The sequence below is a fragment of the Galendromus occidentalis genome, unplaced genomic scaffold (assembly GCF_000255335.2).
Source record: "Galendromus occidentalis unplaced genomic scaffold, Mocc_1.1 scf7180000077456, whole genome shotgun sequence".
Lineage (NCBI taxonomy): Eukaryota > Metazoa > Arthropoda > Arachnida > Mesostigmata > Phytoseiidae > Galendromus > Galendromus occidentalis.
Genome location: NW_003805444.1, coordinates 441,610 through 507,280, shown reverse-complemented (window position 1 = coordinate 507,280; position 65,671 = coordinate 441,610). Strand labels below are relative to the sequence as shown.

Genomic DNA, 65,671 nt, shown 5'->3' with positions numbered 1-65,671 from the left:
TTCCCCGAAATCCGGCAACCTGTCAGACGGTTGAACTCTCATATCGTTCTCCGCATCCAAGCGACTTCTGTATTTGGTCTTAGTTGCCGTGTAAACCGAGAATCCCGTCTCACACCGATAAGTGCTGACAAAAGGCACCACGACGCGCAGTGCTCCTTAGTGATGGATAGATTTTCACGATTCCACGGGTCACCAAATTCCGAACGAGAATCTCTTCGATAATGTCCTCTCTGTTCGAAAACTGCATTCGAAATCCCGCGCTTGGGGGCCGTGTCCTACGGTGGTTTGTTTGTCTTCTGGAGCGGCACTTTTCAAGAACAGCGCATTCGGCTTGAAAGTTTGATGAATTATTGCATTAATGCTTGATAATCGAACCGAGTATCTGTCCGCTGGAGCTCTGGGAATTCGCTTACGGAACCCGAGGGTTCCGCAAAAAACTTCGCCACGGAACCCCGAAAATCTCGTGGCGGAACCCTAGGGTTCCGCGGAACCCCTGTTGGGAAACCCTGTCGTAGATGATTCACGTCCGACAATAGGGAATTTCGGCGGGAAGGGGAAGGAGGGGTTGGCTTGTCCGCCGCTCATTGATGCCGACCTGCCTGCAGCCGTGCTATATAAGCTCGAAGGTCGTGATTCTAGGAGGATTTCGATCCTGTCCGATTGTGACGTCGGCGTCCGTGTTGTCGCATAACGTGGAGCCTCGGATGTGAGGGGTTCGCTCATTTAGCGCAGTGGGGTACATTCCTATTGTCCCACGTTTGAGGTGATAATTCTCTGGCGATTACTCCGTATTTCACTTCCGCAGAATATTGCCCCGAGCTCAGACGACAGAAAGGAAGTAATAATCTCAGTCCTAAACTCACAGAAGTCTATTTCTAGACACGAAACAGTCGATGTCATCTGCTCGAGCGAATAACTCATCATGAAGGATTTAGTATTCGTCTCTCACACCTGAGCTCTATTCTCCGTTCAAGCCGCAGGTATTGGGGGAAATCAGAGTCGAGAGGTTTTTCCTTATAATTCTTTTCGCAAACACCATCAAATCCTGGATGTCCGAACTAATTCTGAAACAAGGCCGAGAAGAGAGTCAGCGGCGGACAGAGAGAATATCAGAGCTCGTATCATTCGTGGCTGGGTTACACGCGATGAAAGCTTTGATGAAGGAGCACAAGTCCGGGACGCTGGGATAGAGCGTAGAGCACAGATAGCGGACATAGAAACAACCCCTTCCCCCCACAGATAGAAAGAAAGCCGCGAACCCAACCACCATTCTGGCATCCGTCAAAAGAATCGGGATCCCAGACCGTCACAGGTTCATGAAGAATCTGCGTCGAGGAATCTCGATCACTGGATCGTCATCTTTCTCATGGGAGACACATAGCGACAATTTACTGGTCATCACGCATGACGCCAACATGTAACTATCGGGGGTCCAAAAAAATGACTCGAAATCTCCGACAGGGAGGATTTTCACACGGGAAGGCGAACGCACTTCGCAGACTTAGGTTCCGTGTAGACGCAAAGGCTATCTCCAATAATTCGAGTCAATCACTGGTTAAGTGTATGCCTAGACTCCGACCTCTGGAGCTCCCCCAGTCCTGAAAACCTATGCAGCATTGCAATATGCGGCGGCCTCTAATGTGCAGCATGTGAGGGCACGCAGCCTTACCCACAAGAATTGAACTCACAAACATTTCAGTGGAGTTCCTTGCCTGAGGTTCGCGTAAGGGGAGAATCGTGGGGAAAAGTCTCATCGTCACTGTCAGACTCGGGTGTTTTCTACTTCATGTAGTGAGAGAGCTTACCGAGACGGTCAACATCATGAAGGATTCCTGAGAGGTCTTATCAGTCGTGACGAATGAGAAGTAGATTCAGAGCATGTGGCTAAGAGCATGCATGGTGGATTTGAGTTTGAGGGAAGTCTTTGCCGCTTGGGGCTCCCCACAGCGCGCAAAGAATTTTTTTCGGGGACCCCGGGTAGCGTTCCTGGAAGCTCCGCCGTTATTATTATTCTTCACACGGATGATGTGCGAAGTAAATTTCTCTCATCGGAGATTCGATGGTTGAACTCGTTCGATTGGAAAGAAGCAGGCTGAGCCGATAGAAGCTCGAGGATATAGGCAGATGAGCCTATTTCGAGCGGAACTTTCCGGTTTAGATGCCGGTCTCACCGTGAGGGAAGATTTCCAAGGACCAGAAATATCGCGTGCTGTCCGCCATATCCATGATATCGAGATCCACACAGCTCTCCCTCTAGCAAACTGCCGAAAGCAATATGCGGCCACGGATCCCCAATAATAGTAGGTTCATAATTCCATCAAGATTCAATTGAATATCCAGCGATGCCGTCCAGGTAGGCTCTGACAGTCCACGGAAGGACCAGAATGACGAGGCGTGGGAACTGTGAGAGCCCCTCCGACACCGGCCCTGAAAACCTGGAAGCCTCCCGCCCCGATTGTAGGACTTTCTGGATTGAGTTCCGCCGTGTCCTTTCTCCGGCAGATCTCACGGGGTAGAATTATTCCAGGGATCGTACCGGAAACTGTCCCGAAAACCACAATCAAAACCGCGTTGGAATCCCCACCGAGAGCGAATCCCGAGGGAAACACTGAGCGTCCGAAGGGTTCCGCAGTCGGGAATGTTGGGATACCGCCGAATTGGCGGCCTCTGGACCAACCCGATTATTTAAGAGAATTGAATTCGCTTGAATTTCCGCTCGAGTGCGAGCGGCTCGTTCACTCTATCGCTTGGAGATAAAGAGCGATGCGCCTGCGAGATTTCGATTACCGTCAGTTCGACTCGGTCCGGCCCGGATGGCGCATATTCCCCAGGCAATGAGCATGACTTCCTCCATGCATGATTCTCTCATTGTGCTCGCACCGATCCGTCCGTACAACAGCGGACCTAGAAAGTCCGTGTCCGCAATCGTGTAAGTCGACTTACTCTAATAGAGACGCAGATCGTGACCAGGAGAATAAATCCTTTGTGCACGTTCCCAATCGCCGTCACAGTCGATTGCGAATAGATGGAGGACAGTCGAGGCTTGAGCGTGGGTTTCTCTCCGTGCGACGGCTTACTATCTACGACAAACAATTAGAGGTTTTCACTGAAGGACAAGACTGATCGGGAAGTAGGGAGAGTATACCTCAACCCGCAGGAACAAATGGAATCGAGAATGCCGGAGTCGAAGTAACCTCAGAGGGACACTCGGGGCATTTAGAGCTTGATGACGATTTGTCGAGACTTCCGTTCCGACACGATAAGGACCGGTGAGCGACGCCGCGGTCCCCTGTTCATGAGGCGTTTCTCCTCGTTTCAATTTCATATTAGCCCACGTATCGTCTGTTGGAGCTTGCTTAGGCCAAGGTCAGCTGAAATCAGCAGTCAGTATTTCGAGTTTCGGATCCTATCATTCGACTGGCTCCTCTATCGTTCGAGGCTTCCGAGTCGTAGATTCGGGATGACTGTCTCTCGCTGGGAATTCTCGCGGCTGCATGACGCAGATGCAAAAGAAACGCCTAGCGAGTAAATCCCTTCAATGCTGTATATAAGTAAGTATGTACATATCTAGGCTGTTCAAACATCGGCAGGGAATCTCGTTGATTTCTATTTTCGTGCCCAGGAATCTTACATTCGCCGCCGTTCCTCTTCAACACACGATTGACTATCACGAATTCCGAGAATTTCATGGAGAGCTTTCCGGAGTTTAATTCTGTCAATCGCCGCTCCGCTGTCTTATCAGCCCCGGAGCAATGCCGCCTCGCCTCGCATCGTAAGGATTTCTTGGTATCATATGCGACACGAACAAACATTATCCGACGAAAACTTTGGAGTGGATTGGTTCAGTTGGATCGCATTTTACACTGAAAAATTCAAGTGGATAACATGCGGACCTCTGCCTTATACCGGAACAGCCGATCTGGTGAGACGCTGGAGCTGGAGCCTATGCGGGAAGCCTTCGATGAGTAATCTGCAGATATTCATCTTCCGCGAGACTTACTGCGAAGCGTCTCCCGAATGCGGCTCATTCGAGTTCCGTCCGCCCGAGGGATGCGACGATCGCTTGGAATGGCATACAATCGAGCAGGTGCACATGAGTACGAATCTTTCCCACGAGCCAGTCAACTCCTTGAACGAAGATGTGGACTCGCGAATAATTCAGCGCGAGCCGTCGATAAACCTCAGCTGCCCGGACCTCCTTGTAGCAGTGCTACGATGATTTAAGAGCGCTCACCGAAGAAAGATATGCGCGAGAGTCGACTTTTTCAAGGGGTTCGTCGACGGATTCGCTCCCGGAATATCCGATTCCGCAAGAGAGCCGCAAAAACCACGAGTTTCATCAATTGTCGGAGGCGCGCTTTCGGGTGTTCCCTACGGATTCTGGTGGGAGACTTGGGACCCGCTTTTTCCGGGAGACACGGAATGCGGCGAAGCATGTATACATTGAAGCCCCCGTAGTCGGATTCTTCTACGTTTTGAAGAATGTCACCTCTAGAAAGTTGCGGGGGAGCTTGAGTTCTTCCGCAGGCTCCTTCCGAGATTCTCCACCCTGAACTTTAGGAGCTGCGTTATGCCTACGGGGTCCCTGGGAGGAGATCCGAATCTACTTCTTTCCACATATATGTAGGTTGAGATTATTGCACGTCCTGCGGAATTCCTGAACATGAAGCCACAAAATTCACCCTCGCCTGTAAGAATGGGTGAGACCCTCCTCGTGACTACGTGTCAGCCTCCCGTCCTTGATATTGGTGTTGCTTCTCCCCAAGTTGAAGCTCTTATTTGATTTCCGCCGCCCACACGACTCGACTGGCTCGACACTTGGATTCGGGCAAACAAAGGATATTTTGACGCGGAAGCCCTCACGGAGACGCAGTTTCAAGCCGATATATGCTGTAGGTCGAACCAAGCCGGGGTGGAGGCAGCGCTCGAGTCCGGATGCGTCCTTGATGGATAAGAGATGATTGGCTGGTAATTAGCGAAGGTTCACGCTTGCCCCAGATTGTTCACGGGAAAGTAGCTGTGAAGAGCCTGGTCCGGAAAAGCTCGAAGGTTGATAATGCTCGCGATTATCCACCTTCGACCGCTCGATTCGAATGAGAACTGAATTGAGCTGGATGAGTGCCCCGCCCAATCGTGACGAGGGGGGAAAATGCCTATACGACGTAGAGAACCTGGTGTACCTTTCGCGTTTGCGGGCGCAGTATCAGGATTGGAGAGCTCATGTTGCCCATGATGAAATCGACAAGATATCTCAGACGGTTCCGTTCTGGATCGAAGCTAGTCGAGATGCGTCGCTGATGATAATCATCCCACGGAAAATAGGTAACGGATGTTTGCCTTATTGCCTAAACGATCACAGCTCTCGTAATGTCATTCCGGCCAAATAATTTCTCAATGTTGCTCTCGACTAGTGAGAATCATCGAGAACGTCGATGCCTTTCGCTTCCTGCCGTTACGCGATGTCGTTTTCTGACCGGATACGAGCAGGAGATGTTGCCTGCATCGAGTTTATTCCCGACCTGATGTATGGGCGTTCCGTCCCAATCAGAAGTTATGACGATACAGTCGAAGCCGACTGGGAAGTTTTCCCTTTGTTTGGCACGGCCCAACAACGACCTAGTGCAACAGAAGGTCGCAGCAGGTTTCGATGTTTCAACAGCTGTAAGCCGAATCGTTAGGCGAATGAGGACAAACCGGCAAAGGTAGTAGCGACAACACAACGAGGGCTCCCGCAGAATTGGAGAGAAGACAGATGCGCACTGTGGAAGGAGGTATCTTGTCTCATACGTCTTCGCTGCGCATAGAAACCTCCAAGTCGTCGCGTCAGACCGCCAGAGAGCTCGACACGAGGTACCAAATTGTACGTCCTTCACGGTGAGTCATTGGGTCGATTCATCTTTAGGGACCCCACGACAAGGATCGTGGTGTTCAAGGATTCAAGCTGGCAAGTCCGAGCTTGCTGAAAGACCGGTGTGCTCGTAGGTGGATCCGCTTTGCTACGATAGTTTTGCGGTTTTAATGGAGTCGATGAGGCGGAAAGCGCTACGCACGGTCTGGGAACAGCACAGCTAGAGACATGAACCTTTGCCGCCCCAAGGGAACCGAACCCCATGAGCTGGCCTTTCACGGACTGTAGCGGATCCAACAGCGACTTCTGCAAAAAATGAGACCTTCAAAAGACAAAGGCAGCTCTCTGTGCAGCTCATTGTGCTCGTCTGATCAACAATGACTCGGACGGCATCAGGAGCACTAGTTCCGATACGCTCCAAGCCCTTTCAGACTGGCTCCTCACAGATCGAAATTAATATATTCGGGTAGACAATGCAGGTAAGCGAGGACGCGGACTTTCATCAAGGGGATTGCGGCTTCTCGCATGACTCGGGACTTCGACAGGCTGCGACATATTCCCGCGGTTGATCTATCTCATTCGCGAGAAGGGAACTCGACTCCCCGGCTACTTCAAAGGCAGTATTGGTCTTCAATCAGCGAGTCATCCGAGTTCCATGAAGTCAGAGTCGCCTTTCCTTCTATCTCAGCTTATCTATGTATACCTATCGCGTTACCTCTAGGCCAGCTCGTTTGGGAGAACATGCGATATGGAAACTCGGGGCTGTCTTGAAAGATGACGATCGACGCGTGGTGTCGCACGGACCTCGAAAGGAGAACGCCGCAGAAAGGAGACGTTAGTCCTCCTACTCGAGCCTTTCCATTGTGTATTTCGGCCGAGTCTCCCACGAAAGTCGCCGTCTAGGAGACCGCACCGTTCCGTGCCCGTACCTAAACGCTCTGCGAGATTGTTCCCTGAGAACGGATATTCTCGCAAAGACGACCATTCAAATGACGGCGATGAGAGAAATCCCGGTCGAGTCGTGGACGAATGCTGGAATTGCCGAGGGAGAAGTCGTCCGCTCGTTAATGCAAGCTGTTGGTGTTGCCGTGGATCGTGCGCGTCGTCTCGTCGGACGGCTCCCTCGAGAGCTGTGATTAGAGAATCGAGGAAGTGCGAGGTGTTGCCGTGTATAACTCCCTCTCGCGCTCGCATAGAGGCGGCCCTCCGAGAGCAGACAGCCGTGATCGATCTGTCTGGACGAGACGTTCTCGACCGGCAATCGGAGAGGTCTTTCGGAGCCGAGAAATCCTCGGTGTTTTCTTCTTTCGGTAGATCTAATGAGCAGACGCTCGGACACAGCTCGCTGCGGGAGGAGAACAATAGTGAGTATCTCTATGCATGAGGGAAGAGGCTTGACCCGGAGGGGCTCAGAAAGAAGGTCAGCGCTCGCCGGCGGAGGGACGTGTCGAATTGAATGGGAGTGCTGCGGATGACGGAAACCCCGTATTCCCGTAGCAAGGTATGAGAGAGAAGCTCGAGATCTCGGAATCCCCTGACAAGACTTGGCACTCAGAAGATGCCGATTCTAGGCTCTGGCCTTGGAATCCAACACAGTCCCCATGACATGCACCAAGACTGACTCAACAGGAGCAGAGCTCATCCGGAATCTACGGGTGACGGCCACGGCTCAGCTATATTCGCTACATCGAAGTTTCTGATCTCCCGAGAATATCGGTCCCTAATGATAAGGCATTATCGTTTACAAGTATCTATGTCTGTCACAGACCGTCCTGCTGCGACCTGAGGCCTAATCAATCGGGAGAGCTCTCAAAAGAGAGCACTCTCGATGCATAAATGACTATCAGGTATCCACCACGCAGTCTAAACCAGCAAGTACAAGAAAATCGGGAATCACCGAGAATATCATTTGGCCCCACCGACAATAGCACCTACTTCTCTTCTGCCCACCTCATCCAATCGTTTGTAGGGGAGCCCCGCGCGTGACGTGTCTAGCTCTTCATCGAAGTCAGCGAGCCGTTGCACCATGAGCCTCCCGGACACGGTATTCCCTCCTTGGGGATCTCTCTAGAACGGAAGGATCCGTCATGCGAGGAAAATCACTCTACGGGGCGGTACCTTACACCGAGGGTTCGTCACAAGCGAGTTCTTCTGTGGCGCAAGGGGTTGTCTACAAGCAGGTTTCTCTGTGTCCCCTGTGATACGAGTCACCCTGCACGTGTGTGCGCGTCCAATCACCTATGCCTAACTGAACGCGGCCCCTCGAAACAATGATCTGGGGCGAGGCAACACGCTTTTTAGATACCTGCGCCGAGATACGCATTCGGTATGGGGATAGGCGACGACGAAGATGGTAGATCTGTCTGAATTTTTGGCCAGTAACGTGACTTGATTTTGAAGAGATGCGAATCCCTCTGATTTGCAAACATTGAGGGCTTCCGAGTCAACCTTGCCTCACCTTGTTGGTCCATGTAAAGAGCCCGTCCCTTGAGGGGCCCATCCGGTAGATACCGCTGGGGGTCGTCATCCAGGCAGATTCACAGAGCGGGGGCATAATATCGTTAGCGATAATTCCCCGATAGTGAAACCCGTTTAAGTTTTTCTCAAGAAACTTCCCCAATGTGTACACAGACACGGCACAACGTCTCGAGAGTGTTTGTTCCCTGTTCAGCTCAAAAGTCTCTCGCGTCCAAGACGGTTCAGTCTTAACTGAACGAGGGAGCCCCGCGGAAGCGAATTCTAAGCGGGCGAGGAGCGAATCGAGCGCTGGGGAACTTCCGGCTAATGCACTGTGTATTTGTCGTCGTCTTATCGCCGAAATAAACATGGGCGAGACTTAGCGCGTCTGTTCTCTGTTCCGCTTTCGTTGGGGCTCAGAGAAGAAGCCCTTAAGGTCATTCTGTCTGCGAGCTCAACCCCACCGCTCTTCGAACGCGACGATGTCCTCGGGGCAAGTGGAAGTGAAACACATTCCTGACCTCGATGACGGAATCATCGGGCGACGAGTTGCCCGTCACAACGTCACTTCCGATCGTGTCTACTTCTCGCTCGTGACAGGCGTCGCACCTTACTCCGGCACTGGTCTCCCCGGAGCTGTTGCCTGCTCGTAGAGCAAGCACGCTATCGTATCTCGGAGATTAATTCTTTCCCTCGAACGTCTCGTCTCTGGCTTTGTCGAAAGATCTATTCGTGGCGGAACAATGCCCCGGTCCTTCGTAGCACTTCAGCGCTCCTCCCATGCACAAGCTGACGCTGCTCTTTCCATCGCCTAATGAAATTCAGTATAGGCGAAATCGAAACTTTCCAGCATCCTGGTGTCCCGGTGGATCCCAAGCTGAGAAATTCCCAATGTTCAAGACGAAACTTCAGGATGAGGCGACACGTCGCCGAAGTGTTCCCGGAGAGCACAGCCGGAGCTACCTAGGCGAATCTGAATCTTGAGTCCGGATAAGTGTCACCATGTATTCTCGTTGATCAGTGCCAGGGCCGTGATCCCGGTCGATAGAAATCTGGGCGAGATGCGGGCGCCGCGCCGGAGTGAGTGGATACGCCCGGTGTTTGACTACATCTGCTGGGCGGCTACACGACGGCGCGGCGCACTCATAGCCGATGCAGTCGCGAGTCAGTACATGTTAGCTTTCGACTCCGCCGATTCCAGCGATTCCCATCCCCGGCTCCTCTCGGGACGAGGCGAGGAACCTCGCGGATGACGCAGGTTGGTGCGATGACTCATTTGCCTAATTGGTCCGATCACAGGTCACGTCATCGGAGGACTTGAGGAGGGATGCACCTTGATCCGATTCTCTGACTGAGTCTCTCCGCTCCACGGACGGGAATGAACTAATTATATATCCGCCTCATTTATCCCCAGAGCCGGAGACCGACAGCCGGCGCGAATTTCCATCGGGCTTCCGCTCAGGCTGCGTAAAAAACAGCCAGCTTCGGCTTGCCTTGACTGGACAAAAAACAAGTTGAGTGCGGAAGTTTGTCGTGCCGTCGACCGGCTCCCGGATCGTGTACATTTCACAGCCAGTCGGGAGCGATGCACAAGAGCCGAACAAACATCTCGCCTCTTCGACTAATACCGTACAGCGTCGAAGATGTCGTGCAAGGATCTCCGCAGTCGGTGACATTGAGCATGACAGCGGTATCCTGCTCGACCGGGGGAATTCCTCTCGTGCGGAAGCTACTGCCGACTTTGAACAGTTCCAGCACTTGCTTTCCCTGTTTGCTTTACGATATATTTCACTTTCGCCCTCCTGTGGGTTTTTGAAATTCCGGCGGTATCGGGCATCGTGCGTGTGTTCCGCGACAGCAGCATCGTAGTATAGTTGCGTGGCGCGATCGCAAGCTGTGTACAGTGAATTGGGAGCAGCGCTCTGAGAGAACAGGCTCTTGCGAAGAAAAACAACCAAAGTTCTCTTTGGCCCCGATGCTCCGAGGAGCTCGCTCTGAGCGCAGGTATATTTCTGTCAAGTGATTCCGGGTTTCCTCGCATGAATAATTTGCGCCTCTTGATCAAAGTCAGACGTCCTGCAGCCCGACCCACTTCGAGGTTATAACTCAGGGAGATGCGAGGCGAAATGACGATTGATGGGAGATAACGAGAACTGATTGCTTGAGGATAGAGAGCACAAGGGGAACTTTAAGTTCTGAGTGAACCTTGGATCTTCCCCTCCCTGAACGAGTGGTTTACGAGCAAGCTCCTGGAGGGATCCGATGGGTTTAGAAACGAGGAATCAACGCCAGGGAGATTCACACTGGACGTGTCTCGCTTAGGGGCGTCACGGCTGTGTTTTTGTCTCGCTCATGCTGTCGTAAAACATCTACCGTGACGGAACTCAATCCGGACGTATGAGCTTACCTTTTCGCTTCGAAACCAGACATTGCTTCCCGAATCGAAGAACTCTCCTCTCAGTCAGAGGACTGTGCTCGGTCCCGCTCCCCCCTCGCCGCAATTCTAGGAAAGAACCTGAGCCCGGTGGAGCGGAGGTTCTCGGATTGCAGGAAAACTTTAAATTGACTTCCTCGGAACTCATTCAGAAAGTCATTCTCTTCGGCATGCTCAATGACGACATTTCTTCATATCGGGTATTCCGAAGGGGAACGGAAAACTTTTTCGGCAGAATCTGAGCGACGAGGAACGAAATTCGATCTTGGAGGTCATATTCATACCGTGTGTTCAAGCTTACAGGTTTCTATCGTCACCTCCTCTGCTCCTCCCATGAATTCCGAAGGATCATCACTCCGCGCAGTGGAACCGCAACGATTTCATGTTCGCCCTCTAGTGTGGACTTACGATCGAAGATAAAGCCGAACAGGTACACACCAGCGCTTGGAATTAACGATTCCTCCTACGGGATATCGCTCCCGCGAAGAAAGCACGCGTAGGTGCTGCGCACGTTGTCAGCGATCCGATACCATAACCCCTGATCACTGATCGATCCCAAAGACCACGGGCAGGTAGCTTCAGCTGAGCCGACATCCCGAAGAATTCATGAACTTGAAACTCGTCGTGGAGAAAAGAAGAAAGGATTACACGCGATTGTTGCGCAGCGGAATGCACAACTTGCGAGATTATGGAGCCGCATATGGATAAAGGCCCACACGATTGTCCCCGCAAAAACGGAGAGCATCCAACGGACACCACATTTGTCGATGAGCAATGAGACATTGCCGATTCCGAGCCCCGCCACACAGCCAACGTTTCTCTGAAGTTCTGCGGAAATGAACCAGACTACGCGGGCATTCGTCTGTCAATCACTTCCAATTGACTGCTCCTGACAAGACTTGAATGTCATGAGGGGAAGGCTGGTAGAGCCTAGGGCTTTCAATCTTGGAGAGGAGACGTGACTCGAGTTGGGTTGCGAAGATCAGCAAGTAGGCATGGCTTGGGTCGCAATATATGCTGATGTTCATGAGCAAGCATCGAGCCGTTTGGCTTTACTGTTTGGAGAACGGCTCGAATTCAGTGACAGCCCGGGAGCGGAATGGACAGCGGAAGCCCTCTTGTTCAATGAAACTCGCACCGCAGGTCTGTAGCACGGTCAATTAGACAGAGCTTGTAAGGCTCCCCGGGTGATATCCTGGACATAGAAGAATACTGTGTGCGACGCGAGCCCGCTTTCCGGTTCTTGTCACCCGGCATAATGATCTCTTTCCTGTTCCTCAACGAGGATATGATATAGTGTTTATTCAACGGCTTCGGCATTCAAACACGCTACCGAGACGAGACATCCTCCCCAGCTTCCGCATGCGACAAAGTGAGCAATAAAAACAAAGAGGACCGTAAAGGCTCCGCAAATGGAATGCCTCCTTGTATCAATTTCCTACTACGCCAAAAGGCTCGGCGAGCGAGCAGGAGACTCCCGGAGTCTCTTTGCTCTAGGCCAACGAACCATTCGAGCAATCGTAGTCCCTCAGGGAATAGCTCTGTAGTTTAGTCGTACACTCTCGCCGTCCTTGTCGAGCTTTGTCGTCGTCAAGGGGGAACCGAGTGCGAAACGGAGCGATTTCTCGGTTTGACTTTTTTTCTTCCGGAGTCTCGCGCTGAACCACCCTGCTGAGGCGGAGTGCACGCGGAGACCGGACATCGCGATGCATTTTCGAATTCTATCGGGCTCTTCGTGCATCGGTTCAAAGTCGACCGTTTTCCCCGTCTCGCCTTCCCGGCTGAAATTGCGCCTGGCCTCGCGACTTCTCGTGATCAGGGAATCGGCCATCCTCTCCTGAAGTATCCAATGCTGGAGATATTCCTCTGATCCCTCGGTGAGCAGAGGCAGAGGTTTAGTTTTCTCAATACGAAGAGATCGGTTCCACATTATCGAAGAAGTGTTTTAGGCTAGGTGTCAGAAGGAATCCGCATTAAAACAACCGTTTTGGCTGAGTACCCATGTTGCTCGCCGAGGTGAACTCCGAGGATTTACCCGGGAAGGGCGGGGGATTTTCGCGACTATTTCGCGAGGCGCCATTCGGGGGCGACGTTCTTTTCTTAGACATTCTCTCGCTTGAAAGTCACTGAACGAAGCAGAGAGCCTCATAAAGACCTCCAACCATTGGGATGAGGATGGAAACAGCGAGGCTTCTTTCGCCTGTAAACTCCACAGGATTCCCCATCGTAAATTCGCCGATCGGGAGCGTCAAGAAGCCTTGACGACGTAATATTTGGCACATTCATGCCAGTGAGGGGGAGACTTCCTCTCGCCCAGAATACCTACCGTTCCAATCGAGGCCTAATCAGAAATAGCGGCCTGGTGACCTCGGCCGTGGAGAAGGCACGCTCGGAAAGAAAATTGTGGGTTTGAGGTTTGGGGAAATGGGTCTCCTCGAAAGAATCCGATCATAACGAGGGATTGAGTGTCGATTTCTGATATTCCGGCACCGACAGAGCTGCGCGACGGGAGCTGCCCGATACCGCAAAGGCTTGGAAAACCTTGCGATCGCATTTCGCTCAGATGTGGTTCCTCAGTCAATTCTTCTCTGATCAATCGCTGCCACGTTCGCGCTCGGCGAGATTCAATCACGCCCGCTCCCGGCCGGATACGCTCAAAGTCAGCTGAAAGCTGCTTCCACGCAAAGTTATGCAATTACGGAAACCAGCTATCGAGCGCCTGCGCAAACGCTCATCGCCGATGTCAGAGCCGAGCATGGGAGAAATCTTTCCCGTACTCCTCCTCCGTAAGTGATTCCTCGCAGAAGACGAGACACTTCATCGACCGCGGCTTGTGCCGCCGCAGGGTGTTCCAGGGAGGAAGTCCCCCCTCGAGCTTGAGAGCAGGCTTCGCATGCCTCCGAGGTAAGGCTCCTGCAACGATTCCGACGGCAACGCTCCCCTCATGATGCTTTCCGTGTGTCGAATATATTCATGGGGTGAAGCAGAATATTTCCTCCGCCAAGAATTCGGGAGGAACTGCTGTCCGCGTTGAATAGGGTCCAATTTATTTCTGCAAGCGGAAGCGAGGACTGGTCACTTCACTAAGAAGTCTAAGAAAGCGTGGCGGAGACGCCCGCATCGCGGATCCCTCTCGGAGACTCCCGACCTGTTGATCTCGTTCTTCGGATTATTTTTCACATTGCCCCATTGAGAGAAGAACATTCTGGGATGGAATTGGTTCCAGCGGACAACAGTGGAATCCCTGAAACGAATGAATTCTCATGAAGAAGGAGTTGAGATCTGCAATGTAAGAGAACTGCGTAAGCCCAAGCGGCTTGGCGCTCCCACCATTGGAACAAGAAGAACTTTTTTGCACACAGCGGGTAGTGAATCGAGCTCTATGATCATCGGTTCATGCTCCGATTGTTTGCCAGCGCCCACATCCTTGACGCAAAACAAGATCGAACGCCAGGCTTTTTCTGCCTGAGTTCATCGATAATCTGAAGATCTTCGGTGCACGCGTAGCGATGCCTCGCTTCCATCCTGGGAATCCCGAGCAGAATCCATAGCATTTCAGGATCCTTAACCCGGTAATCGAATCTCGCATCGAGCCAAAAACGAGCTCCCGCTTACGACGCATCGACTGATTCCAATCCATGGACTCGTGAGAGCACTCCCTGTCCGCATCTAGTTTCTCAGGTCACCGTCCCACCATAGCATTGCGGCCTTCCTGGAATCCGAAATATTAGACGCTCGATTTGTCGCTGACGACTATGCGATTATCCCCATCCGGGATAGACATGGGAGCGCCCCCGACGTAATAGTATCGTGAAGGACAGAGATCTCCGCGGAATAGTTTCACGGAGTCTCGAGGATTCTCGGCTCACAAGCGGAAAAGATTCGAAGTAGACGCCAAGTTGTCTGGATGGAGTTCCCTAAGACAAGGAGCGCATCGAAGCACGACCGAAGTATTAACGACAGTCCGAGCCGGGTGGGACTCATCCACGGATTTCGCGGACCCCGCAGACTTGTGCTTAGCGTCGCTGAATTCCTCTCACATTGAAATGGGAATCGAATTCGTTTCCGAGAGTATCAAAGCAGATTCTGGCGTGAGACGTCTTCGAAACGGCTCGAGTGGCCGAATCAAAGAACTCTGTCCGTCTAGCCACGAAATCGTAATGCGCGACTTGACAAATTTTCATGCTGAACGCTCCAGAAACTTGCGAATTTACGGGACATACTCTCTGTGAACTCACGACCGATTGCGAGGTTCCTCTCGACGTTTTCCGTAGGGATTCGTAAGCAGCCCGGGAACGAACTTGAAACGCTCGTAAATAATGGTTTCCTTCGTTTATTGACGCGTTTTCCAAGTCCATTCGTGTCTTAGAGGTGTTTCACGAAATCCCCCGGCGAATAGGTTCATTCGCCGCCACACTTCCGTTGCAGTCAATGGGATAATCGACGGAAAATTCCGGAACTCCCTCTCTCTGATCCCATGGTTCGCCATTTTTCTTGAAATAATGCGAGCTATTCCGTCGTTCAGCTAATCGAATAGTCCAGCGAGTCAGGACGCTGCGGCTGCAGCGCACGTATACCTATAAAGCGCGGAAACTTGTATCCGGCAGTCCTCAGACTCGAGCGGGGCTAAATAACGCGCTAGCTCCGTTTCTAGGTAGGCATGCCTGTTCTCTACCTTGCCGAACTGAGCCTAGTCTCCGCCGCAGTGCCCCCATGAAGAGAGACTTCAGGGTCGGACTTACGGGTACGGAGGGCTGGTCATGCTAGGATACAACGAATCTGTGACGCAAGATCGTCTCGATGACTCTCATCCGATTGTGAAGGCAATCAGTATGGAAGGAGAAAAGACTCATGGCTCATGGGTGTCAAAGGAAAGATTCGACGGACGGTTGCGGCTATTTCTCGGGGACCTGGAAATCTCCTTAGTATAGCACCCGCTACATACAATATATACCGACCACGACCGGGCAGCCGATTACGCTCTCTTAGGAGGAGAAATCTCTCGAATCTCCGGAAACTTCTGTGCTCGGTTCCGTGGCCATAGTGGAGGACATAGTTGAGGGACCTCATTCTCGTGGCTCGTGGAATATTCTTGCTTATTCTCACGCACGGATCTGTACGACTTGGTGTCATTACGGGAGATGGTATCATCCGGTCACGATGCTCAACTCGAGTCTTATGAATCCCCGAACCTCCGATTGCTTCCGGAAGCTTCCGATCAATGGTCTTTGGTCGAAAACTTCGGAAAACCTTGTGATTGGAAAAGTTCAGATTTTCAAACTTGCTGTCGAGTTATAGGTCTGTTTGAGTCATGCGCTTCTTGTGTTCAGGAAGATTGGATAGGACATAGCCTTTCCTGGGAAATTCTCTCGGTGTGAGATCTCCCTTTCATCGCCGCGCCGTGATTCCCGTTCAGGAATCATTTGCGCGGAACATAGATGTGTGGAGATGTAATTATTCTGCTGAGATGTTATGCGAGAAGCGTATAGGCAATAAAAAGCGCTCGGTGTCGACGCGTTAGCTGTCAGTGCTATCATGAGCAGGCATGGTCTGCACGGCACTGCGCCCAGCGAGCGATCAAGCTAGCGTCAATTGCGCTCCACGAGACCGCATCAGGGAGGATAAATGCGTTCACAACCTGAGGCTCCGCAAATTTCTCGCTTCGGGCCAATATTCGGCGACAATCGACCCCGAAATCCTAGCTTGTAGACTCTTAAAATGGTGACCGACAAGGATATCAAATCCAGCTGGTCCTCCATCTTCGGACGAATAGTTAAACTCGCGTACGTGGGTTTTGGCTTTAGATGCATCCAATCAGCACGAGGAAGACGTTTCACGTTGAACGATAGTGTCCCTGACGCTGGGGACAAGATTTTTTTGGAAAAAAGTGAAAGGAGCCATCTACGGGACGAGCAATCATTGAAATCCTGCTAACCATAGCCGATCTATTACCACCTCTGCCGAAGGGCTTACATCTCGAGAGCTCTATGAACTCACTCTCTCTTGACGCAACGTGACTCTCCCCCGGCTGTCGGGGGATTCCCGGGACTAGCTGGACTACAGCAGTGGCTCAATCGAGTCTGAGTCCGGATGGGGAACACGGCACGGGTGACATCGGGAGTCCCGGATCGGAGCTATCGAAGATGATTCCCAGATTCGGGGATCCATGAGAGCAGTCAAGCCTCTGGCCTTGGAAGGCTGCGTGCGTCTCCAAGCGAGCGAGTCACGAAGTCTTCGTCATTATGAACTCTCCAAGAAACTGGACCCTCATTAAACGTCGGAAAGGTTGAAACTGTACTCGGCCCATCTAAGAAGTCGAGACCTTTCGCTTGAATGACGGCCGCGAAAGGCCGCTTAAGTGGTCGGGGTTTTACGCCCTGAACGGATCATTGAACCTTTTTTTTTTCAAACTTTCTCCCGCGGAACATCGAAGGCTGATCACGCTCTCGCTCGCTCGGAGACCCACGAATGATCAATGATACACATCGAGTTCATTCATCGTATACAAGAATGACTCGGGTCGGGAGTGATTTTCCATCGCTGGTGGGGTCTTCATCTCTCTTAGGAGAGACCACGGTGCAGTGACAGCTTAATTTCTGAGTTCATCGAATCTCTGATGCTAAGAAGTTTCTAGGAGTCATCTCGGTTCCGAGGCGATGCTTGTATTCCCTTGAGGACCCGGCTCGAGCCGAGGGATCCCCTCGGAGACAACGACATCGACACAGGGCCAGGTTGAAGGAATAATCGGCATGACTTCAACATCAAGACTCAGGAATCGTCCGATCCGGGAATCTCCGTCTAGTCGTCGGAATAATCAGAACGCTTACAGGATTGGGAATTTCCCGGCAAGCACCTAACGCACATATAGGTCCGACTTTCCGGTGTCTAGGCTGCTGTGATCACTATCATTCCAATGGCTCGAAGCACCCACTCATAATGCGATGGCGCCAGAGATCCTAGTTTCGATGAATGAATACGCATTCTCGACTCGGGCTGAGTAGGTAGAAAAAGCAGCTACCGGACGCTTCTGCGGTCGATCCGGAGCCGTTTTCCACTTCCGTAATGAACAGCAGCGGAAATTGAATCCGGAAAATTCGCTGACAGAAGAATTCCAGATTTTCAAACCTCCTGATCGAAGTGCTCAGGGGGCTCCAAGTTGCCGAGCTATCTGCTGACGACGCCGGCAGAATCCCTTTCTATCGGAACACGCATTCTCTGGTTCTTGATGTTTTCCGAGGAATAGGATCAAGGCGTTGAGAGGTGTGACACGATTGAGCTCTCCATGGATGCCGACAATTGAGTCCCGCTCTGATCGTTGATGTACACTCATAAAACCAAAGAGCTATCGAAAAGCTTTCGGTGTCAATGACTGGATCCACTCGGTTCGTGACCGAGCTCGCTTCGAAGACGACTCCAATTCTCCGAGGAGGAATGAGAATACGGAATTAGGCACGGATCAGCGAATCGAAGATGACCGCTCAACGTTCTCCGCAACGCAAAAGGTCATTCCACCTAGTTTCATCGAGTCGCATTCCGAGCCTGTTTCCTGGAACAAAATGATTCAGCTCCATCCCTCGCCCATCGGTATTCGACTTGATACTTTGTTTCCTCGCCCCTAGGTTTTTCGGTTTGTGCAGAGGGCCGACGCAGCATGAAACAGGCGGACCCTTGACAGTTTCCTACGGGGGAATGCCTTGAGGCAGCAAATTAGCGCATGCAAAAGAAAAATAGTGAGAACGTGATAGCACCCAACGACCGGTAATTATGCTGGAATTTTCAGTCCATGTCGAAGTTCGCTTGCCATCGAGTGTGATTCCTCATAGCCCTCCTCCTAAATTCGGAGAGGGCCGCCACCGTGTTCTCGCCCATGGGGGTGCTCGCAAAAGCACAGGGCCTCTCGGACCTGAGAAGGCGCACGCAAGGGAAGTGGCTCTGTTTTCCCCCGTGTGGAAACGTGACCCGGGATCTGTGCCGGGAATGACCGGATGATCCTGGAGTGGTGTCAATTTGTGGGAATCTCGATGGCGTGCGTCAACGGAGCATATTTAAGACCAAATTAGAAAAAGTGGCCGACAAGACCGATTGAGAACTCGGCGCTCCATCTTTCATTAATCGTGATCCGCAATCGTGGAGTCATGTCAGAAAGTCTAAGTGTGGAAGGATCTCTCTTGTGCGACTCTCTGACGGAATGCGTGACCGGAACACTGAATCTAAATAACGGTTCATCGTCCAATGGTTCTGGAGCCGAGTCGCCTCCATGGCTAGCCGACGGAACCTACGGAGTGCTGGCCACCGACCAGCCCCTGGGGCCGGCTCCGCAAATGACAAATGAAGTTTTGGTCAGAGTGATTGTGCTGGTAGTGATCGGATGCGTTTCTATCCTAGCCAACGGAATGGCTCTATCATCGATCTCGCGAATGCGCGAGCGTCGCATGTCGTCGCACAGCTCGACGCTATATACTCTCCTGGCGCACATGGCTATCGCCGACCTGTTGGTCACGCTGTTCTGTATTTTAACCGAAGCCGCTTGGACCTACACGATTGCGTGGCTTGCGGACGATTTGACGTGTAAATTTGTGAAGTACATGCAAGTTTTCTCGCTTTACCTGTCCACCTACATTCTTGTGGTACTCGCCCTGGATCAACTGATGATCGTGCGCTTCCCACTACAGCGAGAGACGAACATAAGTCTAATAAAGCGAGGCGTTGTTGTCGCCTGGGTGCTGGCTGCCATCTTATCTTTACCACAGGTAAGTCGATCGGAATAGGGAGGAATGAGGGATGCCCGCCCGAGGCACAAGAGGCAAATCCTCAGCATTGTTGGGAAATGCGCAGCGCAGGTGATGCTGTCAAGAGCAGAGATCGGAAAGCTTCGCTCTCAGATGAAAATGATTTGCTGCCGTCGAATTGATTTTGATAGTTTGTGGAGGATGATTGATAGCGGCACCGCGACTCTAATAGATTCCTCACCACAAAGATAATGACTCCACCGGTGCTGCTCCGCCAGCTATCGGTGCGGAGGAATGCGTCTGCCCCGACAATTAGCCCATGAACATTCGTATCGGATTCGCCGATATCGATCAGCGTACCAACGCGACGTCCTGCCGTGGTTCTACCGCTCCGAGGCTACCAACTCCGCGGAAGGAATGTTCTGCGCCCGAACTCCTTTCCTCGAAGCTCGCTTGAGGTTTTAGTTGGCTCGATGGAATTTTTCTCCTGGCTGCATTCCTCGGCGCGCTCACCTCAAATATTCTGTCGTCACCTCCTCGGCGAGCTCGTTGTACGATGCGGTCGTGATTTGCGATCAACTACTGGAACGCTGACTGTGAGCGGACGGTATTGAATTGTAGTCCAGCTGCGCCCGTTAGCCCTCCTAAATTACACGATGGTCGAGCGGCCAGCTGGACGCTGACAGCGTGTTGGGCGTTCTTGTTCCATCCAGCGCAATCCGAAAAGCTTTGTTTTGCACATCTCAGGCTGGAGGCGGTCCCCCGCTCAATTAATACTCGCGACGCAAATCCCCCCTTAATTGGATCCGCGGCGGGATCGGGGCAAGCAAACGACGTATGCCCTGACGAACAGAAGGTCTGTCCCCTCAGGGCCCGTCGGAACAACCGCGCGCTGAATGTCTCCGGCGATTAAGATGATCTCGCAGCTCCGGAGCCAAAGCAAGACATCGCACCATTTCCAGAGTCCTGCTTGAACCTTCGTTTTTTGAATGAATTCGGTTATTTCCATGCTGTCGGTCTAAGCTCCCGGAGACCACATCGAGACATTCATGAGCCGTGAAACGATTAAGTCAGGTTGATGCTCAAGGAAGCTCAAGCTTATGAATATCCCATGGGTGAAAAGTTCCGTCTCTACCTCCGACAGGAGAATTAGCTCGAATTGAGCGCGCGCTGGGATCTGGTCACTGAGAATTCCAGAAAAAAATCCAGAGAAAATAGCGTTAAATCTTGACGGATCGGGAACTGGATTTGACTGTTTTGTAGTCACCATCGTCACGACGCGTTCTCTCAGTCTGGAGTCCCTTCAAGAGCGGGAGAACTTTTGCCTTTCGGGCAAAAACGCTGATGTCGCGTGATGCGTCTTGGAATCGATATCAAAATTCCGACGATGAGCTCAACTAAACGTCGCGAAACCTTCACAGGATTCGATATCGATTGCGTAATTGGATGTGAGTGAATTTTCCCACGATCACGCTGCTCCATGTGATTGACTACGCTGTGGACCGGCGGCGAATAATCTGCGAGCACAGTGGGAGGAAATATGGAAGCGAGGTACATAGTCCATCCCAGAATGCTGACTCCTCAGAGGTTACCGTGTCCTTCGTTAGGCATCTGCAAGGAGAAAAATCGCTACGTGACAGGGATAGATATGCGAAAAGTGTCCGCGCCCTGCTCGAGATGAACTTTCGACTGGGTCGGGCTCCCGTCAGAACAAAAATATCTCCGGGAGCCATCTTACGTAGGTACTCGCACGTGAGCAGACCTACGGCGCCCTCCGGCAGAAGTGATCTTCCTGGTGTACGCTCCGAGCTCGCTCAGTCATTGTAATTTTTCGTGGCAATCATGTCGTTACGAAGAGGAAAAAATCTTGTCCCGCGGAACGGCTCTGACCGAATGTCATGCTCTGATGCTTCGAATGTTCGTTCCGTTCTTCTCTTCGGGCTTTTCTTCTCCGTACAGTCATGACCGTTGGTTAGTGACGCTCATTTCACCGAGGGAAAATTCCACGCCGAGCAAGCAGCCTTCAAGCACTCATCCCAATTGACTGATAATGTACCGCCGTCCGAGCACAGCACGTTCTTGTGTGCTTCTCTTCGGCTTTGCACTCATGGGGTATTCCTTCTGAGCAGATGTCGGCCATTCCAATTGCGAATGAGGTGTCAGCGAGGTATCGGAGGTAGAGTTCGATACATCGGAATTCCCGAATGAGTCCTCGCATTCCCGGCGCTGCCATTGACTGTGGACTCGGAGCACGGGGATCCGACTCCGCATCTGCGGAACATCAAAGGCATTTCCATTCGGACTACCTATATGGATGTAGTATTCATACCGAGAGCCGCGATCGCGGCTCATTTGTATCGGAGGTAACCGGAGTTCAGAGGAATGCTATTGCTCTACCCGGTGCGACGCTCCCTGTTCGGCTCGGATAGCGACAAATGAAGCTTCCCGGCCCCCCGTGATTTCCAGCCCCTCGATGCATACCTGCTATGGCTAACCATTGGAGACAGGACGTCGGGTTACAAGGGTCGTAAGTCGCGGTCACGAAACCGTAGCTCCCCTTGAGATGAGATGTCTCGATTCGCGGCGAGAAAGGAGGAGTTCAAAGGTCCGACCACGTACGGGTGGGGACATCTCGACGGATCCGAAAGTAGCAACGACAACCTTTCGATCACGAGTTATTTCAAATGATGGTCGTTCCCTCGGATATTCCGCGGGGAATTCGGTACATGTCCGCTCCGCCGAAACCACAATCCTCCGGAGAGCACCTATCGAACAAAGAGAATTCAGACGAGGATCTCCCCTCCTCACAGCGACGAAGGCGTCTCAGTCTTCCCGACGAAGACTATGACGCATCGAACACACATAAGTCACATATGAACATATGTGCGGAGTGTATGGAGGACTCTCCGTTGTCGGTCTCGGGATTCTCCAACGGGTGAGTTGCCGATGTGGATCAAGAGGGAGTCGATCAGACAGGAGTTCACTCTCCTCGAGGAGACCGAATAGAGTTTCTCTCTTGTGATTCTCCATCGGGATCTCTGGGGCGGAACTTGGGCGCCGGTGGTTCCAATGATCCAAGGCCGAGCGAACTTGGTCGGTACGGATGGCTTGCCTCAACAAACCGCACTCGAGGTTAATTAGCAGACCCTGCTGACCACTGCAAATGGGTAGCAGGCACTCTGATCTCTTTTTCGCATACAGGCACACGATCGCTTCTGGGCGGCTTTTTGAGTTTCTATCTCGAGTGGCCGCTCTTGAGATGGACCAGTCACTCCCATGAGACCGACTCACTAGAGATCCGATTGTATCATTCACAAGCTCTTCACAAGGGGATATTCTCTCTGTGCGGCAGCTTACTATCTTGCTGAGCAGCTGCTATTGATGCAGGCGCGACGAATCAACGGGAATCGGACGAGAAAAGCGTCAATTACCGTAGACAGAAGGCCGAGCTCGTGCCAATGATAATTCCCCGAGACGTATCCGGGAAAATGGATGCGAACAGGCAGCGCGACCTCAGTCAGAGGAGCAGTCGACCTGCGTACGAGGAAGAAAAGCGAATTAGCAGCACCGGACGAGCATCGCTGTTTTTATTTCGTGGACTCCAAGAAGAATAAAACTGCCGTGGGTCGACGATTTTATCTCCAGCCGGTGCTGTGATAATTGGGCGGACACCGAGCGCCAATGTACGTTTCAGGATAAGGAATCTAGTTCTCGAGGACTGGGAGCCATCTGAGTGTTCAGAATAATTATACCACCGGCTCCCAGCACGTTGTTCGCCGCGCTCGTCTTCGGAGCGATCATTTCTATCAGAGCCCCAGTATCGTTTGAGTGGGGGATGACATGGGTTCCAGGAACGACATTTGTACCGATGAGTGCCGCCGTGTTCTTCGAGGATGCTTGGGATCCAGTCTTATCTGCCCGAGAAAGTCGTCCAATCTCCTTGAGGACCGACCCGGTCATCGAAGTTCGTGGTCTGAGGTCTGGCTGGAATACGATCAGGTGGAGGATCCATTTCCAATGCTTGGATGAGTCACCGTCAATCGTTCCAATCGTGTGCACGTGAGAGGATGGGATCGCTCGGGGGTCCACGCTGTGCTCGTTTGGAGCTAAACTCCCGATGATGGCTTCCCAGCGTTAACGGCCCTGAGCGTTTCCACGTTAAGCTCCTCCTGTGCCCGTGGACGACGTCGTAGACACTCCCAACTCGAATAGGGCATGGTGGAAGAGCAATCATTCAGCGGAGGGCTCATCTGGGAAAAGTCGCAGTCTCGAGGAGGAGGAGGACAATGTAGACTCAGCTCATAGCGACAAACTCGAAGACCCGTCGATCACCTCGAAGCGTCGTATCGCTAACACGCATCCGCTTCGAAACTCGCCGTATCGCTGCGGTACAGTATTCGACAAAGCGAAACAATCGTCAGTCCTCACGCTGGAGCGAGCGTTGAAGCCCCGGCCTTCAAACCATCCCTTCGGATTCGACCGGCAATCTCCTGACATGAGACACCCTCGAAGTCATAATCTTCGCGGTCAGAGAGGGTGAATCCCCGGGGGAAAATCGCTCGATTTGGGGTCACATTTCCGTCACAGCTTTCGAAGCCGGTTCTCTCTCGCGCGGCGGTCGCCAGCAATTTGCTCATGCGGATGAAGTCACCAATCTCTCCCTGTGCTGGCGCCAAAACGATGCTTTTAATTGAAGGATGAAACGTTCCGGATACTGCGGAATAGGGTCGAAAATCAGATCCCCGTCTCATAGTACGCCATGTCCTCTCAGTCCCCAATCTAGCCGAGATTTCGAAGAGGTCCCGGTGATTCATGGGAACTCTAACCGCGATTTCCGCTGTCGAACGTAATTACACCAGCCTTGGATCCATCGTCAACCTCCCACTGGGACAGCACCAATACAATCAATCAGAAGTTGGATACCCTCACGTCTCGGGAGAAAAAGCGAGTCTGTTCCGGAATTAATGCGATTGGAAGCCTCGAATATCCAAGAACGCATCGGGTCGCACACCGGAAAAATCGGCGAACGACACCGACGGCGACATCTGTCTCCACCTCCTTGTCAGGATTCGAATTACTCCTGTGCACAACATATTCGGGATTGTAGAGGATCAGGCTTATCAAGTTTAACAAGGCGGCATTACTTCCGAGAGAAGGTCAGCGGATCGAGCTGTCTCAGATGTGGATCCATGGCCTCGGGGCTTCTCCACAATGCGATCGTTCGCTGCTCGAGCGGATTCACTGACTCAGAAACTCAAGTTGCGACCAAGTTTCAGTGTGACTCACGCGACTAACTACACGAGCGTGATCCGCGAGATGTAGATGACAATTGTTCTTCGGCTGCGATCAGTGATTTCCGTCGATCCCCTTGCAGAAGGATCACGTGTGGAAGGGAGATTCGACAACATCCACTTGACGAACTCTCGAGGATCATCTGTTCTTCGCGACGCCGACGTGTTTTGATTCCATCCAACCGTGCATGTGTACTCACGATGCACGGCGCTCCTCACTCAATCGATTTCGAGAGCAAATAAGTCTGCGCGAATTGAAATGAGCAGAAGTTCCAGCAGGAACTACAAAAAGCGGACATTCCCGCCAAAATGGTTAAGAAGCGGACAAAACGGACAAAGAAGGACGTGTCCTCTCATATCGCAGATTTAATGATAATAGTTAACGAAGTTCGCATCCTTAGCCTTGGATCTTAATTCACTCGTTGCTCACTTCAGGATTACCGAGTTGCCTCGAGCCGAATTGACGGGAGTGTGCAGCTAACGATGACCGTCTGAAATTCCGCCGGTAAACTGAGCGACAGGGGTTAGGTCAGAGCGACTAAATACCGATTTCCTCCTCCCTACTTGCGAATCTCAAGGAGTTTTCACATCCCAACATCGTGATCACCGGGGTCCGTTGGCAGGCCGCGCTGTCGCAGGAGGAACGAGTGTGTAGACTCTGAAGGTGCTTTCTAGCAGAGAGCCATGCAACCTGTGACTCGACCCGATTGTCATGCGGGAGATCGACGGCTTCGAGCGTAACATGGATTACGCAGCGCTCTTGCAACCGCCACTGGCCCGCGCGCGAGCCACCGCATTCGGAGGACGGAAAAAGAGATTAAATTGACATCGCACGGAATGCGCGAGTAGCGATGTTTGCGCTGCTCGGGGGACACTTCCATTGAACGCCTCAGCAGGGCGTGCAATCAGATCCGGTAGGAGTAGATCGCGACGGGGAAATTTCAACGTGCGATAGGAAAGCCGCGTCGGATGTTTTACAAACGCTCGGCTCGAACCCTTAGCCGTCTGCCAATCTCTTGAAGATGTGCCTCTCGGAGCTGTCGTTTTTGTCTCGTTTGTCGTCTGACGCAGGCGCCCGCGAGCGTCAGATGATCCTCACGAAACGAATATTTCAAGTCGCTTCTTGCATTCACACGCTCCTCACATCGAGGAACAAACAAGCTGACGAGATCTTTTCGGAGAATGATCATCGCTAGGGACTCCGGCCCATTGTCTCGAGGATCGGCATCCCTTGGAGGCTCTGGGGGCTTTTTCTCCCGAATTGACGTGTGCACTGACGCGTCGTTCGTTGGCGAGAGCGCGACAACCCGCGGATGGACACTGCTCCATCAAGAGGGAAATGCGATTAGACACCATGGAGCGAAACAGGATTTAGTTGAATCCACTCAATCGAGACTATATTTTTCCTAAGAAGTGGGAAGGTCTGCGTCTCTCACAGCTCAATCGAGCAGCCGATATCTTCAATTCTTGGCGGAACGAGGAGCACCGAGAGAGCAGAAGCTTCTTCCGGAAATTTGACCCTTTATGATACCGGAGCATAGAAGTGGGCACTTATTTCAAGGCTTTCGCCTTCATCCGGGGAATCCCGCAAGAGTTGCGACTCCTTCCATCACACTCAATAACTCCCGACACTTCGATAGTAGTTGCAGGAAAAACCATAGACTCTTGGGGTGTCTCGATTCGAATTCAGAACACTATCAATACAACAGGGTTGGATCATTCAAATTGTGATTCCATATCTCTGAAGCCTGTCGAATCCAAACGCGTCGCACCGTACCTTTGGAGTTTATTGTTCGCTACAGCGGCCGGACTATCGATTGTTTCGCTTCGGTAAGTCCTGTCCGTCCGAAATGAATTCGCGGCTCCCCATGGCTCGATGGGTGGAAGCGGTCGGCCGGTCGTGACTGTCATCCGATCACGAAATGTGATAAAATGTTTCATTTGTGCATTCATAAGGTAGCCAAATTAGAAACCATTCTCGGAAATCATTCAGCTCATCTCCTGCATGCAGCGCGGACATATCGAACTCTCGGATATTGTTCGGGAACACAAGATGTAACTGCGCTCCAACTCTATTAGGGTCTCCGAACTCTCCGTGCGTCGTTTCATCATTTGAGTCACTTCTAAAATAGAATAACAGACTCCCACTGGAGCGGCCTCAGCTGCTGCAATAGACGAGTTTAGTCCTTGCAAGGACCAGAAGGAAGGCGCCGATGTTAGCGCTCGTCCATCGACCGGTATGTGCTCCTCATAGGAACAGGATGTGAATATCCGGAGCAAGAGTCATGTGGGAGTCTCTTCTCGCGTCAGCTCAGCCGCAGACCTCGAGGGTCGTATTTTCTTGGAAGTTTCGTTAGTAGTTCCACAGACAAGAGCATTGTGTGGCTCCTCTGTTATCTTCTACAAAACTACGTGTTTTCCGCTTGAGCAGACATCATGAGCTATCAGGAAGTCTAAGCGGTCCTTCGGACTTGTTTTCAACCTCGTACAACTTACGCGAATCGGTGGCGATACGCTCTCATTATGGCATGGTATTAGCTTTCGATCGAACATCTGCTGCACGACGCTGCATGGGAGCGGAGACGCAACAAGAGTCCCTGCGAGAACGACATCCTAGGCACATGCTGCAGGGATTTGTTAAACAGCTCTGTCGCTTATCATCACCGACACCACCCAAAGCTCTATGAATTGTGTCTTGACGTGATTGCAACAGTCTCAGCATTCGAAGGAATGATGAGCGTGCTCAGGATATCAGAGTGGCGACGCAGCAACAAGGTCTGGTGACTTTTTGCCGAGGATCCCAAACTCGGATTCGAGCCATTGGTGACCGACTTGCCTATCTCCGACTCCAGGTACAAACCTGCCCGGGAGCTAGGGTCCTTGCTTCCTAAATATACCGAGGGCTGCTTGCCCGGTATTGGTCAACCAAGAAACGATCAATGTTCTGAATAAAGCCGAGTTGGGGTGCAAGATATCTGCTGACTCAGAATTGAGTCTCCAAGGAGTTTTAGTGGTCAGCTCAGGACTTCCATCTTCCCAGTTTCCGGGATGAGAGGCGCGCATCACGATCTCCATCGCTACAAAATACGTAAAGTTAAGCTTAGGAGAAGACTTTCCCGCTCGGAGACTACCGCCTATGCGAATTCGAAGCGACTGAAGGCAAGTAGCCTGCCCCTAACAATAAGTCTCCGCAGCCATAAGTCTACTTACTGCTGGTGAGCGCCGGTAGGCTTCGCTCGGCTTAAATCGTTAGTGTTTTCGCGGATGAGTTCGAGGCACGAAGCCACTCGCGTAAAGCTCCTCCGCCTTTCTCGTCTGAGCTCCCTAGCTCCGATAGATTGCAGCTAGCTACGGGAGGGTACCGATGGGCCGTATACCGCCTTTCCCTCTTGCTCGACTCTGTAGAATCGATTGGACACTTGATCTTGAGTCATCAGAGTCATTGATGCGCTTCTGATGCGCTTTTCCGAGGCGCAATCAAACGCCGAACCATTGGCCCGATTTCTTGAGAGTACCGGATCAGCATACGAGACCGAATGAGGAATGCCGGTAAGTCGCGAATTGACCGGAATGATCGCGAAAATGAACCAAGGAGTCGTATGCTCACGTCAGGACTTCGGGAGATGTCGCGCTCGGAGAGAGTGCCATGACCGAGGAGGCTTTCGAAGCGTGCTCCTCCTCGACGATGACCCCTTGAAGATCCCATCGATGAGAGGCTGAGACTCTCCTCAAGGTAAGACGTCGATCCGTCTCATCTCGAGAGGCGAGGAAATCCGTGGAAAAGTCATCAGAGTATTTGTCCGAACCCAGGGCTGTCTCTCGCCGTCCAAATATGTAATCGTTCGCGGAAATCTCAGAACTTCATACCCGACGTTGATGCACCACGCGTTCATCTACCACGCTGAGACATCTGACAAGTAAACATTCTTTTTCTCCAATCCGGGTTTACAAAGATGGATATCCCTTTTCTCCTGATTTTTGGTCACGTCTCTGCTCGCCATAGATAAAGAGAATAATTGGACTCACGACTTCGACGAGTCCTCCCTGAGGAAAAGTTCGAAATTCGATTTTTCGCGAACCATAAGCTGACTGACGCTAATGCTTCATACTATTCTTAGTTAGGCTTGGGACTTTCGGAAAACATACCCATCTTCGTAAACCCGGATTGAAGGAAGAGAATGTTTACTTGTGAGGCACGTGGCACGTATCATGGTTTCCGCGCCAGAATTCTTCCTGCCTCAGAACGCTGCCAAGTCCGATGATATTTCGAAGCGGAAACCTATTTCCTTCTCGGAAACCGCCCGGGACGTGACGCCCGTTAGGACAAGGATACACATGGGAAATCGGAGATGAAAGGGGTCGGAGACTCCCATATTCCTCTACGTGCTAACTCCAACGGGCGGCAGTCCGATTGATACCAATATGACAGTTTTTTTCCCCATGTCGTTGTGAAATCCCATGCGACTGTATGTATGTCTGAATTTTCACCCGCCCCGAAAGATGCGTCTATTCCTCGTGCTTCGCATATATCGTCATGGAGCTGTGAGCTCGGTCAGACACAATCATGACCAGATGATTGATCCACTCTCCGAGCTACATATTTCGAAAGCAGATCGTCGATTTCGGAGCTTGGAGACTTCCTGAGGGAGTTCCTGACGAAAGTAGGTACTGTCAAGAGTGGGCAAGCAATGTCCTGGTGTGTGTCGTGGTGCTGCCACTATATAGACGAATTACGGAATCGGATCAATGCAGGAGCGACGCGATTTTGGAGCTTGGAATCATCTCGGTCCTTCGCTAGAACGCAGCATCAAAGTATCCGAGGAGTCTTACCTGGGAGAACCGACTCCCCATCGAACGAGATGCAATCGGACCGCCACCCTTCCCTCCGCCCCCCTCATAGGTCATCCGAGCATGTCAGTCTCCTTAGAGAACAACACTGTTTAGGGCAATTGCGTGTCCCTGCTAAATGAATCATCCTCTTCTCGTCCTCTTCAGTCCAGCCGGAGCCCATCCCGCGGGAAGTTTCCATAACACGAAAATTACCTGAGTAAAGCTTGCTCCGTGTTCGAAATCGGCCATGTGTGTTCATTTCGAGAAGAGGATTCCACGAGGCGAGATTCATCAGTGACCGCTATAGTCCGAAAGCAAAGTTTCCATCCGCAATTTTTGTGGCAGACAACGAAATGACGGGCGCATTAGTCATGCTCTGCCGGTCCAGGCGTTTCGAGAGTCGTGAGCTTCGAACACACACAGTCCACACGGATCGATTCCCCCCCCCTTCATGAGGGGATGTCCGTCCATCAGGGAGTGCCACTCCATTTTCTGCTCCTCCGAAAGAAACTCGTCTACGAGTGGCGTCTCAAGACTCAAGAGCAGGCGCCCTCCATTTTCGGAGAACACGGTGAATCGCCTGAAGTTCGATTCCCGCCAGATAGAATTCCATTGTATTCACTCACGGGACCTCGAGGCTGCCCTAATGTATCAGAGCAGCCTAAAAAGCCATCCGAGTCGGTGAGATCGCTCTCAGCAGTCCCTTCTCGAGCTGAGCGGGGCGGATTCGAGCGAGGGGGATTCGCGCCGAGGATCAAGGTCCCAAGGGTATCTGGAGGCCCCATAAATATAAATTCCTATCATGACAGACCTTACTCGTGAGAGGCTTTTGGCGCCTCGAATCGGGGACACTCTTTTAAATGAACCGCATGCAGGATGCGGTACGATCACTTTTTGAATCGCTCAAGCTGAGGGGCATTGAAGCGGGATTCGGGTCAGAGCTCCGACACACGTCAGAAATTCTACCTGACCGGAAAGCGTGATAGTCCACCGGGAATCATGGAGAATGAAGCGTGGTAAACGGAGGATAAACCGGGGAGACTTCTCTTAGATCGTTAGCGTCGTCAATTGGCGGGCCGCAGAGCTCGCGGCGCAGCAGGATAGACTTATATCGAATCTCGGGCGTCCCTTCGCTGAGCGAATCATAGAATAATCGAGCGCGTGTATCCCGAAATGAGCGTTGTAAATAGCTGCGGAGGTCTGAGAGTGGCGCTGAATAACTCAAGGGCTCATCCGATCAAATGGTCGAGAAAATCGATTGCCCCGACTACACGTCAGAGCCGATTGTCGCTGAGTATGCGCGGGTATCCTCGTGCTTTTCAGCTCTAGCCAGGCTCTTGTCGTGCGCCAATCAGCCCGATCTCAATCAGCTCGAATATTGGACTCCTCTGTCCATTATGGCTGATGGCTCAGTTTTAATGTGGTGACGATCTCTAGCCTAGCAGCCGATTCCCCCTTATCGAGCGGTCAAGGCGCCCTCCATCCTCGTCTGCGTAGGCTCAAAGTCTAGCACATCGATCGGTAGAGCTGAAACAATTATGCTTTGAGCCTCCGATGTGGCTTGTGACGGCGCTCGGTGAGTTCCAATGCGTCCGCAATCGGAATTCACGGTAAGGAAGTCTCGGGCAGAGAATTCCTCCACGGGTCGCACAGCCTCGCTAAAAGACTCGAACGCCCTTGAAGTCGTACGATTCACGACAATCTCCCGATTAAGTAACCATAATCTCTCCCATAACTGTATACGCCTTCCGGGAAGCTTGCTTCCCCTGATTCCACTGCCCCGAGGAAAATCGCTTATGCTCTCCCTAGGGTCGGTTCTCGGTTATTCCGAACGATGGTTAATAATAATAACAGAGGTGTCAGGCAGACACTCGGAGGCAGAAAAACAAGGGCAGAGTGAGATTGAGTTTTCTCGGTCACATACCATTCCTCAGGTCCTCTTTCCGTTATCCTAGCATTGCGCTCTCAAATCGGTCGACGTCTCCTTGAATATCGGTTAAGTTCTCCTCACCCGCTCTCATCTCACCGAAACGCAGCAGGAAGACGAAATTATGCTTGCCATCGATCGCGGGATGTGCAAGAACTCTTCATGTGCCTTCGGCAGTGTCGGTGATCTGATGGACGGAACAGGTGACGAGGAAGTCAATTACGAAACCACCCCCGCAAGAGCATGCAGTTGACACTCAGACAATCACGACGCTGAAGGGGGGCTATAATGAGGCCACTCATAATGCTGTAGTCGCGAACGAGTCCGGTCGTAGTCCTCTTGGGACTGGACGCAACTGTGATATCACATCTCAGGTACCGCGCGTGAATCCTTAAGTCTTTCAGCTGAATCGAAGAACTCTCAGCCTTCCGATAGAGTTCCTCGAATCCTCCTGCCCCAGAATGTTCGAATCTCCCCAGCGGAGACCTCATCGCGACCACAATCGATCCTCCATGCGATCCACCCTATCTCATTTGGGCTTTCTCTGCTGATATGATGACTCGGAGAGTGCTGGTGGATTTGAGCAAGAAAGAAGTGTCGCGTGCTCACGTCACAATCACTTCGCTAGTATCGAGCCTGGGCAGCAAAAAAAACTTTCTCGGGGTGGACCACACAGCCAAGGTTTAACGTCCGGGGTAGTGTTATTCACATTGTTTCCGAGGACGGATCCATAAAACAAATGTACCCAGGAGGATCGAGGCCGAGTACCTGCGCTTCCGAAAGGAATGTTTTTCCGGCATCAGGGATCGAACCCACACCGCTTCCCGCGCGAGCGGCATCGTTGCGGCATTGCACGAAGTGAAACGCACGCTTGCACGAGAAGTGACGAACGCTAATAACTCGACCACCCGTCGGGCAGCCAGAGCTATAGTATCCATACGTGTGTGCACGTCGTCGACGTATCTCTGGTCATCTTGAGTCCAAATATACGAAGCAGTATTAAGGCTTCGCTCTCGACTGTATATTTCGCGATTTAACATGAAGACCGCGGCTATCACATCGGATCCGTTCCGTCGGAGTCCGAGTTCGATTGCAACATGGCTATATTTGTCCCTCGCTTTTGACATTGGAAAAAAGACTCTGCTCAATCTTCCGAGCTCCTTCGTTGCCATGCATCGGGGAGAACTGATCGCAATCCGCTGTACATCTATGATTTCGTGGGGGAACTCATGGGATTTATCAGGGCAACTGCACGCGTTGGGGAGTCGCTGCAGTAGCGAATTCCACCTTGCTTGTAGGGAACTGTCTGCAAACATATAAATCTTCATGAGTCAGCTCGAGGCGTACCACTATCCCGTGGATCATTCCACTGGGAACAGCCATGGACTACCTTGCCCTGGGACGTGACGCGACCGAGCCGACGATATATGATCTCGAAAAGACCTTACTGGATAGAGCTCAGATCGCTGCATCGCGCTCTCTCTCCCAAAAGTGTCCGGTGAACCCTTGAAAGACTTCTTGCCCTGGAGTGACGTGCTCGTTATCACTTTGTGACGACGTTATCGATATATTGGACATCGGAATGTCTCCTGTCGAGAGCGCTGAGGGTCTGCAATCGATCGGCAGTGAGAGCCACCGGTTGATACCGCTGTGCAGCATGATATATACAGAACGCCATGTGTTGCTCGCATCACGATACTTCTTCGGATCTAGGGGTTGGCACACAAATAACAAAGAGAGCTCCTCCGCTTCCTTCGAGCGGAGACATCTGAGCATTGCCCATGTCACCTCGTTCGTCGGAGAGAGAGCGCTACAGCTTTCTACGCCTACAGAACGCAAGAACCATGTCCCGGTCAAGGTTAATATTTCTATCGGAGGTCCGACGATGAGCATCGTCCCACAGGCTCTCATGATAGTTACTGAGCGTGAGCGATGATTGATAGGGGAAGAGCAAAGCCAACTAATAAGCAATCCGCGGTCGGGGCTGACTTGCCGTGAAATACAGTGGAAGTTCGTTGTAACGGGCTCGGAGGGAGCGGACGGAACGGTCCGTTATGACCGGTTTATGACCCTTTTATCAAATGATGGGTTCTGGATCGGCATTGAAAAAGGAAGTCATCGGGGTAACGGGCGCAGCCTTGCTCACGACGCGCATAAGGGCGAGGAACTTTGCAAATCGTCCGATAGGCCATCGCTTCCATATTCCCGTCTCGCAACAATGAAGCCATGATAACCGATTTGATCAGCATGAGAAGAGATAGGACCGAGGCCTGAAGATCATTCTGTCTAATCCGGATGTCCGTTGTTGGGTTCGCTATAGCCGTGACTCCTAACATTGAAGATTCCATCGGCTTGCCCAGAGCCAAGCAATCGGCCCGCTGTACGAGTGCCCGGTGTATACCAGGTCCGTCATCGCGAGGTTCTACCGTACACATGTTCTGAAAATGCTGTCGGATTACTCTAGAGTTCCCCATGTACGCAAAATTAGGAGAATAATCTCGTTTCAAGAGCAGAGCCGAGAGCCTGCCGAATCCACCGATATATCTCTTGAGCAAGCATATACCCAGCCGGGCGAAGAGAAACCGCATGCGTAGACGGAAGTCTAAACGAGCTCGGGTCGAATTCAGCGCAGTGGAGAACCTGATGACAAAATCAATATTTGTCCTCAGTCGGAGTCAATGAGCTCAGACGAACAAAAGAACTGGTTGCTCCGAGCTCTTGAGACAATCAAGACAGAAAATTACCCATGCTCTCTTTGTTCGGAACGCTTGGAAGGGCGAAATTGAGAAATCCTGGGATACGGCTTTGGCACTGACGATGAGTCAGGTCATGAGAGAATCACCCTCAAACTCACGTAAATAGACTAGTGTGACAGAGACATTCTCTATAAGATACGATAAGTTTTGGGAATCGAATTGGACTCGGAAGCTGATGTTGTTTTGGTTCAGTCTCGCAGCGACAAGGGTGATGAAAGATGAGGTGATGAGTGATGAGGTGATGAGTGATGAGTCTCTGCCGAAAGAAAGACAAACACAAGTTTCGAATTTAGATCGACAGTTTTGGAAAACCTAGCGACAACGAATTTGTCAACCTCCTAGAAAAACCCGTGGAAGGGCAGCGCTGAAAATCCTCAATTTAGCGGGCGTAGACTTGACCAGCCCACGGAAGGTGTGAAGTTTGGACCCGCAGCCATGTCTCTGATACCGCTCAATTATGACGAGAGACAGTAACAGAAGTAAGACTCTCACTCCCTGGAATCAGGAGCGCTCGAGGCTTTTTATTATTATCTCGTCGGAAGTCGACGCAGCTCACCCTCGAATTCATTCGGGCTCAGAAGTGAATCAAGTCGGTCATCGTAGATTCTCGATGCCCAGGAAAAACTGCGAGACGAAATCAGCATGCGAGTCAATCACATCATCGGGAGCCACATTCGCCCACCAGACACTGAAGCCTCTTTTCAAAAGTGTATTCTCATGTTTCAGATATTCATATTCCGCGTGCGGCAGGGCCCGTTCGATGAGGTATTCTATCAATGCGTCACGTATGGCTTCTATACGGCCGACTGGCAGGAACAGGTCTACGCATCAGTCTCATTGCTGCTCATGTTCATCATCCCGCTCATAATGTTAGTCCTCATGTACGCCAGCACTTTCTTCACCATCGCAAGTGAGTAGGAAAGATCGTCTCGTTCTAGCGAGGTACCTTTCCGGTAATGGCAGTTATTGAGATAAAGTCAGCTGCCTGATCCGGTAAAACTGCATCGGCGATCTGTCCTGCTGGAGGAGTAAAATCCTCGTGCAGGAGAAACTTATTCCAGAGCGAGGAATCGCGTCATGGAACAATCGCCAAGTTCAGCTGGGAGGGCCCCGCCTCCCCCTCGGTGACAGAGCTTAGCGACATACCTCCGTACATATATCTCGAATCTCATAACATGGGGAAATCGGCATGCAGGTAGTCAATTCATCAGGTAAAGAAAGTCCACGGGCATGAGATTCAGGCGGTTTTTTACCGATGTCAATTAGCGTTGCCGAATGGGTGCCCCCTTACAGTTTCACGGACGAGACCCACAGGAAAAGAGAAATAGAATTTGCGCGAGACAATGTCAAATGACATGCACAGATTCTCAGCAAAGCCCGCCATGATTTCCCGCGGGACAACCTGCGGGAGCTTGCTCCCAAGCTCGAGAAACCAGCGCGGCCTTGCGTGGCGCTCCAACGACTGTGTCTTGCAGAATAACCACGCGTTTCGGTTGCCTGTGGGGCTATGCCGTGCTCGACGGAAAAGAAATGTGCAGCTCAAAGGAATAAGGAGGAAAAAAGAGGCGAAACGCCGCACTTTCGATAAGGAGATTGTGCACCGAATGCTCGGATGCGTCCGGATCTCCGCTGACTGTCAGGGTGTTCCTAGCTTCAAGTGAATACTCAGTTCTCGTGCGAATCAACGACCTCGAGCATCGACGACTCTCTCTCCGCGGACCCCCCCCCCTCCTACCAGCACCTACCCTGTAGAGAAAAGACTGCCGTCCAGAAGGGTTCCTTTCGTAGCGGGAGGAACCTGCTGTCTCTCTATCTTTAGAAGAACGGTACTTGACAATGTATTTGAAAAACATTTATTTCGACGATCTGAGTGATGTTGGATGGTCGATCGACTCTATTCGACGAGGAGGGAAAGTTCCCTGAAGCTGTCGAAGATCTACAGCAGAGGCGCCCGTGAGGTAAATCAGATGACGGGCCCAATGGTGACTCTCAGGATTGGCAAGTAGCCAGCGCAACACCTCGTGTGAAGAGTGTAGGTAGTTCGGGTAGCGGAACGACGAGATGGGTACGCTCGAGACCGACACAAGACGGGCTTCATCCGGGAGAGGTAATCGGTTCTAGCTAGGAATCCCAAATTCGGAGTTCGGTCACCGACCGAGACGGTGTACTCCATGCGAGGCCTTCGCGGGAGCAATATCTCTCCATTGGTATGCGTGTATATGTAATGACTATTGGACACTAGACCTTGACGTATGCCTACGTGATGAGAACCCGGGGAATATCATAATTAATACCCGGATTGCGAACTCCGTCCAGCAGATCTACATGTGGGTTTCCCAACGTGGATTTCCCGGCTACTTCGGGAGCCCCACCTCCTCCCTGGAGGCGCCGCGGACGAATTTTCGGTTCATACTCCGGAGCATTCAGGGTACGACAACTACAAGGAATCATCGTCGAAAATCATCTTGCTGCGTGACTCCAGCTCTGAGCTCCTACCCTCCAGCAATGAAGGATGGAATCAATCTTCCCACAGCTCATTGGACGAGCACTTCCTTTCTCCAAGACGAAGTATCGGAACGGACTCGATACCCGCTAAGCTCCACGACTAGCTATCATAACCCGAACTCTTGTTCCATGATCGAGTTCCAACAAATTGCAATGTTGGCACACTGATACGCGTCGCGCTCCTCCGAAAGATCGTCTGCTTGCTCAGAAAATATCTGAATTCTTCTGCTCATTTTCCAATGAGTCTCAAGCACCCGCTCCAGTATTCGAATGAAGGGTTTGAATAGATCTCCTGAGCAGAGAGGATAAGACAGGAAGGGGAGCCTGGCTGCCGTCTGGGCGCCTCAGGAGGCCGCCTGCCTTCCTCAGGGAGTCGCGACACCAGAGAGGTTGGGCACCGCTCGAGATGATAATTACTCGATGGTGCTTTTTACTCTCACTTCGACCAACTGTGGACAATCGTCGAGAATGATGAATGGTCGCTGACACTATAATATATAGTCCGAGATGATACTTGCTTTCGTATATTGTGTGTGAATATGGGGGAATGCTTCTCGAAGTGTTTCTTGCGATACAGAGACCCGATCGGAACGTTGCGTCGCTGCGAAGCTTCTGGAGGGCGTTTTTTTTTTGGTCAAGAAAGGAGCTCCCGAGAATCCTCTAATTTCTCGCGCGACCCGAGGGCACCGCGATCCCCGCTGACGACTGGTATAACTCATGGAATATTTGCAGGCTCTACCCGGAACGATGAGATTCACTGATACTGATAGTCTGCGCCTGGTACTAAGGAAGCGTTTGACTCGATTTGATGAGAGCCTTTTTTCGGTCAGATCGGGATCTTCTTTTATTCAGCCAATGGTCTTCAGACCAGGCGCCCGTGGCGAATCGGTAACGAAACAAAATAAGGAAATGGATCATCTCGCAGCGTTCCGGGGCTCGTATTTTTACATATTCGTATCCGCCGCGAGCAGCGATCTGAAAGGAACCGTTTTCTGATGTTTTCCCAAGCATCTCAACCATGAAGGGTCCACCCGAGCCCCGTAAGACCTACATATTCGTCCACGGAGGTCGCAAAATTGCGTATGGAGCTCGCCTTGTGGAACGGGAGCCAGCTTCCACCAGCGAGCGTCCGCTTTAGCTTCTCGATTCGATCTATTTCTGCGTCTTTTGTCGCGTCTGTCCGCCTCGTGCGGCTCAGACTTTATTTACTGCCTGAGCGCTCTAACGTAGTCGATTCGCTTTCGAAAATCCTGCCACTAAGAGGCGTGATTTCTGTGGGAAGCGAATTCGGTGAGACCGCTCCCTGCAAACCGAGGAATCGACGGCTTCTTTTGTATTCTCTTCCGTCACAGTGAGTGCAGTCCGCAAACTCCGTGGCAAATCGATAAGGTCCCGGGGACACCACAAAGAATTCCGCGGCACAATCATGTTCTTTTTCAATTTGCCATCTCGGGTCCAACCGGGAGGGGAATTGATCCTATTTATTGACGTTGTGCTTGTCGGAGCCGCTGAATCGAGAACCGCCTCATGATTTTGTGGTCGAACGATTCGAACACCGATTATTATTATCATTGCCTTGCAGATCTACCCGGAATACATGAGAATCTTTCCAATCAATTGCAAAACCCTGGCGGTTTGGCGACGAGCTCCATGGAACAAGCCAGACGACGTCTTCTGGAGAAGGCGAAAAAGAAATCATTGATGATTACGGTTGTCATCGTTGCGGCCTTTGTCATCTGCTGGACTCCCTACTACGGGATGATGTTCATCTTCATTTTCAATCTGGATCCCGAGCAGAAGATCACTGGCGACCTTCAGTCGGCTATTTTCTTCTTCGGTGAGTTCTTCCCCTCTCGCGCATGCAGTCCCACCTTGACGTCGGAATCAGCTTCTTCTCCTAAAAGAATTCCCAGCGTGACCATTCTTATGTGTACATAGATGATCATTGGTGGAATGGACTAACGATTCACGATCCGAAGTGTCACATTATGATTCGATGCAAGAGGCTGCGACCGTGGATGTTGGACCGGTCATTCTTACTCTCCCCGGACTTCAGAACGCGCATGAGACTAGAAAATTCAAGTCTTCCGTTTCCTCCCGTCCGGGGTACCGTCAAACGGCGCCGGTGTGTCACCATTGACTTATTTTTTGCTAATGACGCGTGCAGCTTACGTCGCGACTCCGTCATTACTGTTCTGATCGCTTACGACTGTTCCGTTCGGTGTGCGCGAATAATGTTCTGTGGGCGCGACCGAGCAAAGCGAGGTAATACTTCCCCTCGGCCGCGGAGATATCGCAATCATTACGCTCCGCACTGGGGCTCCGCTCACTGCACGTAGCCTGAGTCGCACTCCGACGCGACTCTGTGGTCGTTCAATATCGACTGTCTAGCTGTAGTGTCCGTCCAAGCCTCGGAGACTCACGGATGAATAATGGCCCACAAGAATGATGGGCGAACTCTTCTCGTTCCGCAAAGATGCAACACTGGCGTGGAGCATTCTGGAAGCTACCGTGAGAAGCTCTCATCACCTCCAGCTGAGGTTTCCCTCGCCAGGGATTAGGATGAATCCGTATCAGCATACAAACTAGGATGCGGACTTCCTGTTTCCTGCTCTATTTCTTAGGATCATGAAGGCGGCTAATTATTACGGAACAAATCGGATTGTCTCGCTGAGGTCCCACGACAGACTCGTGTCCACGAAATCCATTCCACGCGCGACAATTTCAATGTCGCCGCATCTTGTTCAGGCTGCGCCCTCCGGAGCAGAGAAGTCAGCGTCCCTGGAGGCTCAGCAATCAACTCGTTCGAAGCATTTCCGCGGTTTCGGGTTAATTGTGAATGGGATACGGCTTATTCTGGTGGAACGTTCATATTAGTGCTTTGAGCAGCATGTTGCTCTTAGCCCTACCCCTTGGTATCGGAAAGCCTCGGGGAAATGCTGGGATGGCCCTGCGCACCCTAATGAACGCCTGAGCTCCTGTAATCTTGACGGCTTCCCCCGGCAGAAGGGATCCTTCAGAGTTCTCGCTCAGACGCGCTGCGTTCCAACGAAACTTGGGACCGGGAAGCAGGAGTTAAGTTTAGATCTCTTTATTTGAAGACAAAGAGATAAGCAAGCAGACCTGTGACATTGGAACCCTGGTCAACGTATGCTCGCCGTCTCGCGCGTGTCGGGCTGAGTTAGTGGCTTAGCTTCATCAGTAGGAGTTCTCGCTATGTTGACCAACGATCTCTCAACGAACAATAAGAGCGTGAGGGGAGGAGCGCTGAACTCTTCCCTCTTCTTTGTAGGCAGTTCCACGGCAATGTTCAATCCTGTGATCTATGGCGTCTTCCACCTTAGAAGACCGAGGAGCACGAAGCTTCAACATTCGACGGTCGTCCTGTCGACGCAGTCCTTCCGATTGAAACAATCCGCCACTCGGTATCATGAGTCCAACAATCGCACACAGGACCCTCAGAAAGTCCAGGTGGGTTCCTCTCTCGACTTTATCGCCAGATCGCTAGTGTTGAGGGTTTCCTAATTATTCTGTATCCACAGGTGGAGGTAAAAATTGAAGCGAGATGAGACTGCATTCTGCTTGATTCCGAGCCTTTGATGGAGTAGTTGGACTAGCCGAGCGCTACCCCGCGGAATATTGGGCTCTAGGAACTGGCCTTTCCTGTCCGGAGCGAGCTCACCGCCACGAGGATCTTGCCATCGAATTTATTCTCCAGAGAACGGCGTCTTCAGTCAGATTCACCAAGAATAGCCTCAACACTTTCCGCCGCCAGGCCTCCGCTTGAGCGGGAATCTCTCTGAGGCCGCGGCAGCAACGCAGAAGTCGCCCACTTCTCAAAGGAGACATGTCGACAGATCCTTCGGGAGTCTTCCCGCTTGGTTTGCGGTCTGAGCGCCGTGAGCAGCAGTCTGACAGGAGATCACACGGAAGAGCGAGTTCGTCGATACGATCTCGTAAGAAGTCATCCGATACCTCCGCGCATTCCGGAGTGATTCCTCCGACCAGCACAGGATTAGGAGAGAAATTGCCTCCATTACCCCATCCTACCTGATTCGTCCGGATCCTTATCGGAAAGTAGCGACTCGAGATTTCACGGATTCCTCGGTCTACATTGCCAACAGTCAATTCAAGTCTGCAATCCGGAAAACATTGGTTCCGGCACGCGTTCTGGGCGGCTTCTCGAGTGTCTTTGCCGAGAGCAAGCGCCATCTGCAGGCCATCGACTCGCAGCTTCCGCGTCGTGATGGAGAAGCCACGAAATTCCCTCGGCTGAAAAGTTTTGAGGCAGCATCTGTCGACTCGGGAAGTCGAAGGAAACCTGATAATTGGACTAGTGGGGAGTCGAAGGGAACCGTCGCCTAAGCGTGTTAATTCGGCCACGCAAAACCATATTTCCAGATGACTTTGGACGGTGCTCCATGCAGGCAATGCTCCCGCTGACCTCCTGATTGGGAATCTGGCTTTAGTCCTCGACACTTCGTACTCACCAGATGAACGCGGCCCATGCGCCGTTGACTTTCGCCAATTCCCCTCCCTGAACGCCCCATAGGCTGCTGATTCGCCTCGGGAATCGTCAGATCGATGGTCGAGTCATCTGAGCAGGAAAGCTTTGCTCTCGGAATCCGTCGCACACTTCCCTCCATCCGCATAAAAGGAAACATCACGGTCCGAGCCTCTCGTCGAGGGCTCAAGCAAAGCTCTCTCTAATTATTACGGAGGTCGTTACTCCCGGCTCCGGATTTGTTATCCGTTTGACGGTTATTGCTCACTGTGGGCTTTGGTCTTTTCCCGAATTTATCATAACATGCATGATACATGCTCCTATTACTTTCCGAATCCCTTCTATCGATGTGCTGCTCCATCCTCCCCTCGTATCATACGAGTATCCGTCGGAGGTTGAGAAAAGCGCATGAGAAAAGAAGAATCAGAGCCGGGCAGCGGGAAGGGATCAATTAGATGGTGGCGCTAAGCATTCATCCCGCTCACGCTCATTTCCGAGGCGTATCGACCTCTGCGATGGTCCACTTCGCGTCGGTGAAGGATTCACCGCCGCCGTTGCCCCTTCGGCGTGCCAAGTCGAACCATTCAACGGGTCTAGTGGGGTGCCGTCGCGCCGGAAGCCGTTTTCTAGTACGGCATATTGGAGCGACGCCCCATAGACGGTCCATACGGACCGGAAATGCCAAGAATTTCGGGAAAAGAAGGCTGAAAAAAGTGTGGATCTATTTCCGGGCGATTCATAAGATATATTAGGCATGAATTCCAAGAACGAATGGAATCGCATTATGTATTTGAAAAAAAATGTAAATATCTCTTTATGTGACTGTTCAGTGAGCATCCGATATGGAACGCTGGACTGAAGCTCCGCATGGGTCAATGATCCCGACTTATAGCTCCGAGACTTGTGAATCCGCCTTTGATCAGACGGAAATGCCTTTCAATATGAACGAACATACCGCAACAGTTCGTCCCAGAGCATTTGAGGAGATGCAAAACTCTGTTCAACTTTTAGTGTATGATCCGAGAGGATTGCTGAAGGTCAGATCCAAGATTAGGAAATCGAATCGATCAATTGCGCACAGCGAGCCGAACAACTATGATAGAAGAAAGCGAGGCTGATATTTTTTAAAACCAATACGTAAACCTGCTTCCAAAGGAAACGGCGCGGAAGCTACCCACTGTGCTCAGGAGTCGAGAAGCTTGTTACGGGTAGCCGAACATTTTCGATCTTGGACTCCGATAGAAATTTCCGAGCAGAAAGCGAACCTTCAGACTCCTTGGCGACCGCACGCGTTTGAGGTTGGATCCCGGAATGGGTCCATCGGTGATGTTCGAGCTATCCGAAAACGATCGGGAGACACTATTGGAGAATGGTTACAGAATCGGACGTTCTCGTCAGATTCGCTGCGAGTATGTATATAATTCTAATAAAACTCTGTTTGAATTAGCAAGACAAACATGTTGTGTTCTCCTTTGATGAGGAGAGTTTCTATCAGGGAAGTTTGCGAGCTCCGTAATTTGGATGGAAACATCTTGAGTCTGTGGCACGGGAAGCTAACAAAATGTCAGACATATAATGGCTCCCGCGGTCGAATCGCATTTGATGAAGAAGCGGAACGCCGGCACCGACGGGATCCTGTCTCCCGACCAACGAAGATCGCGGGAGTCAGGGGAGCCGCCTCTGAGGAAGGATGATGTCTCGGGGAAGAATACTAGTTCCGAGTCTTCGATTTCGATCCTTGGATAGAAAGCATACAGAGAGATGACCTCGTGGGATTCGTCCAAGCTCTCACAGTCCCTCCCGTGGATTTCGCTCACGGAAACGTCATCGGCTATCGGAATCGCAGCATCAATCACTAGGTAGGGGCGGCGTGTACCAGTGACTCATGCCTGGGAAAGTTCGGTTCCGAAATATTTTTGACGGATATCCGCGGCGGTGAAGTGAGAACCTCTTTCGGTTCCTGATCTCATCATCTCGAACCAGTGAAATGGGTGCAGACTGATCGCGTTGCCGTCTACATCCGACTTCCTTACCTCGGAAGGACGCCTCTCGCTGTCGATTTCGAACAATGAATTCCCAACCCCCGGGCTTCTCACCGCGGATAGCGAGGCGTCAAGCATTGGATCGGAGAGAGCTCACGCGTTCCACTTTAGCCATCGAAGGGTATAAGGTCGCTGGTTCTCGGTGCTCGACACAATCTCATTTCCTGCTCGCAGCCCGTCGAATTCAGGTTTCCGCTCCGATGCGGCAATTACCTGAAAATCGGAATGTTTTCGTTTCGCGGGAGCTTCCACTGCGTGCTTCACTTTCCTTCCGACGGAACGACGAAATTTCGTGTGTCTGCCTGGGCCCGACGGCCCGACCCGTCAGCGATTCATTGGACGATTCCGTCCATGAAACTTTTTGAATGAGTTTAGCTAAACGCATTCCATGCTGTCAACAAGCTGCTCATGAAAGGGCAATATGACATTCCTCTTCATTTTCAATTCAGGGCGCGCCTCGAAGCTCGTTTTTCTCGAGGATCTTATTTCGTCCTCGGCTGCGTTGTGAAAGTTCCTGCCCCCTCTTTCTCCACTTCACTTTACAGGCAAATTACGAGGAGTGGTTGCTTTGAGTCTCCAGAAGCCTGCCGTACAGGTTTCATTTGTATGTCCTTGTAAATATTAAATGACGGTGCCGCATCCGGTCGACATCGGGAGTCTTTCCACAGACCGTATGAATATTTTCAGTTCCACAACATCGTCAGCTACGAACATCCACAGCGTCGGGTGAACTTGGAAGGAGCTAGTGTTTGCGATTCTGGGACGGATGAAGACAGTGTCATCATCAGACAGGAAAACTTCGTCCGGATCCGATGAGGTCAGCTGCGAATTTCAACTTTGGTAGAACACGAGTTCCTTATTCCGGGATGAGAATTTCTGTAACAAATATCTTTGACTTCCGGAAGCCTGATTCTTCATGCTCGTGTGAGCATACATGCATGATATATTTTCGGAACGAGGACGTCTTAATGAGTGGAGAGAAGGAGCGGAACTGGTTCGGAGTCGCCCCCAACAGAAGACAACTTGGGACATTGAAGACGTCATGCGTGAGAAGAGCTATCGCTGAGTCGAGCAGGAAAATCAGGTAATCACTCATTCACTCATCAACTCTTTCCTCTGCATGAAATTGGGGGAGGGGGAGGAACTCTCATTTACGAGGAGATTCAAGAGTTTCTGAGGTATCTACAGAACCTCCTAGCTGAGATGTTGTTCATGATGTTATTGGGGACAATCGTCTTCGACGGATCGGTGACCCCTGAATGTTGTGGTCAATCCTCGGGGAGCTTTTCGCACTAGCACTCTCGATAAGTTTGGAGAAGTATCGTTTGTCGGCCTCACGGTGGGGTAGGCCGATTTGCTCCGATTTACTCTCCCCGTCTGCAAGGAATCTTTTTCTTTCCTTCTCCAGCTTGAGAGGGTGCTCCAGACGTGGAGAATGTCGTCGTAATCGGTGAGACCACGTTCGATCGAGTCACTTTACTCTCGCATGAGCTGTCGACGACTTCCAGAGACGATCGCATGCGCACTTTGTAGTGTACAATAAACTCTCATTGGTCGTCTCCATGACGAATGCTCGAATCTGAGGACGACGATGGCCGGAGCGTGACCTATGGCGCGAATGGCCGCTCGAAGACTGCCTCCTCCGACATCCGAAAATCCCTATCGACTGTTAGCGCAACAAGGAAATAGAGGGCTTGTGGACGTCGAGCGGAGAGATTAGATGAACATACTACGTGATGAATCAGGTGTGAGGCAACTCGCTCCCAGGAATAGTGATTGATCGTAGAACCAGAAGCTAATGGATTCGTAGCCGGCCATGAGCCCACACGAGCACTTGCAACGAAAATAGAAGAGAACGCACGATACAGCTCCTCTTCCCGGTCGAAGCACTGCCTAGGAATAATGGAGCTCACAATCTCTGTGACAGAGATTTTCTCTTTTTACTGAGTGCATGTTTCCGATTCATGACGCTAAGCTGATAGCTCCGCGCAGACTGTTAGGTACAGCGGAGAACTGTCGTCAAGACTTGTGGCGCCACTGCTACATGTCGACTCGATACGCAGTGTACCTACGCGACACAAGCAAGAACTGCTTTCGGCGCTGAATAGACGGCAATCGAGATATGCAACGCCGATATCAGACATCTCCATGGCCGCGACTTCGCGGTATACATCCATCGCGCTCTCATGCGCGCATATTTGCGTTTCGTCTTCAGGAAACCTCAATCCTGACGAGGGAGCCGATATGGACGATCCTCCGAAGGGATGTATCTGCACGGTTGCACCCTTGGGGCGAACGTGGGTGCAGGCAGCGGGGCTATGAGCTACATTTGTCCCCAAGATTGTCGAAATGCGTCTCTCCGTTTTGTAAGCTTCGAGCGGTACACATGCAGAGTGTCGGACCACTCGGCAGATAGGGAGATCTTCAGTAGCCCGATGAGGAGCGTCGCGATTTCGATGATCTGGAAAGCCGCGATTCCCCCCCTCCCCCTAAAACACCGCCTCCATACATTGAGGTCTATGGGCATCATCATCATCATGATTCTGCCCCCAAATAACATTGCTGGCCCCGCCCCAGAAAAAAATCCTATATGTATACGCTCCTTGCAGCGAATGCTGGGGCATCGAAAGAGCCTCTGCTCAAACTCTCACGGTGACCCCGATGGGCGTCGTCGCGTTCTGCGGCGAGCAACGAGCCCGGCGTTCTTGTAATTCGTAGCGGGAACAAAATCTCTGCTAGCTCCGCTTCAGCCAAAGAGATTATGTAATCGTTTCAACGGGCTCACACAATGGAGGGAGTTTCGGAATTCAAAAACATTCGCGGAGGTGCTCCGCTCAGGAAAAAGGACTTTCTCATCAAATCCGTACTGTGAAAACGGAAAAGTAGCGAAATATCCGAACAGCTCGGAACGCGACAACGGCGTTCTTCTGGAACGATTTGCTCTACCATCTGATGGAGTAATGGAACGGTGTGTTCCAGAACTCTTCACTAGGTAACGGCGCGGAGAGACTATGAAGAAATCATGCAGAAGTGCTATAATATGTAGCCGAGCAGTGATCGATAACGCACGGATGAGCCCATGAGGCTGATGATGATGGACATCTAGGCTTGGACCCAGGACAATGCTGGAACTTCCGAGCCTTACTCGCTCCACTTACTGATCGGAGCAAGGTTTTGGAAAGAGGCCTCCATTTTGAATTCAGGTCTCATCATTCTCGATCCGACACATTATCGGGATGTGTGTTCTCTGGAATTCGAAAATTATCTCCGATTCTCCATCTCAACGGTTTCATCCCCTATCGACCCGAATCTTCAAAGGAAACTGATCGATTCGTGATTATTCGCAGACCCGAGAAAGGGGCCGGAGAACCCAACGATTCAATGTGCAATTCCGATTCTTTCGTTTTCGGCAGGGACGTTTCAAAGGTGCATTTACCAAGGGATTCCGCGCTCTACTGATGACCCAAAGACTCCGTTTCCCTTCTAAATTCTCAAGTATACCGGATCACTCATGTGGAGTGTATTGCTGCGTCCTGTGTTTTGGTGTTTGCACTTCTCTTCCGGTCGGTAGATTTTGCGGATCGAATTATTCTCTGTATCTTTTTCGACTCGGTGGCTGCTCGATCCTTTCGGTCTAAGAAGATCAAGTTTCGTTCCCATCGGGCGCCGCAGGATAAGTTTAGCCGTTGATTTGCCGTTGGATCCTCTACGTCATGTCTTCTGCCCCATTTCATTGTTCTGTTGACGACTTATACTCCAAAACTGGGACCGCATCATCGTTCATCGTTTACAGCATAACAAAGATACAGCACGAGCACAATATCATTATCACATAATTTAGCTAGTGCTGTATCATGTGTTGCACAAATCCGACAGTGACAACGATCGTATCTATTTGGTAGGTGCTCTGGCTGATATATGCCGAAAACGTATAATGAGCTGAACAGGTGAAATCCCCGCGATGCAGCGTTCTGAATCCTCGATCTCACAGATTGCCTAATCCGGAGCTGGAGTCGGAGGTATTGAGTTCGGACACTTATTTCGGACACCTACCTCGACAAAAATAAATCCGAAACTTACTCGAAAACAATGAAGCCTCGAAGCCAGGGCCGGAGGCGAAAGAGTGCTCTTCCGGCCCGGCATCCAATGCCGCGGAGCAAGAAGAACTCTGTTCGGAGGAATTTACAACGAAACGACCCTGTGCCACGCTCTGTCAAATAATCTAATGCGGCTCTTCGTACGATCAAAAGAAACCTTTTAAAATATGACCGCGGTCTGTAGCAGACGCGTTCGAGTTGTGGGAAAAATAAATGCTTGAGAAGCGCCACAGAGTAGTGCGCGCTCAAAGGAACGAATCAGATGTGCATTCATTTCGCATGGTCAGAAAAGAACGAAACGCTCCCAGCTGTACCAGTTGCTCAAGCCGTTGACAGAAAAATGCCGATTTCGCGGCAACCAACGCTGCACCTCTTATAGCTGAAATATTCATTGTCAAAGCTTGCAGCGCACCTCGAGGGACCGCGAAACGTCGCTTCATCCCCTCCAAGGGGAGTACATTACTCGAAGAAGGTTAGGGGGTTACTGATTTCATGCGTGGTACAGTCCTCGCAAAGAAAACTTAAAAACAGCTCGCGGACATTCTGCTATCCCGGTCAAAGATGGCAGCGGCTGGTAGCCGAACCGCGATGCATCTTCTGGATGCGTAGGTGAGGAAATCGGCTTCAGCTGTACCACAGCTTCTCGAGGTACAGAACAGCTGAGCTTTGTCAGAAAGCTCTATGAGTTCGGGAAGCTGAACCATTCGCGCATCCCATACTCTATCATTGTCCAAGGGAGGCCCATCAGCCCAAAACTCTTTGCTGAAAAGATACAAATGACCCACCGATTGCGCTCGAACCATCAGCGAAGGTCACCCGCATCCTTGTCTCCACTCTCCCATCGACAGATTTCGCTCTCAAGCAATTATTATTCTCCCTGCACTTCGCATCGACAGAACATACGCACACTTATACGGTACCTTGACCATGCGCAACCGTACGGAGAGAACGGCGTACAACCGTACAGCCGTACGGGGCGGATTTCAGATCTCTGTGCCCTCTTTTCGAGATTCCGAGCACGGAAGCTCTGACGAATAGACCGATCAGGTGCGGCTCACACCGCTACGAATTTTCGAGTGGATCTTCCACCTAATGACTTGGGATAATAGCGTGATCCTCTTCGGTACATATTGCGTTTCCCTGATCACTATCCCCCAGGGAGACGACCACGCCGTGAGTGTCACGGAGAAATCAAGCTTCTCTGATAGAAGAGGGGTCGATCAGCCTATGGCTGACCTCGCAACTGCCTACAAGCTGTAAGTCGCCAGCTTGGCGCTTATAATAGCGAATTCTGATGGCTCATCTGGCGGGCAGTTCACATGACGCTCGTCGCGACGAGGCAGTGGGCGATTCGGGAGAGCCGGTGACACGCAGGGACGAAGCGAGGAAGAAATCTACAGAGTGAAGTGCTCGATTTAGACATGTGTAAAAGTTGGCTCACCGACGGAAAGCACTGAATCGCAGCCTTCCCTCGCCGTCCCTGTGGAATGTATGCCTTTCCATCGATCTAGCAGGTTTCCGCTCCTCAGGAACGCGGGCTCGAGTATATCGACCTGACTGAGAAGCGGAGCTGCCGGCGAAGCTATGCTGCACGCCCATGATAATGGGGCAGGGTGGGAATTACATAGGTGTCAGGATGCATATCGAGTACTGTATCCGCGTTCCCGTGCATGCATGTTCGATACTCGTCTTTCCCTGATTCCCCATGTTCGATATCTCGTCTATCCATACTGCAGAACCTCTTTATCGAGCTAGAGAGTCAAATGGAGATGGATCCGGGTTTGTATCTTCAGATGTATCTTACACTCGTTGTGATGCCGATTCATTGTTAGATGTTGTTCGCGAGGCGGAAGGAAGAGGTAGGGGGCGACAAAGGAAGGACCGCCGCAGTCGGCACTTCGTATAGGCTCTCCGGCTCCGGAGAGGTGGCATTGCAATTTTTTTTGGCGGAAAGTTGACGCTCCTGGACAACGAATGTTCCTAGTTCCGGAAAGGGACTAGAAGCAAGAATCCTGCTACGCAACTGATGAAAGATGTCGAGGCAAAAAGCAATCACTTATCTCTTGAACTTCGTCGGTTTTTCGAAGAATCGCTCTTTTGGGGGTCCTCATTTCTCCCGATTCTCCCCATTTTCTGCGATCCCTTGCGCGAACCTTCGTCGCCCGTGAGAAGGATACTCATCTAAACAACTGGCAACCTCGTTGCGAGTTTTCTCAACGTGGACCTTTCCGAGAATCTAAGATTCCATTGGATCGAATCTCCCTGAAATTCTAGCAGGTGATCGGGAGGGACCGAGCAAGGGCTGCCGTCGAGAGCCCAGACGGTGATCCGACAGGAGCACGCCTAGCAATCCATCCTCATTTTTACCTATATGTAATACCCTCAACCACCGTATTCCGAGGAGAGGGGGCCAGAGAAAGCGGCTGACATCACATGACTTTCACGAACGTCAATATTTACCAGGAAAGCGCCGAAGAATAACAAGACCTTTAATGGGGACTTCAGAGGTCGCCGTCTGTCCTCGATCTCAGTCCTGAAGGACATTCGAGAGCTCCCGCAGTGCAACCTGATTCCCCGAGTCGCTGCGGGAATTTAAGGTGAATGCACAAAAAAAACGGTCGAACGAACGTGGAATCTGGCGTCAATATTGACTTCGAGGGGCAAGCAGGTAACTTCCTGTGAGGAGCTTTTTCCATATCCGATAACACGTGGGAGACAATGAGATTGGCCGCGTGATGAGTTTTACTCAAAACGAGTGGCCGGTAGTTTCGGCGACGATTGTGAGACGAATTCCGCGCAGACAAGATCCAGGCTGGATGATGATTCCCGGCAGCGCTTGCTCGTTTCGGCCCGGAATCCTCGATAAATCCGTCCGTAAACCATCTTGTGGCGCAGGATGCGGTTATGAAGCGATGAAAGCTTGATGACATCATCTGTTTCCGCAGGAGGTAAGCACTTTATTTGCGGAATCTCCTGGCTTCCCTTTTTGCCGAGTGGATGCAAATGTCAGACGGATTCCATTACCGAACTGGGCGCGCACAGGCTGCGCGAGAGAGATCCGTTTGATGAGAGTTCGCCGCAGAAATAATTGCTGCCCTCCAACTCGCATTAAATGTAATCAGCATCCACCTGCCCAGCTATCGCGATAGCTCGGATCTGGAAATCGGAATTCTGACCGAGCTGTTGTCTCGAGTTGGGCTTCACAAAATGTAGAAGTGATAGGGTGGAAGCCCGACCCCATGCTTGACACCGATCCCCTTGATAAGCATTTTCCCCGGTCCTTTCGACTCTCTGACTCTGACACACTCTCGGAATTCTGAACACTTTTTCCAAAATGAATTGGTCGTCAGAATCTGGGAAGAACCTGTCGAAAGCAAAACAGGCCTTGCAGTCCACGTCAGTCGGAAGTTCACTTCCTGAGGCGCTCTGACATGAGATTCGATCCGATGCGAGATTTCGATGACGCACGTCGGACGGTCTCATAGAAATCCAGAGGAAAAATATGTTCCGGCGCGATGCGGCGTATGTCAGGACGACAACATTTTTTCCGAGGTCCTCACATCCTCGCGAACCAAGGATCAAGCGCGCTGTCCAATGGAGGAAAGGAATGGGAAGATGAGATCGGAACAGAGGCCCAGTCCTCGGACAGCACTTATTCTGCCGCGAAAAGAGGAAGAACTCAATCGCGAGTCGTCTCCCAGTTTTACAGAGCTCCAAACGAAAGGGTAGCTGGGGACAGTAGGACCCGCAATCCTTCGCATTCGATTGGATTAGATGATGCTCCGAATCAAACCTCATCACCTGGTCAGAGGACGAGATACATTCATTTGACTTGCCACCAAGATCGAGATTGAGGAGAAGTTCCGTTCGAATGAAAATATCGAAATCTTCCTCCATCAGAAATAAACATGAGGATGCCCCTCCAGCACTGATTGGTGAAGATCCGTGGGGTGCCGAAAGGAAGCTTCGCGCATGATCAGCCGGCTAGAGTCTACTTCTAACCCGCGATCCCGCCCGCAGAAATTCCGGTCAGGATGGCCGTTCAGGAGTCATGCTAGACGCGCTGGTTGAACATATCGTGCTCAGGAATAGGAATTTGACAATCGAAAGCAACCAGTGTAACCCCAGTGCATCATCTAGGAACGGAGTTGCTGCTCACAGATGCTCGAATGTTGCGGGTGTTTTATTTAGTTCATCGGTCTCTTACTCATCTTTCAAATATCCCTCTTCTTTCGAAAAGAAAGAAAAATTGCGTCGTCAAATATTCCGCGGAAAACAGGCGGGAAGAATCGTTGTCGTCGAGGGGTAAAATTGCCCTAGGTCCTGGTGCTCCATCTCCGTGACAGCAACTCTCGGAAAATATGTGACAATGCCTTCGGATGTGAAACCGGTTCTACCCCGATTGCCCGATTCTCGATTCCCCGATTCTCGATTCCCCGATTCTCGATTCCCCGATTCTCGATTCCCCGATTCTCGATTCCCCGATTCTCGATTCCCCGATTCTCGATTCCCCGATTCTCGGCGGAGTCTTCAAGCGTCGAGAGATATAAAGAGATATCATGCGCTGATCGGTCTCTCTATGTTACATGAATTCGATCCGTGCCGTGGACTTGCGTGTCTCCGACCTTTGGAGACATCCTCGACCGACAGGATTTAGTTTATTCCTCATCTCAATGGTTTTCAAATTATTCGGCATTATTACATCAGCTCTTTGAACTTTCAACTCCGCTCATTTTCCGTTTGACGCTGTCATCTGTCATCTCCTGATGTCCCTCCCGACAGCTGATTCTCTATCCCGTTCGATCGACGGTAGCTCCCTCTAGAGAGGGTGTGACGTTCTCGTGAGACGCGCGATGTGAAGCAAGAGAGACCGATCAGCGCGCATCTTCATTTGTGCGACGGTGATGATATATCTCGAGGCCTCTCGAAGACTCCGCCAAATCAGCGGCCGAGAAAGTCGGGGAATCGAGAATCGGGCAATCGGGGGATCACCGTGACACCGAAGGGTCGAGAAGGTAATTAGTACGCTTCTTCCTGTCAAAGTTTTCGGGGAGAAACGGAAAACCCAATCTTGCATCACTCATTTACCTCGATATCGATCTCATCTCACACATCAGCCCAAGTGAGGTTTTCATACTCTACTAGCAACAAGAATTCGCCACCGTCGTTGTTGATCGTTGATCATGAACGAACTCTCCTAGGTGAATTCGAATTCCTCCTTCGTGAGTCGTGAGACAACCCGGTTCATTACGAATCATGATTTATGACTGACTTCAGACCGCCGCTCACCATATATCCCGTTGGACCAGCGGAAGCATTCATGGGGAAAAACGGTGCCGCTAGTCGAAGGGAAGGGGGAAGCGGGAAACGGTCAAGAACGATCGTGACTTGATCCTCTCTTGGATATGTCCTTCCTTAAAGCCTCTGCAGAGATGATGACTAGCGTCTCGCGTGGAATGCGTCGAACCCTGTTCTAGCAGCAGTTTCGCACCGGGAGACGGTCTGGGTATCGAATCAGACCATTATTCATGTCAGATTCCAGCCTTTTCCGGGGTGTGCATTAATCCCCCAGGTAAGTGTTTTATAACGCCTCATCTGGCCTCTGATTCTAATGGTATCCCGTGCAGAGAATTCACCATCAGATGGAGCATGCCTCGATATCCTAACAATACGTTCGAGGGTTCCAGAGCTATAGAGCGACGAGGACGACCATCGAGCTCGACGCCCGTGTCTGTAGGCTGAAAAGCGATCCCAGGAATCTGAAATATGGATACCTTCAAGTCTCCTAGATCTGGAGAGATCCAAGTCGCGATAAGGTGTATGTTGAAAAGATCTGTCGAATTTCGTCCACCTATCGCGGTTCCCCAACGACGAGCATCGGACGCAAGGGAGGGATACTAATACAAGGACTTCGCATTATTCATTCTAGGACTCGCGTCCGAATTTCCAATAAAGGTTCCCAAAATCACGCTCGACGATTGAATCCGAATACCTAGCTGTTCCCGATTCCGATGAATCGGAAACATCCGCGCTGAAATTTTAATCTAGGACAGTACCTGCCCTGACTTCTTGCGGCAGACAGCGTTCGGACTGGACGTCACAATTTGGAATCTCAAATCGTGATGTTTGCTCGTCGTCTGTGTTGAAATAACGGCGCTCCCCTCGTTCGCAGCTGTACTCACCGCGGGTCTAAGGTCCAATCGGAGGGAAATTCTTCGTTCCGTCCCTGTCGGGCATGGGGAGCTGCATGGGGCATGGGGGTATGGGTGTCTCCGACGGGTCTCAGTCAGCTGCAAGGGTTAGCTGGATTTTCGGACAAGCTTGAGAGGGCCTCTTACACGGAGTAACCAAATATAGACTCGCTGCAAAAACTCTCACGAACGGAACTTCTTTTATGTGTCTCAAAATTATGAGCCCGGCGAACGCGCTCCACTATCAAGGGCGTTTCGACGTGACTGCTCTTCGTGGCCTAGTGCTTCGCACCGTGTCGACTCATCAGGCCGCTCCGTTTCCAGCCCCTATAGAAAACAATCATTAACTGAGGAGCAGGCGAGCTTGGATGGACCCACATCAAATGATCAAACTTTTGGACGGACCTCATCCGCGAATCGACGGATAAGGCTCCCCACAGCACAAACTACTATCTGTCTGGAGGAGCCAGCTGATTTTCAAAGCACTCTGAGACAAAGAGAACCGACGCAGCAGGGTTCTGAAAGCAACTTCTACTGTTCGGAGTTCGTTGATTAGGATTCCCTTCCAGAGCGCGGGACAACCAATTAGAATCATTTTTCGAGGACTTCGCTCCCGATGAGACGCATCTGGAATGGAACGCGTGTTGTTTGTGGTATTCGATACCTTCCGACATTCCATGCTGGAGTAGACCAGTGCGAATCGGCCGCATGTGGAGCGGGGCAACTGACGCGTTTCCATGGCACAGCGATTCGAATAAAACGAGAGCTTCTTCCATGAGCTGCCTTCCTGACAACTTGAATAGCACTCCAAGCTTATATGGGCGCCCCGATGGAACCTCAATGGACTCTCCTCTGCATACTGCCGATGCCGACGTCATGCGCTCCGATCGCGGTCCACGTATAGCCAGGAGAGACGAGAGAAGCTTTGCGTCTGCATCATACAAAAGGAATTCCGCTGAGGCGATTATCCCCGTTGGGGCTGTCATAACAACATTTGTTATGCTGTAGACAGCCTAGACCTATCGGAGCCCACCTTGGAAAAACAAGAGTATCCTCGTTCACGCAGTCGTTCGAAGAGCACCATCCAAAAGCTTCACATTAGCTTAGCATAGTGGTGCCGGGAACATGCCCTGGGACTTGAACAGAATGTCGCCACGTGAACGGAAGGCGAGGGACAACTCTCTTCTTGACTTTGCATCAGAGAGAAATCGTGTCATCCGGTCGAACTGACTGAGTGAGAGTGACGCTGTCAGAACGTCGGCGAGTCGGATCCACGCGTAGTGCGCTGGCGAATTCCTGTTGAATGGCCGATAGCGCCACTCAACTCATTAGTAGCTTTCGATCGCGAAACGTCAACGGGTAGGTGTCATCCGGGAAGGGTCGGGAGTGCAACCTCAGACAGCTTTACACGGAGAACGAGTCGGTGCCAGTACCGGGATAGCTTGTTCCCGAGCCTCTGCACAGGGGCGGGCGGTCGGAAGGAAATGCGGCCCGACAAGTTGCTTCTTCGCTGTTGCGGCTGCTTGTCACAAGGTTCTCGGCATGACATGTTTCTCCCTTGCAAGAAGGATGACTTGCGCCAAAGTCAAGCATTCATTGCTGCTTGTCATGGAGTCATGTACAGCGGCCGCAGGAAAAACAGCAGAATGATTTCTCCCACGTTGTCGGATTCCGATGATGCGGGAGAGCAGCTCATCACAGTCTGGATCCTAGCGACTTGGTCGGCGATCCAGGCTGTGATGAGACAACATGTCGAATTAGATTCATTCCCTCGTATAATAATACATTGACCGTAGCCCTCGAGTGTCGATCTTAGAATTGTCAGTATCAAAGCTGGGGCGCGCCTGGATTTCGCAACTCGAAGAATCGCCCATCGGCACTCGATTCACGCTCCTTTCGCGTTCGACGTTCGGCATTCTCTAAGAACCTTGACTACGAATGTGGACTCCAGGGAAGTGCCTTTCCTGAGAGCGACCTCGCGGACAACTCCGATTCGCAGGCTAGCAGCATTTGCACTCATGTTTCTTCACGGGAGGAGAGAAGTCCATATCCAGGAAAGGCAACTCAAGAGGACAACGACGCGAGCCAACCAGCCAGCCAGCGTCGTCTTATCATTCTGAGGTATAGGATAGAGGGACGCTGAGAAACCCGTTGGAAGAGACCCCGCCATGGGAACAGTTCCGTTCCCGACTGACTGCTCGGCCCGTTCTCTGGGAGGTATTTATCAGATGCAGTTGTTCGTTTTCCATTTTCGATGAGTAACTCATAACTGATAAGTAAATCATGAGAGTCGCGACAACCAAAGAACGAGAGAAGAGGAAAGCTGCACCGGCGACCAGGATGTCATCCGCATATCGGCTCAGTCGCCGGAGGTGCTATACGGCGCCTAGTGCGCCTAATGCTGATAGACTCCTATCTCGTAAAGTGTTCCCGGCGCGCGTGGCATCACTCTGATTCATAATTGAGCTGGCGCGCACCGTGGATGCGGCTCGTTACTTCCAGAATATGTGAAGATGGGTCGCCCGTAGAAGCCCTCGTACTAGCCGGGACGCACTCGACAGTTCCTGAGCTCAAGGAGGTGAGACTACGTCTCCAGGTCAAGCTCGAGTCATCGAGCTCATCCGGAAACTAAGAAGATTTCGGTGACGAGGGGGTTCCACAGTGAGAGCCCGTACAATCGGAGCGAACGGTTCAACAAGTCGGAGAAGGGATGGAGCATTCGAATACTCCCAGTTGTGTGGATGGCTGATCCTTAGACAGCGTTTTCTTTGAGTGCTCTGCTGCCTGAGTGCTGTTTCAACGGCCGACGAGCAAGCAAGTCAAACATAACCTGGGCGGGTTGAAGCACTCGGAGGAGGCGCTGGTGATCTGCGAGTGTCTGAACGAGGCAAGCTTTACTTTTTGCGCGATGTGTATACTTCTATATGCGTTCTGCACACATGGCCCGGAGTCGAGCGAAGTTTCGCGAGGCAGACACGCCTTCTCTGGAATTGGTGTCTGCCCACCATGCATCCATTCGATACTCCCATCGCGCTAAATGACTTCTCGGATGCTAATCGACCCCCGACGTCCTACAATAGCTTGGGAACAATGAAGCGGACGTAGGTCAGCATTCGTCAGATTCCATCGCCGTCAGACTTCTCACCTTCATCGGCGATCTGGCGGTCCCCTTTTCTCGGAGTCGGATGATCGGCCAGGAGAAGTTAATGGGAAAGAACTCCTTGTCGAGAGCATTCTTCGAACAAGCTCTGCAGAAAAATTTGGACCTCAATTACTGGATATCGGACAGTCTCCTCGACCAGGAGAGGTTCTCGGATACGTCATCGACATGTCACCTCCAATCCTCTCCGGATATTTTTCTTTCGGAATTCTTCTCCCTTTCGACTCAGTCTCTCTTCCCGAACACGGAGTATCGGATCAGGACCCCGACCTTCCGACCGACGATCGCGGACAGTACCATCTCCCTCATCTGTCTAATGCGTCCGATGACCTGTTTTCGAAACGGACCCGGTATCGAATGAAGGTCCTCGCTTCCGAGAATTCGAGTCTGAGGCCGTGACCCTTCGCTGAGCGCTCGAACTCAGGAAGAACGATGCCTATCCTATACAGCGGGTCCAGCGATCCGGATACCGCAAAATAGCATTTATGTCTCTCCCACATGAGCCTGGTTTCCACAAACAGAATAACATCGAGTCATAAGGGAGTTGGTCCTGCTGTCCGGTGGTCCACAGACGAAACAAGCGGGACTTGGTGAGCGGACCTAGACTTGGAAAAACCATTTCCAGCAGTGTCGATTGCCCATGGACCGATTTGCTCGGATCAATGACGTGATGCTCGGTTGGCTGATCCCTATCGACAATCGATCTGGCGATAGAGTTGGATCGGAAGATGAAGTCGAGCAAGGATGAGCTCAATCAAGGCGCATTCTCTCGATTTTCGACTCGGACACCTACGATCCCGGTGAAATATCCCCGATTCATCTATCACCGAAAAATCGAGATGACACACTCCAAAGACGCGTTACAATCACGAATTCTTCCTTGCGGTCCAGATACGCTATTGGACATCTCATCCAGAAATTTCACCTTCGAGTGCAATCACGACTCGGCTGTCGTAAGAGGGATGAGAGCTGAAGAGATGAGTTTGTCCGAAGGGAAATCGAGTCGAAAATTTGAAGCCATTGTCGAGCCGACGAGCTCGATGTGTTCATTCTCTTGAGGGACGTGAAACATTTGCTCTTGATGATGCACGGCTCGACTCTCAGCATGAACTAGGAATGATTTCTCCGAGAAAAAAAACAATCGCTCTGCCCTGTTCACTGGCCCCGTCGGAAGCCCTGGCGGTCCGGAGCCGCAGATCGGTCGACCCAGGGCTGGACTTCCGGCGCGAAACTTCCGACGAGAATACACCGAGTTCCGAGGCACCCGCAGACTGTCACTCAGAGGGGGGTCGCCTCGAGATGGAAGGCTAGCCCCGGAATGCCTCCTTCATTTGTGGAGTTGACCCGGCGTGCGACCTCGACTTCCGACACCGTCCTGTTTCTCTCTGATTCGAGAGGCAGCTCTCGAACCAAGCGGGGATCATCGATAATTCCGGGATGTACGGACACTCCGAGAGCCGCGCATCATTCACAAAAACATCCTCCGGATCCCAGCAGGAGGATTCCGGGAGCGAGACCTGAGAGAGCGTTCGCGATGATCGACGTAATTCCTCACGGCGTGAGTCAGTGCTCGGCTTCTTGCAAGGACCCCATGGTCGTCAGCTGCTTTATGCCTCGAATCAGAAGTACATAGATATCAGTCGGACGAGGTGTGTGAATGGCGCGGGTCGGATCTCGGTCCGGCCACGGATACCGTCTGACATGTGAAGGTGAAAAGACCGAGCGTCGCAACGCGGCACGTATTTGCACAAGATGTTTCCACAACGTGTTCAAGGACATGAGCATAAATTGAGGGATATCGCACGGAGAGAGCAAATCGGGGTCATGTCGTCGGAAACTTTTTCCAGCCCTTATCGCTAAAATATGCGCGGGTTGAGTATCCGTACGGGATGAGTGTTTCGGGCTCCTTCGGAGCAGGCCTGGGAGTTTCCCTCTCGATCACGCTCAGCTCGCATGTTTGCTTTTCTTTCACAGAGAAATAGCTTTGCTCTAGAAGCCTCGCCCCGAGCCCGGCGGGATTTCTCACTCTCCTTTCCCTCCGAAGCTGCCTGGGAAAACCTCGAAGGCTATCGAGCCGCGAACTGGACCCCTCCTGGGCTTTTTCCCGAGGAGTATTTTCGATTCGGAGAAGAGGAAGACATTTCTCCGTTGTCGATAATTGGGGCCTCCAACTTCTCGATCGACTAGCAGCGAGACCCATTAGGACATGAGGATTATCGTGCGTCGGGATCGCAAGGGACGAGTGGCCTCGTAAGAGCAGCAGGTGCGATCATCCCTCCGTGAATCCATTGACGATGGATTTCTTCTTTTCAGTCGCATGATTCGCGTTTGATCAGAACGACCCAGAGGGTCTTCAAAGCCTTATCTAGTACCGCGTTGAATATTCGAACCGTCCGCCCCTCCGATGGTGAATTATTCATCTTGGCTCGGCAACAATGGTCCTGGGTTCGGGCAATGCTTCCCGGGGTCGATATAAACTCTATCATTTGTCATTGACTCCCTGACTCGGATATTTTTACCGACGAAAAACCCGACGCCTCAACCTGTGGCTAGTTTTGCGCGTGTTCAGGCAGAAACCATCTGTCTCAGGAGTTTCAGCTTTGAACGCGCCTCCGCGCAGCCCGAGGGACGATCTCGGAGAAGGAATCATTGCTCGACCTCGCACCATTTGGGACAAGTGTGACCGTCATTTAAGGACTTGACGTTCGAAGGCCATTGATATTTGCATTTCTCTCTTCAGATTCCGGGGATTCCTTCAGAGATTCGTCTAGGAGTTCCCGCAGGAATCGCACATTTCAATAACTCGACCGGATGATGGGAATATGGACGGAGCGCCGAATGTGCCTCGACGCTCTGAACAAATCGAATAGCGATCATCCCTCGACTTCCGGTGAGTTGTTGAGTGCTCGTCTCCAGTCGTCAATCCTTGCATCGCATTCCGACGCAGAGAGCCTGAATACCAATATTTTCCTATTTGCCGAATCATTTGGTTGGAGCCAATGCAAAAGTTTGCGCGAGTTCTCTTAAAGCGACCAACGATCCTCTGACTCTGACCCTATCAAGCAAAGAGGTCGTGGCTCCGATCATTGAAAAGATCAGAAAGGAGCTCTGGTAGGAGGAAGGAACACTGTGACGACTCAGGGATCTGTTCGCAGCGTTTCTCCCCCTCGTGTTCCGACTTATCACTTCCCCCGCTGCTAGCGTGAACTAGCCTGGCGGAGACGATTCGAAAAAGAGCTCATGAGTTCAAGAATTCGAGAAACTCGGCAATGACTTTCTCTTGAGGACTGCGTTATTCCTCGGAATTCCACCGACTCAAGAAGAAAGCTCCATGCGAATGGCTCAGACCAGCATCAGAGCTACTCCGTATTCGTTTGGGCGTCTGCGAGAACACAGGCTGGATGCATCAAATGAGCATATCTTCCGGGGAAGCCATCTCAGAAGAGGAGGGTCACCCCCTGTCAAAGGAGCAAGATCCGCTCTCCAATAATTCCTACCCGATAGCTCATAGGTAGAGGTCCTAAACGGACATTTCATATCTATCCAATCCGCAAGAGCGAAGACCGACGATCACATCGACGAGGGAATCGCCGCTGATGAGTTTTCCCTGTCGCCGGACGATGAGGGAAAGACTAGAAGAAGAATGCCGCAATCGAATCTATCCTTATTCGAGAGTCGGAAAATGAAAATGTCCGAAATTTAGGAACTCTACTCAAAGGTGACCATTGAAAAACTTGTCGGGGCCTGCTCAGCTGCCTATAGCGATGTTCTGCAGCGATTCTAATCATCGACTCATTTCGGAACCTCATATTCAAACTTTTTTCAAGAAGCTGTAGCTTGCTCACTCGTGGTTCGATTCCACCTTGTGTGTTCTTCTTCTCTTGGAGCTGAGAACGAGACAACCATTTTCGGACTCCACTCACCCGACTCGGCCCGATATTAAAGAAGCCACGGCCACGGGAGGATGGAGCTCCGTATCCCCTAGGCTCTCCAAATCGGGAAGTATGTACAATGGGCTTCGTTCCCTCACCGGCGGTCACGCAGCTCAGCAACATATCGCTCCCCAGAGACTTGATTCGCGATCTCGGAAAGAGGAGACAATTCATTTTCCGCCAGAAACCGCGCGGAGAGAAAAATTAACAAGACGAGACAAGTTGGAGGGCTTGGAACGCTTCCAATCGTGAGCGAAGCAAATGTCTTTCCCAGGAATTTCGTTTTGAAAGATCCTCAGGCTGTATGTTAAAGACTTGAACGATACCTGAAGCGCCGAATATGACACTTATGCATAACGTGCTGTGCGCTTCATAGTAAAGTGTCATCTCCACTCCGAGATCACTAGATCAACTTGAACCTCGATACGATCTTGCATCCCTCGAAATTCCCGATGAGGAACCCTCGACATTATGGAATTTCGATCCCTCGTAGCTCCCTCGATATCGGGCCGATTTGAGTGAACGGAGACGGGGAACGCTCGTGTCCTTTCCGGCTGTGAAGCGCAGCGGGCTTCATACGAGCGAAGTTGAGCCACATACAGCCCCTGGAAACATTTCCGATCCCAAAGGAACCGAGTTGAGTCAAACTCGGGATAGCCTACGTACGTTCCCGTATGCAGCCTTGCAGATTCTGACACCTTCTCCCATGTTGCTCGATGACGAATCGTATCGGCTCCACGAGGGGCCAAATCTAGGTTCATCGAGAGTGACACTCTCTGCTTTTCAGAAGATTCGAGAGATGTAAGGATATTTCTCTCTACATTCTCTATCACTAAATCCCTGCCTAGATGTCCGAATGAAATTCTAGTATCGAATTCCTCTCTCCCGTCTCTACTGCGTATGAGTTCCGCAACTGATCAGGGCATTTCCTTGATGAGCGAGTATTCCAGAAATGGATATTATTGGTGGGACCCGACAGGAAAAATCGGACCGACATCCATGAACCTGGGAAAAACTCTCGAGCAACTCGACTGAGAAGACTCTGCTCCACAGGACTCCCTTTATTGTGATTTCACTCCGCGCAAGAAACCCGGAGCGCAGCTGGCAGAACATACCGTGAGTTATTGCCGCAGAAGCTCCTCTGATCTTATTCAGAACAATTCCACATCCCTTCGCCGAGCTGCGCGAAGTTTCATTGAGAGGGAATGGAAGATTTCTCCCCGATCGCAGCCTTCGCTCTCATACAGGTCGAAAGCTTCTGGACATTGTTTTTTCTGCATTAATTGCAGATTGCTCGTAGAATAGACCTGATGACCTTGAGCGGCACACTACGCTCATCGAGGACGGGGGTCCTCTCGAAGCATATGACAGATGGTGATCCATGACTGAATCGCTTGTCGTCGGAAATTGAGCTTAACGCCGATACTCCACATGAAACAACAGCTCGTGCTGTTTGAGGTGTCAGTGCCACGTTCTCGGATTGATCAAGAGATGCGCGAGGTTGCTGTTCTCGAAAATACTTCGCTCATCTTCGAGCGACTCTGAGATTTCTCCCGGAAGGGGTCCGATCGGCGAATTGTTTGATTCGATGTTCACCCAAGGATTCCCCCCACGAGAGTCTCTGCCCCAACCGACGCCTACGCGGCCATTGAATGGAAGCATCCTCCACGAGAACCGGGTATTTTCTTCCTCTCCGAGTCGATACGGAGCTCCATGGTGGTCTAGGTATATTGCGTCGGCGCGCAGCTGTGTCCGCATCTTGCGGAACCGATATCCTCTCAGGAAGTCCGGAGCCCTCAACTTTGAACTCGAGCTGTACACTCCTTGCACAAGTCGGTAAATTTCGATACCGAGCTCCTTACGACCAATGGAACCGCTCTATAAATTAAAAATATCGCTCATATCCCGGAATTAGCTCTGACAGCGGAGCTAATGCCGGAACAAATGATGAAGAGTCTCACGGCTCCCCGCGTCCCCCATACGTGTCCACATGAAGACGTATACAATTTGGACAACCATTAGCACCGGGACTGGTGGGAGAGGCGAGCATTCGCTCGGGAGACGTCTGCAGTTGACATAGAAGGCCAGGATCGGGCCTGTCTGAGCTCCAACGGCCCATGAACTCGCTGAATCCCCATAATTAAAACACCAGGAATGTGGGGAAGCAATTGGACTCAGAGTCCCAACACTCTCTGGGAGGCGACGATTCTAAAGCCCTGGTCGCTACTTCCCGTTCATTCCGCTGGTTCCTCTGCGCCACTGACCAAGAGGAGGTCACTTCGCTCAGGAGTTATTCCGCGAACTCATGGGGTACATGTAAATGCCCCCGGAGCGAAAAAAATTAACGATTTCGCATGCTGATACTACACGACCACTATGACGAATAATTAAACGTATGACGCAGAATCCGAATCGGGACTCCCCGGAAATATTTAACTTCCTCTCAACTCGCAAGGCTTCCGGGAGAGAATCGTCTCGGGGGGCCGCGAAAATCCGCTGATCTCACCATTGCGACGGCAGAAGACTGAAAGTGACGCTTGGGACGACTGTGAGACCCGCCGTGTGTAGGAAGGTCGGGGACTTTGATTCTGACCCTTCATTTGCATACTGAACGCCCTCCCCTCTCCGAGTTCAGCACTATTCTGTGTTCTCCATTTAGCGTCCGACATTGACAAACTCCGCGCCGACGTGATATTCTGTGCGTTTCCATGGAGCTGGACGGAGATGATTGGATTCAGTTAGCCGGATTCGATCAAGACGCATGATCTCTCATCGAGAACTCTCAAATAAGATGCGTACGCCCTGCGCTCACGTATCCCGCCCTCGACTCACAAGTAAACCTTCACTTTTGGTGAATCGCAAAGCTGATCCAGACTGTGTCCATCGGATTCCTCGTCGAAAATTAGGAAAAAAAACGGAGTCTTAGCTGCTGACCGCCACAGGGGCCGGAGCGGCAAACAGGAGAAATCTCCAATTTCAATATGGGACTATATGGGGCAAGTCTCTCAATTCAAGCCGATAACATCCCAGAAGGGATTTTCTGCATGCATTTCGATCACGCGAGCTGGAAAAGGACAGGGAGATCCCCGAATAACGATTTCCGTCGATTATCACTTCATCACTTCACTTCGGGTTAATTCGGGTTAACTTCTTTTCGGGTGATCATGACTCATGAAAGAAACGGGAGAGGGCAGGGGCTGTCTATATATCTTGGGAGGACGAAGCTCATCCAATAATCAGATGCGTGATGGATCCGGCGGTGGTAGTCCGCGAGCTGGTCGCCAAATTTGGAACCAAGCCTAGAGGAATGAATCGCTTCGAAATCGAGATTTTTGATCATATTGTTCGGCTCCTTGATACCGATATGATGCTTGTGGAGGACTTTGACACCCTGGGATTCGCGGGAGATGTGGATTTAGATGACGACATGGACTGGGGAGACGATTCGAGATCCTTGGAAGAGCTCGAGTCCTCAACGAGTCCGGAGACAACCTCGAGTTCCACCTCGTCCAGTTACGCTCCTTGCTCACCGAAAAGAGGGCCACAGATCGATGCTGAATACAAAATGAAAGCCTATCGCTACTGGACGGTCGCGCCGGATGGAATGACTTTCGATGAAAAAGGACAAGATCGCCGAAAACCGGAGAGCGTCATGAATCGTTTCAGAAATATCAAGCACATGAAGGTCCTGTACGACTTCGAGAGACTCATGAACCGGCCGTCTTTCAAGAAAATCAATGAACAGAATCGAGTGCGATTGTTCACGATCGAACCATTCGGCTCTGGGGCAAACAAATCAAGTCGCAGATCGACCCCGATGGGATATTGGCTTTCAGTGCGTCTGATTCATGGATCTACAGATTCAAGAAGCGAAACCGCATCGTTAATCGAGCGATAACTCATCGTGTTTCGAAGGATTGGAAGGACAAAGATGGCAGAAAATTGGAAGCGGCGGAAACTTTCGTCCAATTGGCTCGGAGTTTGATCAGCGATCAGCAACTGCTGCCTAGGGATGTTTTTAACACAGATCAGAGCAGATTCGAGAAAGAACTGCGGTCTTACAGGACATTGCGAGAGAAAGGCACGGCGAAAGTAAGAGCTGTAGTGGGATCCATGAGTGCGACGACTCACTCTTACATGATTATGCCTATCGTTTCGATGGATGGAGACATTCTCCGCCCCATGTACGTATTGATCCCAGAACCGAAAGGAAAGTTCCCAGATTCCAAACCTCCGGATCCTGCGAACATCGTGTCTTTCGCCGGAAAAAGCGCCAATATGAACAAAGAGAACCTACGGCAATTCTACCAGGCCGCTTTGTGGCCGAGCATGCCCCAAGATCGCGAAAAAAGTTCTGCTTCTCCTAGATTCGTGGGCCCCGAATAGGGACGAGGAGTTATCGGAATCGTGTGTACCGAGAAGGGAAGTACTGTTGAAGGGGATAATCCCTGGGGGGACGACAGGCCTTATCCAGCCTTTGGACGTTTTCTTCTTCCGGCCGTACAAGTCGTTCGTACGCTTCATCACGGACACCGTAATTGACGAAACCACGATCAAGATTTGGCATCGAGACAAAGTTCTGGCCCTGCAGTCATTCTGTCTCTTCCAGTTCAGCGCTCCGAGGTTCAAGGATATGATCCGATACGCCTTCTATAAGGCTGGCTACACTGACGAGGAGCCCGGGACTTGGATTTCCCCGCACGAGTTTTGTTTCAAGGGCATCGTAGATGACCAGTGTTATTCATGCGAAGAGTTGGCTCTCATCAGGTGTGCCCACTGTGAGCGTAGTATATGCTTCCGTCACGCATTCGCCGATGATTTACACATCGACTGCAGCGGAGAGACTTGAGACCCAGCAAAAATCAATGTCATCATCGAAGAAAAATTTAGGCGATGGATCGCCGAATATCTTTATTTGTGGGTCTCCCTGTCCTTTTCCAGCTCGCGTGATCGAAATGCATGCAGAAA

The 65,671-nt window shown here is 51.4% G+C and overlaps 1 protein-coding gene across 1 annotated transcript; it reads left to right on the top strand.

Moving 5' to 3' along the window:
- The first annotated feature begins 18,874 nt into the window (after positions 1-18,874).
- On the top strand, positions 18,875-40,580 carry CrzR (corazonin receptor). Its single transcript, XM_029111646.1, is given in 5 exon segments — positions 18,875-19,489; positions 34,999-35,225; positions 38,424-38,614; positions 40,070-40,194; positions 40,512-40,580. Coding segments are annotated over 5 exon segments (1,227 nt in total).
- The last annotated feature ends 25,091 nt before the right edge of the window (positions 40,581-65,671 follow it).